Source organism: Pelmatolapia mariae, linkage group LG3_W (assembly GCF_036321145.2).
Source record: "Pelmatolapia mariae isolate MD_Pm_ZW linkage group LG3_W, Pm_UMD_F_2, whole genome shotgun sequence".
Lineage (NCBI taxonomy): Eukaryota > Metazoa > Chordata > Actinopteri > Cichliformes > Cichlidae > Pelmatolapia > Pelmatolapia mariae.
The window spans coordinates 13,596,922-13,669,010 of NC_086229.1; the positions used below are offsets into that span (position 1 = coordinate 13,596,922).

The following is a 72,089-nucleotide window of genomic DNA, read 5'->3' on the forward strand; positions in this document are numbered from 1 at the left end:
ATTGTTGTGGCCTGTCTAAATGCTGCCGCTAGTGGTTCGATAAAAATTGCAAAAAGTGAAGGGGAGAGTGGGCATCCCTGCCTGGTGCCCCTCAGGAGACAGAAGCTGGAGGATGTCTGGTCATTTGTCCTGATACAAGCTGTTGGAGAATTGTATAATATTCTTATCCAGTTTATGAAAGAGGTTCCAAAACCAAATTTGTGTAAAGTTGCAAATAGAAATTTCCAGTTTACTCTGTCAAACGCTTTTTCTGCATCTAGAGATAATATTATGGTTTCAATGTTTTTACTGCATGAGTAGTCTATTAAATTAAGTAATCTACGAGTGTTTGTTGATGAGTGTCTACCTTTTATGAAACCAGTTTGGTCAGGATGAATTAAAAGGGGGGTTATTTTCTCTAATCTCTTTGAGAGAGCTTTGCAGATTATTTTGAGGTCTACATTTATAAGAGATATTGGACGATAGCTTGAGGGAAATAAAGGGTCCTTGCCTGGTTTTAGTAGGAGACTAATGTTGGCAGAATTCATATTTGATGGAAGTCTGCCATTTTCCTTGATTTCCTGCAACATTCCGCGGAATACTGGTGCCAAAATTGTCCAGAATTCTTTGTAGAATTCTGCAGGAAAGCCGTCGGGACCTGGAGCCTTATTATTGGGCATACTTATCAGGGCTTCCTGGAGTTCACCTGGCGTCAGTGGCGAATCCAGTGCCATTGCTTGACTGTCTAGTAATTTCGGAAGATTTACGTTGTCAAGAAACTGATCAATTTCATTATTAGATGGGTTTATTTGTGGTGAATATAAAGTTTCATAGAAATCCCTAAAAATGTTGTTTATTCTTCCAGGGTCATATATTGTGTTCCCCGATAGATCTTTAACAGCACATATAGTTGTTTTTTCTTTATTTATTTTTAACTGGTTAGCTAGAAATCGACCGGATTTGTTACTGTGTTCAAAATTCTGCAAGCGAAGTCTTTGTACTAGGAATTCTGTTTTTTTATTAATAATTTCATTTAATTCTAGTTTTGTTTTGCATATTTTGTTCATTATTTCTTGATCTTGGTGGGACGCGTAGGCTTCTTCTAAGGATTTGATGTTTTTTTCTAATTCCTGAATATTTTTGTTTTCTTCTTTCTTTTTATGTGATGAGAAAGAAATTATTTTACCTCTCATCACAGCTTTCCCTGCTTCCCATAGAACAGAAGCAGATGTTCCGGGAGTGTCGTTAAAGTCTAAATATGAAGTCCATTCTTTTTTAAAATATTTAATAAAGTCTTCATCTTTGAGCAGTGATGTGTTAAATCTCCAGTTTTTACTTGGTGTAGTATTATTCTTGTGCATCAATGTTAAAGATACAGGCGCATGATCGCTGACAGCTATAGGGTGAATCTCAGTGTCTGAAATGTCACTCAGCAGTGAGCTGCTGACCAAAAAATAATCCAGACGAGAATAGGAGTGATGAACATGTGAGAAAAAAAGTATATTCCTTACTGTTGGGGTGGAGGGAGTGCCATGCATCGCAAAGGCCATAGTCGCTCATATACTGTTTGATTATATTTGTGGACTGCCAATTACGCTGGGTTCCTGTTGTGTTGAGCCTATCCATTTCTTCATTTAGTCCCAGGTTGAGGTCTCCCCCAAGAATGAGTGTGCAATCAAGGTGTTCAGAGAGTGCACTAAAAAAAACGTGGAAGAATGAGGGATCATCAACATTTGGACCGTATATACTTACAATGCATAGCTTTTTGTTCAATATTGATAGTTTAATAATTAGAAATCTACCCTCTGGATCTATAACTGTATCGAGTACTGTAAAATTAACATTTTTATGTATTAAAATTGCTACTCCCCTTTGTCTAGAGTTATAACAGGCTGCTAACACAGTAGGAAACTCAGGTGTTTTAAGTTCATTTAAACCTGTGACAGGTCTGTGAGTTTATTGTAATAAAACAACATCTGCCTGTAGTTTTTTAAGCTGGTTAAATATCTTTAACCTCTTTCCTCTGGTGCCGGCTCCATTTATATTCCATATGACAAACCTCAGTGTGCCCATAATTGTGTGTGTATGTCTAACGATATATGCTGGGTGTTTCCTTTAGACAGGTGAAGAGAATGTGGAAACATCACTTGTTTGTGAATAGAAAGAGAGGAAAAAATTGTGGTGAGAGAATCCATAAGTCTGACTATGTGTGTGAATATTCACTAATATGAAGACCCGTGGCTTGCTTATGTGTCCTGTAAGTCTGTGCGCTGTGTGAGGTTGTTGTAGATGTGCTGCCGTTGAGCGCATGTGTTTGCGTGATCGTGGTGTGTGAATATGCAGAAATAGAGGGTGTTGTTTGTAGGTGAGTGGCGAGGTAGGTGATCACAGCAGTGGAAGAAAAGAGAAAGAAAGAAACCACATTAACTGTGAGTGACAACAAAAAAAAGAAAAGAAACGGAAACATTCTAATTAACACAATACCGGAGGGTGACGGTGTTATATCTGCTATGACATCATATTGATATTACTAGGTCAAACACATGTCAAAGGAGAGCGTGTGAGTGAATAAGAAAAGAGTGTAGCGGGTTCTTATCTGGAGTGCAGTCAATATAACCACGGAGTGGTGCCGGGGTCGCCGTAGAGCTGTCCGTCCACGTAGAGCCGGTCCACGGCGATGACAGCCCGGGAGCCTTTCTGAATAAAACTACGTCGGACTTGGAACAGGACCCTGCGTCGTTCCAGGATCTCTTTGGGGAACTGGTCGTTCACGCTGAAGTCCGTTCCTTTCAGCTCCCTGCCGCGACTCTTCACCTGCTCCTTGGCCGAATTTGGCCACAATGGGACGTGGTCTCCCGGTCCGCGACCTCACGCCCCCCAAGCGATGCACTCTATCGAAGTCGATGTTTTTTACGGTGTCCTCCGGCAGCTTCAGGTGGATTTTAATGAAGCTTTTCACCGTTGCCTCCGCGTCCTCTCCGGGAGATTCTGGAATACCAGAAAACACAAGATTATCTCTCATGCTACGGGCTTGTAGATCGATAACGGATTCTTTTATTTTTTTGTTTTCTATGTTTAGCTGGGTCACGTTATCAGTGAGAGATTTGACCGACTCCCGTAGCGTGGCATTTTCAGCGGCAAGCGTTTCCACCTGCTGCTGGCTGAATTCCAGGGATTCTCTCAGAGATTTAAATTCCCGGTGTAAAATCTCCACCAGGGACAGCCTCGCATCGAAACTGGACAATCGCCTGTCGATTGACTCCAGGATGTCTGCAATGTCTTTGCCGGCAGGCGATGTTGTTCCGGGGGAGTCTGCCGGGCGACATCTCTTCGATGACGGCGTCTCACTTTTGGCCGGGGAAGATGCACTCTGGGCCTTCTTCATTACTATATCTTGGAAACAGCGGTCGATGTAATCTTGGAGAGCGTCTAAACTCTCCCCGTTGTCCTCCAGGGTGTTAGAGATGATAGGACAGAAGTGGTTAGTTATATGACAATTTGATTAGTATATTTGGTAATAGTGAAGCTAAAGAAACTTTGTTAAATTCTACACTACCATTCGTTCTTTTTCCGCCAAATCTCCGGCGTCTGACGTCACCTACTACATGGGTCGCTTACCTTACTCGTCGGTCGCTTACCTTACCCGTCTTCATTCATTTCAGTTACTGAAGCAGAACAAATCAAGTTGAACATTGCCTCTAACAATCACAGAATTTGTTTAAAAGAAAAATTTAAAAATAAAGAAATTAAAGTTTTTTATGTGGACACTGACTGTCAACCAAGAAGTAGAAACCTGGGAATGTTGTTTCTTTGTCTAAACCCACTCAGTCAGTTTTGAGCTTTATAAGAACCAAAACTAATCACAGAAAATTTGTTTGAGGTTAGTATGTCAGATCCTTTTTGACTACAAATTTGAAGTGATGGCTGCTTCAGGAGGACAATAGGTGAGATATGCAAGTAATTAAAAGGTTAGTGCACACACCTTAAACCATGACGATAACTACCATTACTCCACCTGCACATATTTGTCCTCAGGTTCATGTTGGCTGCTTATAAAAAGAGGAGATGAAGTCAGAGAACATCACTTTCTTTCACTGCAGTGGACGACATACAAGCAAAGAAATACTATGTAAGTAATCCTAATATTAAATATATATCTGACATGTTGTATATTAATACATTTACAACATGTGGTTTTTATGGTTAATTGTTATTTTTACTGTGATCTGTTTGCTTTATGTTGTGTAATTTAGGGAGCGTTTTCATTAAAAAAGTAACGTTTTCGTTTTTTAAATGGTTCTGTTCTGTTTTCATAGTAATTTTTTTTCTTCATTCTATGTTAGTTCTATTCTTCTGTTTCAAGCTCAGTATAAACAAGCATCTTGTTGGTAAATATGAAATAATTAGCAACACATAAGAAATTACAAGAAGTGATAAAGTGTAAGAGAAGCACATTGACAATTTCAAGGTGAGATAGATTTTTATGAATAAAGAGATCACAGATTGGTAATTTCAAATATAAAGTTATATAATGTTGCAGCCATGTATGAAAACAGTAAAATGCAAAAATTTTAACTCAACAAAATGCTCTTTCATGTCAACCTCATACTTGGAATTAAACCGACCATAAGCATGCTAGGCATTTAGTCTTTTCTTCAGCTGATAATAACCATGATGAACAAAATTTTCAGAGAGCAGAGAAACAACATCACCATGATCTCAAAGATTTGTATCATCGTTCTTCTTTTTGTTGGTAAGAGAAGCTTTATTCTTCAAACAGTTTTATATTCGTAAAAAGGATGAACAAATATGAAAGTGACAAAAGATTTCTACACAGCCTGCTGCAACGCACAGACAACAACCACAACTGCCCCAACATTAACCACAAATCCAGCAACAACCACAACAGCTGCCCCAACAACAACCACAGCTGCCCCAACAACATCCACAGCTGCCCCAACAACAACCACAACTGCCCCAACAACAACCACAAATCCAGCAACAACCACAACTGCCCCAACAACACCCACAGCTGCCCCAACAACATCCACAGCTGCCCCAACAACATCCACAGCTGCCCCAACAACAACCACAGCTGTTCCAACAACAACCACAACTGCACCAACAACAACATCCACAGCTGCCCCAACAACAACCACAGCTGCCCCAACAACATCCACAGCTGCCCCAACAACAACCACAACTGCCCCAACAACAACCACAAATCCAGCAACAACCACAACTGCCCCAACAACACCCACAGCTGCCCCAACAACATCCACAGCTGTTCCAACAACATCCACAGCTGCCCCAACAACAACCACAGCTGTTCCAACAACAACCACAACTGCACCAACAACAACATCCACAGCTGCCCCAACAACAACCACAACTGCCCCAACAACAACCACAAATCCAGCAACAACCACAACAGCTGCCCCAACAACATCCACAGCTGCCCCAACAACAACCACAACTGCTCCAACAACGACCACAACTGCTCCAACAACGACCACAACTGCTCCAACAACAACCACAACTGCTCCAACAACGACCACAACTGCAGCAACAACAAACACAGCTGCCCCAACAACAACCACAAATCCAGCAACAACCACAACAGCTGCCCCAACAACAACCACAGCTGTTCCAACAATGACCACAACTGCCCCAACAACAACCACAACTGCCCCAACAACAACCACAACTTCCCCAACAACAACCACAACTGCAGCAACAACAACAACCACGACTTCCCCAACAACAACCACAACTGCAGCAACAACAACCACAGCTGTTCCAACAACAACCACAACTGCAGCGACAACAACCACAGCTGTTCCAACAACAACCACAACTGCAGCCACAACAACAACCACAGCTGCCCCAACAACAACATCCACAGCTGTTCCAACAACAACCACAACTGCACCAACAACAACATCCACAGCTGTTCCAACAACAACCACAGCTGTTCCAACAACAACCACAACTGCAGCAACAACAACAACCACAACTGCAGCGACAACAACCACAACTGCAGCGACAACAACTACAGCTGTTCCAACAACAACCACAACTGCAGCGACAACAACAACCACAACTGCAGCGACAACAACTACAGCTGTTCCAACAACAACCACAACTGCAGCCACAACAACTACAGCTGTTCCAACAACAACCACAACTGCAGTGACAACAACCACAGCTGTTCCAACAACAACCACAACTGCAGCAACAACAACAACCACAACTGCAGCGACAACAACCACAACTGCTGCCCCAACAACAACCACAACTTCCCCAACAACAACCACAGCTGCTCCAACAACAACCACAACTTCCCCAACAACAACCACAGCTGCTCCAACAACAACCACAGCTGCTCCAACAACAACCACAGCTGCTCCAACAACAACCACAACTTCCCCAACAACAACCACAGCTGCTCCAACAACAACCACAGCTGCTCCAACAACATCCACAGCTGCACCAACAACAACCACAGCTGCACCAACAACAACGACAACTGCAGCAACAACAACCAAGTCCTCTGCCATCCTCAACAACATCAGCTTCCTGTCAGTTATTATTGCTGTGATGTCACATGTACTCAGCTCATACTGTTAACATTTTTCTCTTCAGTTCACTTCCTGTAAATAATATAATTAAAACAGAAAAATATTTATGAGAATTTATGAAATGTTTAAATTAGCATGTAGCTCGTGTTCTTAGTGAAATGTGTTTAATTGTTCTCAATTTGTGTGATTATAATGTTCAAAACTGAGCATTTAATCTAATCCCCATTCTGTTTTGTTGCCATCTACTGGTGAACTTGAGTATTTTACATGTGTTTAAAGTTTATTTGGGTTGTGGTTTTATTTTGCTGACACAATATCTGTGTTTGTATTGCATATTTCACCATAGTTTTTCCACAGTGTTTCCTGGTAAAGAGGATATTAAAATACTGGGTAAACATCAGTTGGAGCATGGCCCTTTATTCTACATGAAACATCAAAAATAATTGGAGAGAAGTTACAAAGCATATTCTAAATCTTATTTATTGTGTGTGTGACTGTGAACTGAGAAATGTTAAATTAGATTTTTTTTCCTCCTGTAGATTATGTTTGTGTATTTATCTGTCAAATTTCTGAGGTAGAAGTACAGATTGTCAAGAACCCTAGTTCTAACACGCAAGCTGGACCCAGAAGCAAACACAATACGCGGGAATGCAAGCAAAATAAACTTTATTTCTTAACTAAAGGTGACCCGGAATGACCAAATGAACACGCTGTTTTAATTTTAGAACAGAAGAGACCGGGAGATAACCGATTTTGGGGACTCCGTGATTGTGGGAGGCTGCAACAGAAAGGGGAGAGAGTTACTGGAGAGCAGGGAGATAACAGCATACAACGGGGGTAGAGCTATTTATCTTACGATCGGGGCTGGACCGTGGGAACCGGGGGGAGGGGTGAGTGTTCGCGGGAGAGGATTCCAGGGAGACGGAGAGGATGATAGGCGGCTTTTCTGAACTCCAGGCGGGCAGGAGGACAGGCAGGTGAAGGCTCGAACATGCCAGACAATAATCTGAGCACACAGTGACAGGATTAACACAGTTCATAGAAACCAGAAATTCCACATCAACCTTCGCGAGGGGCCAAGTTACCACTGAATGGTGACTGACGGACTGGCGTGGAGCAGCCGGCCGTAGGGGGTTAAATAGTCCTCCTGATGATCGCCTGGAATGGGATGCAGGTGTGAAGACGACAGCCCCACCCGAAGGCGTGGCCACCTGGGCATCCCAACCGCTCCTCAGACACCGAGCCGCGGACCATGACACAGATATTATAAAATATTAGAAATTATATGCTTATGATACCTCCACTCTCGCCTGTGAGTCTTTAATTGCACTACTTTTCAGAAATGCTAGAAATAAATCTTTTGCACTGATTAATGAGTTGCCCACAACTGTTAAAATGATCCTCGTCTTCTTTTCTCTATAACAGCATTTTTGGTGAGTATAAGCAATGTGTTTCGATCCAGTTCAGCTTTCTTGATATAGCAGCAAGTCACAACAATAGTTTCTTCGTTACACTTCATATTCTAAGGTAAAGGCATTAACCTACTGGGAAGACAATCCAAATGTGAACAAACTAATGAACACTCAAGAGTGAAGTGAGTGCCATGCTGCGGTGGTATATGAACAAATACGGTGTGAAAAAGGTGTGTAAGCATAAAAAATATGAGCAAAGTTTTTCATAATTTTTATTTATTTACTTATTTTGCAAATGTTTTATTATTTTTTTATGAACCAACATGTTTTTTGTTTAATCTGTCTGATCCAGATTGATATTTGATACTCAGAGTTGCTTTTTCTTTTCATTTCAGTTCAATCAAATTTTATTTACAAAGTGCCAAATCAACCCCTGCATCTGATATTATGATATTTCTCATCCAGGTTTGCTAAGACTGAACTGTTGCAGCCACTTCGATAATGGTAAAAAATTTAAAGTGCAGTACTGGTGCAGAAGACAATGTGATGTAAGCAGAAGATTCAAAAGACCATAATTTGAGTTTAGCCCCTGTGAAGTCATGTTGTGTTTCATTCACTCACACACAAGATTCTTTGAGTTTTTTGTATTTTTCATATGACTGGTAGTGTTGCCCCTACACTATCCATCTGCTTATCTTATCATGCTGTGTAAATAATGTTGAGTCAGGATATTTAAAAACAAAGTCAAAATGGGGAAATTAATTCAGATGTTCTGATAAATGTATTTATTCTGGTATCTGTAACAATGCTCTTTGTTTATTACTGGCTTTCACTGCAGTGTGGGTCAACAAACTGTACCATCACCAGTTTGATAGGTAAGGTTCAGTCAACATAAGTTACTTTTACAGGAAATGTTTTGCAGGAAGTCTTTGCTAAATATTGCACAGAGGTGATTGATTCATTGTGTGCAGCAGCTGCTGGCATCAGTGATCAGAACCACGAACATGTTTAACAAAAACATGTTGTTCTTTTTTTATTCTCCTGGTGAATACCAACATGCTGACTGACAGCACGGTCTATTACATGTTTGATGATGCATTTAAACAAACAACACACGCAATGCACAGAAATGTTCTTCACTTTTGGGTGGTGACTGTCTTCATTCACCTGGTTCTTTTGTTTTGACTGCATTATTATCTGTTTATAGTGCCAAGGAATTTAAGTTATTTATCACAGTTCTTTCCATGATGAAAACATTATTAATGTGCTATTTCCCATAAGGAAGAGCCTGCAGGACTACACGGAAGAGTCACACTTACGAATTCAAACTCTTTCTTTGATAATTAAACCACTTAAGGTCCATCTTCTAGTTATTCAGAGTTCTCACACAGAAAAACACTGAAATTAGTAGTCACGCGTAAATATAAAGAAGTACTCCAAGAGTGCAAATCTCCACAAAGGCAGCTCACTTGCTGGGCAGTATATACTTTTAAAGGAATAGTATTGTACTTGGCATGTATTCATTTTAGACATTTAAAAAGAACAAAAAGAAAAACCCAAAGTGTAGGCTTTTGTTGTTTACGCCCTGTTGAAATCCAGTTTAACATATTAGGCAAAAATGTTAAGTATAGCATGTTGTTGTTTAGTAAAAGGGATTCAGCAATTAATATCAAGTGAAAAAAGTTTTTGAAGACAAGTGTTTTCGTTTTCCTACTTTTTAATTGTATTCAAATTTCCATGCATTTAAATGGTTATAACCTGTTACTAAGGCAACATGTCAAACTGAAAGCAAAAAAAATAATTTCAATAGCGCTCTATAGTATTATAATTATCACTTTGACCTTCAGCTCAATCTATTGACCTTAAAGGAGAGGTTAAATGGTTCTTATAATGGCACACTTGTAAGAATCAAAGTATTCAAGCATAAATTGTAGATTCTCACTGAAGGCATCAAAACTATGAATGAAAACATGGAATTATGTAGTAAACAAAAACCTGTGAAATAAACAAAACATGTTTTATATTTTAGATTCTTCCAAATATCCACCCTTTGCTTTGATTACTGCTTTGCACACTCTTGGCATTCTCTAAATGAGCTTCATGAGGTCGTCACCTGAAATGCTGAGCACTTGTTGGCCCTTTGCCTTCACTCTGGGGTAGGGCTGCTCGATTATGGCAAAAATGATAATCACGATTATTTTCACTGAAATTGAGATCTCGATTATTTGACGATATTTATTTAACAATAACAATGTATTGAATAATGGCTTTAAAGATGTCAAAAAATAATATAAAATAGTGTGCAAATACTGATAACAGTGCAAATGTTTGCAATATAAAAAATAAATGAAAAATGTAAACATCTATGTTTAGTGAACTTCAAAATACTGCATAATACTGGTTGTTCACTGTGTTAATTGAGCAGTGGTCTTTGACGAGGAAAACGTTACCGCGTTTGTTATCTCCTTGTGTCTCTGGGAGCTGGTGGGATAGCGTGAATGGAGGTCTGTGAGGATGAAGCAGGTGTTGTCAAGAGTTTTTCTCTATGTTCCTTCATTGTTTGATCGTATGTCACTTTGTGAGCGGTCTTCAAATGATTGAATAAATTTGTAGTGTTGCTCTGTGGTGCAGCTACGACACCGTAGCAAGGAACCGACCTCACAGCCCATTGTTCCTTCAGTGGGCTGGTTTCAGTCATTATGCAAATATACTGTTTATAAGGTTGGGGAAACCTGCAGTCAGCTGAGACTGAAGAAGTCACTTGGATGAGTGACGAAACGTTTCTCCCACAAAACGCTACGTCCAGATGAACAGATTCAACTTTTGGAGACACCGTAGCAAAGTTTCCACACTGTGTCTACTTGATCCACGTCTGACTCCGCGAACCCATAATGTTTCCACACCACTTAAGTCGTTTTACCTCTCTTTTCAACCAACGGCATTCTTTCTTCAGCAGCCATTATCCTCTCCTCACCAAATAACTTCTGCTTAGCTTTCCGAGCTTCCCTCAGGTCCTCTTAATTGTTGTGACGCGTGTTAGAAACGCAGAGAGGTGCGCTCGATTTGCCACACGGAGCAGCGCGAGAGGAGGAGCTAATAATCGGCTCAGTCATTTTTAATGATCGTTGAAAGCCCAGATCGTAATCACGATTAAAATTCAATTAATTGAGCAGCCCTACTCTGGGGTCCACCTCATCCCAAACCATCTCGACTGGGTTTAGTTCAGGTGACTGCGGAGGCCAGGCCATCAGGTGCAACACTCCATCACTCTCCTTCTTGGTCAAATAGCCCTGGCACAGCCAGAGGTGTGTTTGGGGTCATTGTCCTGTTGAAAAATAAATGACGGGAACAGGACCCTGCGTCATTCCAGGATCTCTCTGGGGAACTGGTCGTTCACGCTGAAATCCGTTCCTTTCAGCTCTCTGCCGCGACTGTTCACCTGCTTGAAGTGGCCGAATTTGACCACAATAGGCCGTGGTCTCTCGCTTCCTGTCCTCGGAGCCCCGATGCGATGCACCCTTTCAAACCCTATGTTTTTCACCGTGTCCTCCGGCAGCTTCAGGTGGGTTTTAATGAAGCTTCTTACGGTCGTTTCTGGGTCCTCTCAGGCAGACTCTGGAATACCAGAAAACACAAGGTTATTTCTCATGCTACGGGCTTGTAGATCAATAACGGTCTCTTTTATTTTTTTATTTTCTATGTTTAACTGGGTCACATTATCAGTTAGAGATTTGACCGAGTCCCGTAGCGTGGCATTTTCCGCAGCAAGTGTTTCTACCTGCTGCTGGCTGAACTCCAGGGATTCCTTCAGAGATTTAAATTCCCAGTGTAAGATCTCCACCAGGGAGAGCCTCGCATCAAAACTGGACAATCGCTTATCGATTGACTCCAGGATGTGTACAATGTCTTTACCGGCAGGCGATGTTGTGCCGGGGGAGTCTGCCGTGCGACATCTTTTAGATGATGGTGTCTCAACTTTGGCCGGGGAATACGCGCTCCTGGCCTTCTTCATTACTAGGTCGTGGAAGCACCGGTCGATGAAATCTTGGAGAGCATCTAAACTCTCCTCGTTGTCCTCCAGGGTGTTGGAGATAGTTGGACATATGTGGTTAGTTAAATGACATTTGATTAGTGTATTTGGAATACTTGAAGTTTAAAGCATTTTTTTAATTCTATGCTACGATTTGCTTTTTTCCTCCAAATCTCCGGCGTCTGACGTCACCTACAGCATAATTCGCTTACCGTCACTTACCTCTCACCTGTTCCCTGTTCCCAGTTCCCAGTCCGACGTAGCTTTATCCAGAAAGGCTCCTGGGCTGTCATCGCCGTGGACCGGCTCTACGTGGACGGACAGCTCTTCCCTGGCACCAATCCGCTACACTATTCTCTTCACTCACACTCTCTTGTGTTAACTTTTGTTTAACTTTGTAATATCAGTTTGCTAATTCAGTATAACGTCACCGTCACTCTCCGTCAATCCTTAATTTGAATGTTTCCGTTTGTATTCCCTTTTTCCTCTCTCTTGTCGCTCACCCTGCTCTTTGGTTTCTTTGCTTCTCTTTTCTATCACTGCATCGATCACCTGTTTCCCTGCCCATCCACAAACAACACCCTCTATTTCTACATGCTCACTCTGCACGATCACGCACACACATGCATTTAAAGGCAACACATTTACAACAGTGTATTGTAAGTTTATCTGGTCCAAATGTTGATGACCCCTCATTCTTCCACATTTTTTTAAATAATAATGGATTGCATTTATATAGCGCTTTTCGAGACCCTCAAAGCGCTTTATAATTCCACTATTCATTCACTCTCACATTCACACACTGGTGGAGGCAAGCTACAGTTGTAGCCACAGCTGCCCTGGGACAGACTGACAGAAGCGAGGCTGCCATATCGCACCATCAGCCCATCTGGCCAACACCAGTAGGCGGTAGGTGAAGTGTCTTGCCCAAGGACACAACGACCGAGACTGTCTGAGCCGGGGCTTGAACCGGCAACCTTCCGATCACAAGACGAACTGCCAACTCTTGAGCCACGATTTTAGTACACTCTCTGTATCGGATTTATCGATCAGCTTAGACCAAATTCTTTGGTCTCAGATTTGCTTAAAAACCTTTCAATGGATCAGAAATCCCAGTTTGCAATTAATACAATACAAAATATTACATAGAGTGCACTATACTGGTCATCGGATGTTCCAGATGGGCTATACGTCTTCCAACAACTGCTCACACTGTCAAACCAATTCACCGGACAATTATATCCACGCTCTTTGGTTCTGTCCACCAGTTCAGAGGTTTTGGCGCGAGATATGTGAAGACTTATCAAAGTGTCTGAAATGTAACATTCCAACTTCCCCTTTAGTGTGTTTGCTGGGCAACTTGGATGAGGCCACTACAGAAATAAACACAGCCCACATTATTTTTACAGCCGCATGGATTGCCGAGAAAATGGTCCTCATTAACTGAAAAAATAAAAATAATCTTAATTCTAATCAATATAAAAACCATCTAATAGATCACATTAGTCTTGATACAGCCTCTGCCATCACATTTGATCAATCCCTCTGGGCTCCTTTGATCGGCTTCATCACCTAGTGGGGGTGGGGGGTCATGGTTTGATCCTGCCTTCGCTATTGTGGTTGATATGGGGGTAGGGAAGCCTTAGGGCTTCTGGGGATTACCTAGGGACTTTTTCCTTGGGGGGCCTAACGCGGGGGTTGTGGCCATGACCTGGTTAGGGGCTCTGGTGGCTCTTAGATGGTGTTTTTTACTTGTGGCTGCGTACAGATGAGGGAGGGTCTGTGCTGTCAGACGTTGGTTACTGACCTGGTAGCCTGGCTGCCCCTGGGTGAGTACAGGATGGGTGTGGAGGCTTGGGGGTCTGGGGGTGCTCCGCGCCTCGGCTGGGGCTCTGGCTGGGCCTTGGGTCCTGGTTGTTCTGTCGCCGGAGTGGTGGGCGAGTGGGTACATGGGGGCTCAGCCCCGGTGCGGGGGACCTCTGGTGTCAGAGTGAATTGTTAAATGTTTGTCATTTTTATGCTTACCATCCATTTCTATATTGTTTAACTGTGAGGCTGTAGTGTTTTGTCACAGGCAACATCCTTGGGAAGGTCTGTTTGATGTTGGTAAAACTTCCTGCCCTTTGTATGGCTTCACTGTGTTATCTATGGTAAACCATACATTGGGTGTGGGGGAGACTACCCTCTTTATGACCTAGGATGTTGTTCCTGCTTTATGACCCTTTTGGTCAGCAGCTCACACACACACACACACACACACACACACACACACACACACACACACACACACACACACACACACACACACACACACACACACTTTCAAAACTACAGGCAAGGTACTCTTTGTGTGTATGTGTACATCACATGTTAATGACCCTATGCATATTCAAGTAGCCACAATAAAAGGAGTGCTATGGGGAACCTGGCTGAGAGTCTGACGGAGGTCAAATGGGTGGAACGACACTGGCTCCAGGCAGGCCTCCCTCATGCATGAGTAACACAAAGAACTTTGCCTACTTCGTGTCTTGCTTGCTGTGTAATTAATTGTCTTTAACGTTCCAGCGAATAGGTTTAAGCTAAAAACCTATCATCTGGTGCATCAGCCCAACTGCAGGGCTCTCTAACTGGTGGGGAGGCTGTTGCAGGAGGTCTCCTCTCTACAGGAGCTCACTCTGCAGGTGAGGGAGAGATATTGGAGAGGTGGAGAATGACTCAACCTGGGTGCCTATTGTCTTGTGTAGTCTGGGAGAAGATTGGATGATGGGGTGGGTGCAGTTTTCTCTGTGGTGGGGTCGAGTGGGCTGCCCCGGACTCTGGGGGGCGGGGTGGTGCTGCTGCTGTGGGCCCCGGTCCGGATGGGCCTGGGCCCCCTTGCCCTGGTAGGTTCCAGAGTGTGGGGGTGCCTACTGGGGTCAGTGGGGGAGCTGGTCCAAGGGAGGGGCCGCTTGTCCCTTTCTTCCCTCCCCATCCTCAGCTGCCTCTTTCTTCCCGCTCCACCGCACCCACACACACGCAGGGCTTGGGGTGCAGGTGTGTCACCAGGGTGCAGGGGAGGCACTCCCCCTCTGTCCCCTTCTGGCCGCCTGTGCCTCAATTTTATTCCGCAACCTAGACATCCACATTACTCATACTCTCATAACACACATATATAGGGCCTTGCGGGTGGGCACATTATACAGCGTCCAGAGGACGGTCTGTGTATTCAAACCCACCTCTGGCGCTGGTGCCCTACCCTCAATTTTTCAATGCATATAGACACTGAGGGTTTTTGGGAGGAGCCGTGCTGCTCTCTTTCAGGAAGCACCATACCCTCCTGTGTTTTAAATGCACTTTAGAACAGCACACAGCAACACTACATATGAGCGGGCGGAGGGAGGTTTGGGGTCTTCACTCACCCCAGTTCTGTTAGCCGTCGGGGCTGGGGGGCTGGGAGGAGGTGCTGGCCGTCAGATTGGGGTCTGGGATGCTGGGCCTCCCTGCTACTGCAGATAACGAGGCGGCCTGCTTTCCTCCACCCCAGAGAGAAGGGTTACATCTCCTGGGTCCGGGTACAGTTTGCCCCTCTGGGGGTGGGGGTACCCGGACCTGGGATATAGAGTATGTTTGGGGAGTGTGAATGTGTGTACAGTGTCTATTTGTGTCTGTCTCCACGTCGGGTGAGTGCCGAGTATTTGTTTGTGTATATGGGGGTGGGAATGCAAGTTTGTGTCTGCGTGCGCCTGTTCGTCTGTGTCTATATGTCAGCTTGGGTCTTAGACTCCACCTCTCTGGGAACATCTCAGGCTCTCCGAGGTATGGAGGCCTATCTCCCCTCACCACACTCCCTGCCGGTGGCTGATGCCCTCAGACGTTGGTGTGTTGGTGGTTCTTGGTGTCTGGGGCTGGGTGCTCATGTATGTACCGGCTCACTCCTGGTGGCCGATTGGTGGGGCCTGGCGCCTGTGGCCCGGCTGGGCCCCTTCCGTGGGGTGGGGTGCCCTCAGGCCCCTGGCCTCTGGGTCTGAAGCCCGGTCCTCTGGCACAGCTGGCTGCCTGCAGAGCCCGCGGGCATGTCACTGCAACCCCCTCTGGCCTCTGCTCCATGGCTACTGGGTGACCTCTCGTTTGGGGCTCTCCTCAGCTCTTCCCAGGAGGGTGGCACGGTTGCCCCCCTGGTGGTCCTCCTTGGGTCCTCGTATTCTGGGGCCTCTGGATGTCTGGGGCCTGGATCTCCTCCATACCTGCTTCATTGCCCTGGGGGACGGGGCTATGGCTCCCTACGCTCCCTAGCAGATCGTTACATGGAGAAACCTTCTGAATACAAGCGTGCTGATCCACACAGGTGTGCACACAGGTGTACACACGGGTGTTCACAGACACAAACTGCATCTTTCTTGGCTGCTACCTCAAAGCACATTGTGCGCTCTTGTAACTGAATTGTAACTTCACAATTCATCACCATACAGGTCCGATACCGATTACGTGGGTACAGAGGGTAAGTCCTCATCCTTACCCCATAGTGATTTAGGTAATTCCTCAGGGCCTTGGAATGGTGGCCATGCCCAGTCTACCTCATTAATGCCGGGAGAGTCGCCGAAATACAAAAAATCTTCCTCGCTGTCAGTGTCCATAGTCCACAGTTGTGGTGGTGAGGGGGGTGCGCTCCACTCTGATACTGGTGAATACGGTGCGTCTTCACCTCAATATGCCGAGGCATGCGCTAATCTGGTGGGGTTGGATGTGGTGAAAATCGGACAGCTACGGTTGGTCACAGAGTGTTACAAAGGAGGCTGTTTTCTCTGAAAGACTGATTTTTTCTTTTTTCTTTTTAAACATGTAACCTGCATTTTACCAAACAATGTATCCTACATTAAGCGCCTTTTTAAAAACATGTAAAAAAAGTTCTGTTGCTGAACTCTGATGGACGTATCTTTGAATCTTGTCAACAAAATCCGTAATCATCTAAATCTGCCATTTATCATCTTGTAAAATGTTCCCTCTGCTTCTGTTGCACATCTCCCCTGACACTCTCTTCTTCACCTCTCCTGTGCAGCTGGTCCAACCCCTGCCTCCTTAAACTGGTGTGTTTAAATCTCTTTACCTCTGTTGTGAACTTCACACAAAGTTCGTGGTAACAAAATCAAACTGAGGAAAAACACGCACTCACGAGACAAAATAAAAACAGACTGCTCAAAGTAAAAGCAGAGCCCTCACAGTTGGTAGTACAAAACACAGGGACAACGTGTGTATTAGATACCCTCACTCCAAAAGCATAAATATTAAAAAAGAAGAAGAAAGGAATCTCCAAGAATATGCTAAAAATGGCACTGAGGGGTTACAGTGTTACAGTGAAAAAAGCAGCCAAATTTTCATCTAAAAATGTTGAATTTTAGTAAAAACAATGCTCTGTAGTTTGATACTGTCGTTACATGTTTAAAGCATTTGGACGCGCATTTGAAATGCAGTAATTCTCCTTATCAGCTAGAAACATAAAGGTCATAAAATGACTTTTGAGAGTGGCTAAAAACTATTGAACAACAGCAATGTTAGTCTGTTCCAAATTTTGAATGTACATGTGTTGAAGGTGCGGCTCTTGTTGAATTTTTAAACATATTTTTCTTCAATCTTTCGAGCCATAAAAAAACAAAACAACTTTTAATTTTCTTCTGCTTGAGTCTCGGCCTCGGGTAGCTCTACTTATCATTGCTGAGTCAGTTGTCTGTTTGTGCTACTTTTTTCAAGGATCATTATTGGTAAAGGTAACTTTATGTGTTTAGTTACTTACTTAAGTGGAAGTACTGTGGAAAGTTTTACCTTACATACATAGATCTGACAGTACAGGTTCTGAGATAACTGTTTACAAGATGTTGTATCCTATCCAAAAGTTCTTTGCAATTTTACATTGATAAACATTATCCTTAACATATTTGACCATCATAAATGGCCATGGCCATCACACTGTCATTTATAATTGTTTAAATAACTCGTGTCTTAACTCATCCCATCACACAGAAAATAAAAAAACACATGGTTCACTTTTACATCACAAAATGTTAGAAATATAAGCCGTTCATAACAACCTGAAAGGTTGGGAGTTTAAAATGCAAACCAATGGAAGCAGAAGTAGAAAACTATAATGTCACAGAGCACACGGTGTCTATTATTGTGTAGACATGTATAAATAAGAGCTTAATAAAGACGCTTCATTTCTTAAGAAATATGCAGGTGGAGTGATCTTTATCAAAAGTAGAAGTGACATCTGTGGCTAAACCATTGTACACCACAACTTTAAAAATCTATAGTTTGTGAGGCTGTGTAAGTAAAGCTTGCTCTTCTCGCCCCGCGTGTAACAAACCATCTGTTGGGGGTTGTGGATTTGACACCTCAGCATTGTGAAATTGGGGAAACATGCTTCTGACTGTGGTCAAAGGAGTTAGCAAAGAAAAAAAAGAAAAGCGTCTGGACTTCTTTAAGTTGCTTGAAGACGTTTCACCTCTCATCCGAGAAGCTTCTTCAGTTCTAAGGTCAAATGGCCGAGAGTCCCAGATTTAAACCCAGTGGGAGTATCCCCCCAAAGAGGGACAAAGGACCCCCTGGTGATCCTCTAATCACATGAGCCAAGGTGTGAAAGCGGGTGTGGGACCTAATCAGCCAGGGTTTCGGGTGAGCTCATTGTGAAACCTGGCCCCACCTTGTCGTGTGAATTCCTGAGGTCAGATGGCCCAGGATGTGAGTGGGCATTAAGGCGTCTGGGGAGGGAACTCAAAACTGGATTATAGATGGCAGACAGTTGGTGTCGTAAACCACCGCCTCTGTTCAAAGATGGTCGCTCACAGTGGACATAGATGGCCTCTTTCACTCCTCTTTCAAACCATCTGTCCTCTCTGTCCAAAATGTGAACGTTGGCATCCTCGAAAGAGTGACCTTTGACCTTAAGATGCAGATGGTCTGCTGAGTCTTGTCTTCTGACTGTGCATAAGATTTATGCTTGCAACTTAGAATCTCAGTTCTAAATGAAATTCAGATGTTTTTTTAAGTGTGGCTAATGTATTATTTGACTTCTAAGGCACACACACACACACACACACACACACACACAAAGAACAACAACAAAGAGAAGAAGAAGAGGGTGTAGTTTACTTCGCCTCATAAAAAACGCAATCATTCATCTTCCAACTGTATCTTTCTGTTCTGACTTCAGAGTCCTTGTTTGTTTACTGAGCCGTACTTTGGGAGTCATACTGTTGTGATACTGGAGAGAAAGGGGTAAGGTGTGAGAGACTAAACTATTACACACAAAACTTCAAAAATCTAAAGAGTGAGTGAGACTGCTAGCTGTGTTGTTCAGCAATAAACTTATCTACAATGTGTTAGTAAAAGAGTGACTTGTACTTCTGTCCCATTAAGCAATGGTTTAACAAATTTCACTGCAATCTGTAAAAGGAATCTGGGTTTAAATAGAACATAGTAGTGTTGGATTAAGTGTAGGAAACCCTGGTATACAGTGTCTGTGGAACAAATCTCCTTCAACATTCGCAATGACCCAAGTGGATGACTACAGCCATTTCTCTCAGTTGATTGTGTTTAGGGAAAAGCAGCTAAATACACTGAGACTGCTCCACGCTGTTAGTGAGTTAACTCTGGATGTCTGTGGGTTTTGTTAACTTGGAGTGAACAAAAGCAGAAAAACACTAAAAGATGCAGACGGTGAAAGTCTGGTTTATTTCATGAATACAATGAAACATTTTACAGTTTACAGAGCAAAGCAAAATATATGATAAATAGATACACATAACACGACCTGTGAGAAGTAAAACTCATCGTCTTACCAGATGTTATATTCTGTAAACTTAAAATAAACCACAGAAATTAGAGTTTAATGTTTTTAAGTCATCTATTAAAAAAACATGAGTCAGCATTACTGAAGTGACACTTTAACGATGCTTCATATCACCATGTTTATGATGATAAAACATGTTCTCTCATTAGTAGATGTCTGCGCTGTCACTTGTCATGAAAATGTCCAGAGTCAGGGTTCAACTTCCTCTTCAATTACCATTGATCATTAATAGGGCGCACAAAAGATTTGTCACATTATCCCCATAAACAACATGCTTTTATAGAAATCATTGTGACCCAAATATTTAGATTCTTGTTTCACAATGTGCATGAACTCAAAATCTTTAGAGTTTCATATTTATAAAGTGTCGCAAAGAATACATTTATACCATTGTATGAGCTACACTTCTTGTAAAAAAAAACTGATTGGAAATGCATTTGAGAAAAGCTCCTGCCGTGACCTTCCTTCTGTGAGGGCACACACACACACACACACACACACACACACACACACACACACACACACACACACACACACACACAGATAGAGAGAGAGAGAGGGGGGGGGAGATCATTAATACGATTGGAGCCGGTTTTGGATTTTCACTTGTTGTTGGCTTTAATATGAACAGTCACATAAAATTCATTCCAATTTTTTTGCCTTTGCTTCAATTAAGATGTTTCTTTAAATCTACAACAGCTTCCTTTTCAAAAAGTTTACTGACATAGTAAGGAAGTAGCTAGGGTACTCAGTAAGTATGAGCAACAATAGCTTAAGGACACTTTCTCCAATAAAGAGGAATTCATCATCTGCAGTTCGTGAAAAAGTGCCACATTAAAAACAATTCAGCAGACCCTCAAAGTGTGGATACAGACTGTTTTCAGCTGTAGAGGTATACTTCATGCACTTATCAACCTACAGTTTAGAGGCTTGTATTAGAGTGCATTGGTGCTTGGGCATCTTTTATTTAGCATGGTTATACCATTGTGAATTTAGCTATATAAATATGCTCAAGGGTCTATCATATGTTTGGCATGCAACTAAAAATTCGAAAATATATATTTTTAAATCAGTAACTTTGCAAATTTAGAGAAAATGTTTTTGGACAACACGTGTCACATTTTAAACACGGTTTGAATAATTAGCGCTTACATACAGACATTTATGCGCTGGGTATAACAGACATGCTTACCGTGTGAAAGGACCGCGGATGTCTTGGAGCAGAGCAACATGCTGTATTGTTGTTTTTCTCTGTTGCATAAACGAATCCCAACTGTCAGAAACGCTCTGTGCGGGTAGCAGAGTCGGCTCCAGCGCACATCCAGGCATCAGTTTGAAAGAAAGGTGTCGCTGCGGCTAGGCTCTCAGGATAGTCAGGCTTTTATTTATATTTGCAGCATTCTGGTGCGTTAAAACTAGCAGCCTCTGTGTCCTGCTTGGATCACCATTCCGAAAATTCCGATATTTAAATAAAATGATGAATCGGCTAGTGATGAGGAGCAACGTAGATCCGTAAAATGAGGTTTGATTAAATTAAACTCTTATGAACAGCGATGAATTCTACCTCTCTATGTGTTCCAAACAAACGATGCTTTCTACGTGGCCAAACTGTGTGCTAACTACCTCACACCGCTGTGTCTGGGGTCCGAAAAAATAAAAAGTTAAAACGATATACCTTGCGGCAGTTGTGAAGTGCTGAGGCAAATACTGTGTGTCTGATGGGGTGTTTTTATATAGGTGGACTTGGTTTCAGTTGCCCTCTGACATGCAGAGATAAAGAGCAGGTTGTAAAGAAAAAGGTGGAAACTATAGAGGTGCAGTTGGGGGGTATACCTTTCTATGTGTACGTTAGTGTGTGTGTGTCCTTGGATGCTCTAAAAAAAGGTGTAAACTATGGAGGTACAGTTGGGATGTGTGTGCTGGGATGGTCTTGATAAGGAAGCCGCTTTTATAGTTTTTATGACTTGTTTTGCTGACTGTTGGGGCCCTACCTGTATGTCTAGTTGTCGGGTCTTACTGTTACAGTGTGTGGCTAGTAAATAATTAGAGGGGGTTGATACTGTGCTAGTGCGGCTAGGTGTGTGTGCTTTTAGACACAGAGGGATTTATCCTCTGTGTCTTTCAGAGCGTAAAAGAAAAGTGAAATGCCCCTAAACTAGTTAAATTAAATGCTGTGTGGGAATATGTATTTTTAGAAGTATCACAAGTAATGTTTATTTCTAAAGGGATACCTGTCATTTGTGGTACTCTGTTTAAAAACTACTACTAGGCCCTGTGTCTTTCAGAGTGCAAAAGAAAGTAAAATGTTCCTAAACTAGTTAAATTAAATCATCTATCTCTAAATAACAGAGCTCTGAGACCTATACAGTCCTTAAAAACAGTTTAATTATAACACATAATGGTTTCATTAAATAAAATGCAAAATAAAAAAAAGCTGCAGGTATATTACTACTCTCAAGTTATTCTTCTGGTGTTATTAGAATAGAATAGAACATAATAGAACAGAATAGAATAGAATAGAATAGAATACTCCTTTAGTGTCACTGTACATTTAGTGCATGAATGGGTGCAGGAGGAAGAAATATAAATAGTAAAGACATCAGGAATAAACAGCAAACAGAAGAAATAGTCAAGAGGAATATATACAGAACGGCACACATTAAAAATAAAGTGCTTTGAAGTAGTGCAAAAGACTTGATCTGCATGTGAGTGTCCTGAATGATGAGGGTCACTCAGACCATGGATCAGATTAGTGAGGTGGTGGGCAGGGGTGGGGGGTAGTGTTTGTTAACAGTCTGAATGGCCCAGAGGAAGAAGTTGTTAGTGAGTCTGGAGGTTTGGGGCCTGCCTGACCGACCAGAAGGCAGCGGGTCAAACGGGTGGTGGGCAGGCTCACCTATGATAGCCCTGGTTTACCTGAGACAGGAGGATCTGGCGAATGCCTCCAGGTGTGGCAGAGGGCAGCCAGTGATATTTTTGGTGAATGACCCTCTGTGCAGCCTTCCTGTTCTCAGTCGTGGCCCCTGAGCACCAAACACCCGGCAGAAGGAGAGCATGCTCTCCACTGAGGAGTGGTAAAGGCCAGCAGCAGCTTCTGGTCCAGGTTATTCTTCCTCAGGACACGGAGGAAGTGCAGCTGCTGCTGGGCCTTCTTTACCACGCCGATGGTGTTGTGGGTCCAAGAGTGGAGTGGACCTGTCTCTGCTTCCTAAAGTCCATTATGAGTTCTTTGGTTTTAAGGACATTCAGCTTCAGGTTATTTTCTGAGCACTAGCTGGACAAGATTTTAAAACATAAAAATACGTTTTATAAGAAGTAACAGGCTTAGATTGTCTAAATAATTGTAATTTCTTTTTATAATTTCTGTTTTCAACTCCTTTTTCACAACAAATAATCTCACCACAGATTAATGCCTTGCAGGAAAAAGACTGTTGTTCTAATACATGAGAATTTCAGCGTTTTCACACAGCAATGGAAGCACAAGCTAAATAACTGAGGTCCTAAAATTGGTCCTTCAAGCACTCTAACTGTACAGACGTGTTCATTTGGACACATTGAATGCGATCAGCTAATTAAGATCTAATCCAATTACTGAACTGATTTACAGAGTCAACTACTTTACACAAGACCAAAACTACTGCACCCACTATCCCTCCTTTATCAAAGTTGGGAACAACTACATTTTTAAGGACAAAGAGAAATACGCCCTCTAAATAGCTTCATTTATAATTTGAGTGACAACTGCCAAAAGAGGATCTTTTGTCTTTAAGTTCTTCAGTAATGTAATCATTTTTTTCTGTTACCAACTTATCCACCAGTTTAGATTACATTTTTTTAATTGCAGGTACATCATCTTTAATATGTATATGATGCTGTACCTTGCACTGAAGTTTGAAGTTATTCTGACATATGGAACAGCAATAAAAGCAGCATTTCAAAAAAACTAGCTGAGCAGGTTTGATCTGGCCGGTCTCCGACTCTTCAGTAATATGAGGTGTGGTTATTGAAGCATGACACTGAAGCTGCTTCTAGTTACATAAACTTTCAGCCACACCTCAGAGTTTAGTCTACGCATTAACAGCTGCTTGGAATTAGCAGCTTAAGTATTTTCCTCAGGGTAGACTCGAGGTGGTTGAGTCTTCACTGAAGAATGCCACACTACTAAGCTGTAGTGCCTTTTCACTGTGCAATACTTTGTTAATATCCAACAGTGCAATAGACTTCAATACGTGAAATGTGCAATTCCCTTGTATTCTTATTCCTATTTATTCTATTTATCCCTTTTGTATACTCTGTATTTATATATGTGTATATATGGTATATTTCTGCTCACATTCTGTAACTTCTATCGGTGCTGTGCTATTGGAAACCGAATTTCCCGAGGAACCCACCCGAGGGATTAATAAAGTTTTATCTAATCTAATCTAATCTAATCTAACAGCCATCAAACAGGAGACAACACGTCACCGGCAGCTACGTCACAGTAAAACCTGTCCTGTGTCTCCTTTAATTCTATGATGATGACATGTTTCTACAATGTGATGAGTCATGATAGAGGAGTGATCTGTCAGCAATCCAAAGTTATCTACCAAAGATCACAACACACACATATGTGTAATATGTTCTTAAAAAAAACAACCGAAGCATCTACAACACAAATAAAAACACTCTGATATAACAAACTGTATTAATATAGCGTGTTAATCATTTTATTTATTTTTCTATTTTTGAAATGAACTCGTGCTTACATGACTTTTCTTTTTATGTCAGGAGGTCATGTTGAGGCTTGTTTTTTTCTGTGTGACATTGAAACACACCTCACAAACTAGAGCAGCCTTTATTAAATCCATATATAAAGACTGAATGGAGGCTGGAGTGGATACTAATCATCATTGTGCTTTTACTTAACGAGTCACCTGAACATAAAACGTGTTCATTAAACAATAATAAATATTTATGTACTTTATGTAAGCTAGAAGAAAGAAGGGTGGAACTTCAATACTGTCCTGGATGCATGCCGACTATAGTTTATGGCCAAAGACTGTGTGTATTTAATGCCAGTTTAGGTTCATTCTTGAATAAATTATTGTGCTTTTAAATTTTCAACAGCATCTTCCTGGAAGGTTTAAACTCACTCAGATCTTTTATGTGAATTGCTTGTTTAAAATTGTACAGTTGCAGTACTTTAATATTCATGTTTTCCTGTTAATTTAGTGCATGTCACACTGTTTTATCATGCTGTGTTGATTACTTCAGATTTGTACCATTTTGTTTTTGCATTTATGATTTTCATATTTTTCTGCGTGAGGGCTCTGAGACACTAGAAGATGCATCTGAAAGGGCTTTCAGTTTTTAAAGAAACAATTTGAATTTAAGAGACTGATCAAGAAGAGTTGAAGTCCTGCAGAATCCTCCTGACAGGAAACAGCATATTAATAAAAAATATTTTCATTATGGAAAGCAGGACTGAAAGGCTCAATTGCAGTGCAGCTACTGCATCATACCCTCATTGGTCTCACGGGGTTCATGCTTGGATGGATCAGGGCAGTTTTGTCAGCAAAAATGGTGTAAACCATGAGCTCTGTTAGCTCTCCCTAACAAGTCCCTTCACACTTCTCCAGGATTCTGCAACCTGGATCATAACTTGCACACCCTGCTGAGAGCACATCAGCCCAGTTCAAGTCAAAAGTCAAAACCAATCTGTTTAAACTGGTTTACTCTCTTTGACATTGTTGTCTAATGCTGTTTTTTTATCCTTTTACTGTTTATATTTTATGCTCTGTATGGTGACTTTGGGTTTTTGAAAGGCGCCAACAAATAAATGGTATTATTAGTTTTATTATTAGAAATTTTCTCCCACAGTTTGTGTTTACTTGGATTGTCTTACCAATACTCAAGCTCAGTGGTGAAATTGAATTTATCATAAGAGAATAAATTAATATCAATCGTCCCATCATAGATGTTTGGACGAGTCAAAGACAAACATTATTTACAGGAGGAAATTTTTCATATAACACACACACACACACACACACACACACACACACACACACACACACACACACACACACACACACACACACACACACACACACACACACAATAAAAAAGAATTCAAACATGCTTATTTAAATATTTCAAATATTCACATGTGTATATACTTCAGTTGTTATGAGAACCTTTAAAAGAAGAGAACTAAAGAGAGAATGTCAACAATATCAGCTGAGAACATGTGACATCAGAACCAAGACTAATGAAAGAAAACTGATGTTGTTGAACATAGCAGACGAGGTTGTTGGAGCAGTTGTGGTTGTTGTCGGGGCAGTTGTGGTTGTTGTTGCAGCAGCTGTTGTTGTTGTTGGGGCAGTTGTGGTTGTTGTTGTTGGGGCAGTTGTGGTTGTTGTTGTTGGGGCAGTTGTGGTTGTTGTTGCAGCAGCTGTTGTTGTTGTTGGAGCAGTTGTGGTTGTTGTCGGGGCAGTTGTGGTTGTTGTTGCAGCAGCTGTTGTTGTTGTTGGGGCAGTTGTGGTTGTTGTTGTTGGGGCAGTTGTGGTTGTTGTTGTTGGGGCAGTTGTGGTTGTTGTTGCAGCAGCTATTGTTGTTGTTGGAGCAGGTGTGGTTGTTGTTGTTGGGGCAGTTGTGGTTGTTGGGGCAGTTGTGGTTGTTGTTGCAGCAGCTGTTGTTGTTGTTGGGGCAGTTGTGGTTGTTGTTGCTGCAGCTGTTGTTGTTGTTGGAGCAGTTGTGGTTTTTGGGGCAGTTGTGGTTGTTGTTGCAGCAGCTGTTGTTGATGTTGGGGCAGTTGTGGTTGTTGTTGCTGCAGCTGTTGTTGTTGTTGGGGCAGTTGCGGTTGTTGTAGTTGGAGCAGGTGTGGTTGTTGTTGCCGCAGCTGTTGTTGTTGTTGGGGCAGTTGTGGTTGTTGTTGGGGCAGCTGTGGTTGTTGTTGGAGCAGCTGTTGTTGTTGTTGGGGCAGTTGTGGTTGTTGTTGTTGGAGCCGTTGTGGTTGTTGGGGCAGTTGTGGTTGTTGTTGGAGCAGCTGTGGTTGTTGTTGCAGCAGCAGCTGTTGTTGTTGTTGGGGCAGTTGTGGTTGTTGTTGTTGGGGCAGTTGTGGTTGTTGTTGCAGCAGCTGTTGTTGTTGTTGGGGCAGTTGTGGTTGTTGTTGTTGGAGCAGGTGTGGTTGTTGTTGTTGGGGCAGTTGTGGTTGTTGTTGGAGCAGCTGTTGGTGTTGTTGGGGCAGTTGTGGTTGTTGGGGCAGTTGTGGTTGTTGTTGCAGCAGCTATTGTTGTTGTTGGAGCAGGTGTGGTTGTTGTTGTTGGGGCAGTTGTGGTTGTTGGGGCAGTTGTGGTTGTTGTTGCAGCAGCTGTTGTTGTTGTTGGGGCAGTTGTGGTTGTTGTTGCTGCAGCTGTTGTTGTTGTTGGAGCAGTTGTGGTTTTTGGGGCAGTTGTGGTTGTTGTTGCAGCAGCTGTTGTTGTTGTTGGGGCAGTTGTGGTTGTTGTTGCTGCAGCTGTTGTTGTTGTTGGGGCAGTTGCGGTTGTTGTAGTTGGAGCAGGTGTGGTTGTTGTTGGAGCAGCTGTTGTTGTTGTTGGGGCAGTTGTGGTTGTTGTTGTTGGAGCCGTTGTGGTTGTTGGGGCAGTTGTGGTTGTTGTTGGAGCAGCTGTGGTTGTTGTTGCAGCAGCAGCTGTTGTTGTTGTTGGGGCAGTTGTGGTTGTTGTTGCAGCAGCTGTTGTTGTTGTTGGGGCAGTTGTGGTTGTTGTTGGAGCAGCTGTGGTTGTTGTTGCAGCAGCAGCTGTTGTTGTTGTTGGGGCAGTTGTGGTTGTTGTTGTTGGAGCCGTTGTGGTTGTTGGGGCAGTTGTGGTTGTTGTTGGGGCAGTTGTGGTTGTTGTCTGTGCGTTGCAGCAGGCTGTGTAGAAATCTTTTGTCAGTTTCATATTTGTTCACCCTTTTTACAAATATAAAACTGTTTGAAGAAAGAAAGCTTCCCTTACCCACAACAAGAAGAACAATGACACAAATCTTTGCGATCATGGTGATGTTGTTTTTCTGCTCTTCTCTCTGAAAATTTTGTTGATTGCAGTTATTATTAGTTAGAGAAAGCATCATTCGTACAGTCACTTTCAGCTTTCTAAATTTATGTTGAAAAGAAGTTTGAGATATAAAACCCATAAAGATCAACCCATAAAAATCTTCCTACTCAATTAAATAAATTAAATTATGCATTATTTCTTTAGTACTGTTGTTGTGCTTTAAAATTAAAGTGTGAACTGGAGGACAATATGCTTCTCCTACATTATGTCTTTGAAGGTTCTCAGTCATCTAGGTCATCATAGTCTAAGGAGCTTGGAAAGAAATCGTCTGGACTTCTTTAAGTTTCATTAAGATGTTTCATCTGAGAGACTTCTTTAAGTTTTGAAACCAAAGGATGGAGAGTCCCAGATTCTAAGCCCTATGGGAGCTTCACCAGGAGGGTCATGGACCCCCCTATTGATCATCACTTCTCGGATGAGAGGTGAAACGAGGTGAAACGTCTTCAAGGAAACTGAAAGAAGTCCAGACACCTGCCTTTTTTTTCTCTTTTTCAGTTTTTGTACCTGGTTATGTCTTGATTATTATTCCACATTTCTCAATGAGGTGTTTGTTCAGATGAAGTTTGAAACAAACACAACAACAAAAAATTGGGCCCTGACTATGATGACCTTATTGTTACTGACTGTAAATCAGAGCATAAGTCACCATTTCATGTTCATAGCTCTGTTCATTTCCAATATTAAAATATATCACTCACACATAATATGTACACACACACACACACACACACACACACACACACACACACACACACACACACACACACACACACACATATATATAAGTGTCATATATTATGCATTATAGTTAATAGCAAAAAAACAGAAGCATTAAAAAAAACTTTAGAAGTATAAGAAAAAACACCCCAAGCAAACAAATTGCTGCCTAAATTACACCATATGTTGCCAAAAGATCATATCTAGAAATAAATATATCAATTCATCTTAAAAATCACATGTAGATGTCAGATATATATTTAATATTAGGATTACTTACATAGTATTTCTTTGCGTGTAAGTCGTCCACTGCAGTGAAAGAAAGTGATGTTCTCTGACTTCATCTCCTCTTTTTATAAGCAGCCAACATGAACCTGAGGACAAATATGTGCAGGTGGAGTAATGGTAGTTATCGTCATGGTTTAAGGTGTGTGCACTAACCTTTTATTCACCTGCATCTCTCTCCTATGTCTACACACAGATATTTGTGACATGTTTTGACGTGAGCTTCTACATTTTCTCTGTGTGACTAAGTTTATTCTTGTGCTGGATGTGATTGTATCTTTATGGCTACATTAGGACTCTATGTGGTCCATAAAAGATGACCGTTTTGCGACAATAAAATCTGACAGAATAAAACAAATATTCAGTGATTAGTTTTGGATTAAATAAAGCTCACAACTGGCTGACTAGATTTTAGACCGAGAATCAACATTTACAGGTTGGTGGTGCTTGGTGGGCAGTCAGCGTCCACATCAAATAACTCTGATTTCTCTCTTTTTTGTCTTTTCTTTTACACACATTCTAAATATTACTGGTTCATTTACTTGAAATGAAGAAGTTTTCATCAATGTAAATAAGAAGTCAGTTTTAAAGGGGTTCTTGAGAGTTGGGAGTTTGCTTTTTATTTGCTTTCATTGTCTTCTAGGTTATTGCAACACGTAATGCAGGAAGTCATTCCTCAGTTATCAGAGACACAAGGTGAGACCTGACTAAAAGACACTTACACACTTGTGCTGTAATAAAGAAGAACTGAAAATACCGACTGAGCCTCTCAGTTAATCAGACAAATACATACCATACTCATGCATGAGTAAAAATGGAGGTTTAATGCATTTCAGCATTACCTGAGTTGGTTCATCTTTTGCACCTTCAAATCTTCAAATATACACAAGTAAGAGAAAGTGAGGGTAAAGGACTCTTACAATCTACGGTCTTTAAAGGTGTAAACTTTTATTTCTCCAAGCTCAATTCTCAGGCGTTTAAGCAGCTGGAAAAGAAATAGTTAAATCCTTTATTTAAATGGGACTCACTGAGATTGAGATCTGGTTTTCAAGAGACACCTGTTTACAGAACTTATTTGCCACATAACAGCCACATAATAAAAGGAAACATTATACGTCATACACACAAATTTAGAAAAAGATGTACAAGGGTAGTTGCAGGTAGACAAATATGGGGCCTTCACACTTCAGTGGGCTGGCAGTCAGCTATCCTTTAAGTCCAGGAGCTTCTTCTTTTTTTCATTTTAATTATAATGTTGCACAATTTCTTTATCACTTCTTGTACCCACTAAATAGTGTTTGATAACACACACACACACTGAACATTTTTCATGTGAATCTGATGATAATGAGCTAATACTGACAAACAGATGTCCAGAGACACTCTCACTTATCAAGCATGTAAATTGGACGATGTGAATTTTCTATATATTGTATGTCAGTTTTGCTTCATGTGGTAAAAAATAGAAGGCCCTTTTCAAAAAGATTAAAAGTTTTCCAATCTATAATCAACAAGGTCTGTAGATTAAACTCAAGGATCACATTGATACAATCAAATCTCTAGGAAGAGTTCATTAGTACAAAAATGCTACCATGGCTGGCTTCTTGTTGACTTTAGGGCATGGCTCCAAGAGGATTTAGGTGAAACTTATTGCTGGGGCTAATAAAGTGCAACCCAAGACTAATACATGCAATTAATCTTTGACATCTTAAAAGATGAGAGTATGACAGTAGCATCTTGTAAGAGGAATTTGCTGATAAAACTTTTGGACACATCAGTACAGGACTCCACCCGGTACAAGAGTGTTTTTATTCATGTTGTCGATGCTTCAGTACATACGTGTATTGTGATGTTTGTGAGTCAGGATAAGATTTGTTGTGATGTAGTTGCCTAAGGTGCATCCTCAATACTCAGTAGTGACGTGTTGTCTCTTGTTTGATGGATATGTGGCATTCCTCAGGGAAGACTCCACCACCTTGAGAATGTGGAAAATGCTTTAAGTTGTTTGTGTACCCTAGTGCACAAACAACATGTTCTAGTTCTGTTAACAGACAGGAGACTAAATAATGAGGTGTGGTTGAAGGTTTAGGTAACTAGAAACAACTTCAGTTTCATGCTTCCAAAACCACACCTCATATGACTGTGTGAGCGTCACTAGAAAAACAGGAGTAGTCACAGTATACTTTTCTAACTTGCTGACATACTGCTGTTCATCCCTATGTCTCTAAAGAACTAAGGAAATGAGCTACAGGCACTCCATACAGTGGAAAGACTCCAAACTAATTTAATGATCAAATTCCAACTTGTAGTTGGTGTTTCACGCTAAAAAATGCATATATTTATATTAAATTACAGCTGGATTTCAACCTTGATGCTCCACAGTGATGTGTGGAACAGGGTGGAGGCCATCCAGTGTGACAGTTGTAGGTTGAAGCCAAAGGAACAGCTACAACAAGACATTTGCTGTTATATCAGGGAATCAAGTACTTCTGATTTGAGGCTCTCTTTTTCACAGGAGCTACAGTATCCAGATTCATACGCAGTGAAGCAGGAACATTATTAACAAGATAACTAACTTCTGTGGGAGCAGCTTTCAGGTAGCTTTTCTGCTCTGTGTTGGTACAGGGCATTGAAAACAGTGGGTGAATTATATCCTTAAGCTTAGTTACAGCACTCTCAGACAGACATCTACTGTGATGAAGTCTATTCCCCACTGCTGTGTAATCCATTCACTCAAAAGAGGGTTCTCAGGAAATACTATTAAATCTTCAGTTTCTCGTTCAGTTTTTCATCTTGTAACAAAATGCTGTTGCCATGACCGTCGCACTCGCTTACGTCATTGTCATGAGACACTCTCGTAAATGAAATCACGGTTTAGTAACGCAGTAATCTAATTACCTTTTTTTGCAATAGTAATCCCTTACTTTACTCGTTACTTGAAAAGTAATCAGATTACCTTTTTCTGCTGCCCATCTCTGGTCACAGTACATGTTGGCATTCATGGTTCCCTCAATTAACTGTAGCTCTCCAGTGCCAGCAGCAGTCATGCAGCCCCAAACAATGACATCCCACCACCATGCTTGAAAGACACACTTGTCTTTGTGCTCCTCACCTGGTTGCCGCCACACATTCTTGACACCATCTGAACCAAAAAAGTTTATCTTGGTCTCGACAGACCACAGGTAATCCTTGTCCTTATTCTGCTTGTCTTCAGTAAACTGTTTGTGGGCTTTCTTGTGTGTTATCTTTAGAAGAGGCTTCCTTCTGGGACGACAGCCATGTGATGCAGTGTGTGGCGTATGGTCTGAGCACTGACAGGCTGACCCTCCATGCCTTCAACCTCTGCAGCAATGCTGGCAGCAATCATACATCTATTTTCAAAAGACAACCTCTGGATATGACACTGAGCACACGGACTCAACTTCTCTGGTCAACCACAGTGAGGTTTGTTCTGAGTGGAACCTCTCCTGTTAAATTGCTGTATGGTCTTGGCCACCGTGCTGCAGCTCAGTTTCAGGGTGTTGGGTATATTCTTATAGCATTGGCCATCTTTATGCAGAATAACAATTCTCTTTTTTCAGATCCTCAGAGAATTTTCAGAGAATTCTTTGCCATGATGTGCCATGTTAGACTTCAAGTGGGCAGTATGAGAGACTGTGAGAGCAATAAAACCAAATTCAACACACCTGGTGTCCCTTCCTGGTGTCACGTGACACAGGAAGGGACAATGGGCACAATTTGGACATTTTCACTTAAGGGTGTACTCACTTTTGTTGCAAGTAGTTTAGGCAATAATGGCTGTGTGTTGGGTTATTTAAAGGGGACAGCACATTTACAATGTTAATCAAGCTGTAAACTGACTACTTTACATTGTATCAAAGTGTCATATCATCAATGTTGTCCCATAAAATTATGTAAAAAGATATTTACAAAAACTGTGAGGGGTGAACTCAATTTTGTGAGATACTGTATATATGAACATGGATGTTTTCTGATTATGAATCAAGTAGATGAATAATCAAAGAATAATTTTAAAATATGGTTCGACTAAAAAGAGAGAAATCAAAGTTATTTTGATGTGGACGCTGACTGCCCACCAAGCACCACCAACCTGTAAATGTTGATTCTCGGTCTAAATCTAGTCAGCCAGTTGTGAGCTTTATTTAATCCAAAACTAATCACCGAATATTTGTTTTATTCTGTCAGATTTTATTGTTGCAAAATGGTCACATTTTATGGACCACATAGAGTCCTAATGTAGCCATAAAGATACAATCACATCCAGCACAAGTATAAATGTAGTCACACAGAGAAAATGTAGAAGCTCACGTCAAAACATGTCACAAATATGTGTGTGTGTGTGTGTATGTGTGTGTAACTGCCAAAATTAAAGTGATGACTGCTTCAGGAGGACAATAGGAGAGAGATGCAGGTAAATAAAAGGTTAGTGCACACACCTTAAACCATGACGATAACTACCATTACTCCACCTGCACATATTTGTCCTCAGGTTCATGTTGGCTGCTTATAAAAAGAGGAGATGAAGTCAGAGAACATCACCTTCTTTCACTGCAGTGGACGACTTACAAGCAAAGAAATACTATGTAAGTAATCCTAATATTAAATATATATCTGACATCTACATGTGATTTTTAAGATGAATTGATATATTTATTTCTGGATATGATATTTGGCAACATATGGTGAAATTTAGGCAGCAATTTGTTTGATTGGGGTGTTTTTTCTTATACTTCTAAAGTTTTCTTTTGCTATTACCTATGATAAATAATATATGACAAATTCACAATACATATATATATATATATATATATATATATATATATATATATATATATATATATATATATATATATATATATATATATATATATAGGGTGAGTGATATATGTCAATATTGGAGTTGATTAACACTATAAACATGAAGTGGTGACTTATGCTCTGATTTACAGTCAGTAACAATAAGGTCATCACAGTCAGAGCCTTTCCTTCATGATTTCTTAATTTCTTTTTGTTGATTGGTACAAGCACCTCGTTGAGAGATGTGGACTATTAATCAAAACATAACCAAAGAACTGTAGAAGAAGCATATTGTCCTTCAGTCCACACTTTAAATTTAAAGCACAACAACAGTACTATAGAAAAAAATGTATATTTTCATTTATGTAAATTGAATAGGAACTTTTTTATATTATGGGTTTTAGATCTCAAACGTCTTTTCAAGATAACTTTAGAAAGCTTAATTAAGGCAATTGTAGGAATAATGCTTTCTTTTAATAATAATAACCAAAATGAATTTTTATTTTCAGAGACAAGAGCAGAAAATCAGCATCACCATGATCGCAAAGATGTTTGTCATCGTTCTTCTTGTTGTTGGTAGGAAAAAATAAATTTCTCGAGGAATTTCATATTCATAAAGATGTGGTTAATGTGATGAAATATGAAAATGATGTAAAATTTTCTACACAGCCTGCTGCAATGCACAGACAACAACCACAACTGCTCCAACAACAACAACAACTGTTCCAACAACAACCACAACTGCAGCAACAACAACCACAGCTGTTCCAACAACAACCACAGCTGTTCCAACAACAACCACAACTGTTCCAACAACAACCACAACTGCAGCGACAACAACCACAACTGCTCCAACAACAACCACAACTGTTCCAACAACAACCACAACTGCAGCAACAACAACCACAGCTGTTCCAACAACAACCACAGCTGTTCCAACAACAACCACAACTGTTCCAACAACAACCACAACTGCAGCAACGACAACCACAACTGTTCCAACAACAACCACAGCTGCTCCAACAACAACCACAAATGCAGCGACAACAACCACAGCTGTTGTAACAACAATCACAACTGTTCCAACAACAACTACAGCTGTTCCAACAACAATCACAACTGTTCCAACAACAACTACAGCTGTTCCAACAACAACCACAACTGTTCCAACAACAAATACAGCTGTTCCAACAACAACCACAACTGCAGCGACAACAACCACAACTGTTCCAACAACAACCACAGCTGCTCCAACAACAATCACAAGTGCAGCGACAACAACCACAGCTGTTCCAACAACAACCACAGCTGTTCCAACAACAACCACAACTGTTCCAACAACAACCACAACTGCAGCGACAACAACCACAACTGCTCCAACAACAACCACAACTGTTCCAACAACAACCACAACTGCAGCAACAACAACCACAGCTGTTCCAACAACAACCACAACTGTTCCAACAACAACCACAACTGCAGCAACGACAACCACAACTGTTCCAACAACAACCACAGCTGCTCCAACAACAACCACAAATGCAGCGACAACAACCACAGCTGTTGTATCAACAATCACAACTGTTCCAACAACAACTACAGCTGTTCCAACAACAATCACAACTGTTCCAACAACAACTACAGCTGTTCCAACAACAACCACAACTGTTCCAACAACAAATACAGCTGTTCCAACAACAACCACAACTGCAGCGACAACAACCACAACTGTTCCAACAACAACCACAGCTGCTCCAACAACAATCACAAGTGCAGCGACAACAACCACAGCTGTTCCAACAACAACCACAACTGTTCCAACAACAACTACAGCTGCTCCAACAACAACCACAACTGCAGCGACAACAACCACAACTGTTCCAACAACAACCACAGCTGCTCCAACAACAATCACAAGTGCAGCGACAACAACCACAGCTGTTCCAACAACAACCACAACTGTTCCAACAACAACTACAGCTGCTCCAACAACAACCACAACTGCAGTGACAACAACCACAACAGTTCCAACAACAACCACAACTGTTCCAACAACAACTACAGCTGTTCCAACAACAACCACAACTGCAGCGACAACAACCACAACTACTCCAACAACAACCATAACTGCAGCGACAACAACCACAACTACTCCAACAACAACCACAACTGCAGCGACAACAACAACGTCTGCAGCGACAACAACCACAACTGTTCCAAGAACAACCACCACTGTTCCAACAACAACCACAACTGTTCCAACAACAACTACAACTGTTCCAACAACAACCACAACTGTTCCATTAACAACCACAACTGTTCCAACAACAACTACAACTGTTCCAACAACAACCACCACTGTTCCAACAACAACCACAACCGCAGCAACAACAACCACAACTTTTCCAACAACAACCACAACTGTTCCATTAACAACCACAACTGTTCCATTAACAACCACAACTGTTCCAACAACAACCACAACTGTTTCCATTAACAACCACAACTGTTCCAACAACAACCACAACTGCAGCGACACCAACCACAACTGTTCCAACAACAACCACAACTGTTCCAGCAACAACCACAACTGTTCCATTAACAACCACAACTGCAGCGACAACAACCACAACTGTTCCAACAACAACCACAACTGTTCCAGCAACAACCACAACTGTTCCATTAACAACCACAACTGCAGCGACAACAACCACAACTGTTCCAACAACAACCACAACTGCTCCAACAACAATAACCACAACTGTTCCATTAACAACCACAACTGTTCCAACAACAACCACAACTGCAGCGACAACAACCACAACTGTTCCAACAACAACCACAACTGTTCCAACAACAACCACAACTACAGCAACAACCACCTCCTCTGCTATTCTCAACAACATCAGCTTACTTACAGTACTTCTGGCTCTGTCGTCACATGTAATCAGATCATTTTTTTAACATTTCTTAAGTTCACATCCTCCAAATGAAGCAACAAACTGAAGTACCTGTGAAGATTTGAAATGTTTAAGTAACCAAATATTTAATCATATATTTTTTCTTATTTATTATGGTTTTTATTTATTTATATCTATCCGAGAAAAGTTGTTAAATGTTTTCCTGATGTTTGTGTGTCATGCAAACATGTGTGATCAGAGGACTGATATCAAAAATATTGTGATGTCTACAATCTGAACACTGAGCTTATCATAAATAAAGTCTTTTTACACTGATTGATAAGTGTCTCCTGACCTTTCAAAGATGAGAATAATTTCTCATAACAATCATTTCTCTACAGTAGTCAGTGTTAATACTGAGTAATATTCAGCTTTATTTATATTGCTGCAAATCACAATAGTTCTCTCATCATGTTTCCTGTTTTAAATTAAAGACCCTGCAGTATTTGGAAGACAAAATAAGTAAACACAAACTGTGGGAGAAAATTGAGTGACATGCTGCAGTGGTATATAAACACACAGAGAAAAAAAGAGTAGATAAGGATAAAAATGAGTGATTCTGATAATCCAGACTATATGATTGTGGTTTTATGGGGTCTGATATCTCCTTGTAATGTAAACAAACAACTCAAATATCAAATTTGATTATTAAACTTGACAATGGTAATCTAACACAACTAACATTTGACACTCACATACAGCTGCTTTTTATAACCACAGAGGTGCAGAAGAATGTGATGCAAGCAGAAACTTTGTGTTGAGCCCTTCTGAACACATAAGACTTTCTTCTCAGTATCTTGTGTTTGTTTCACTCACTCACACACACACACACACACACACACACACACACACACACACACACACACACACACACACACACACACACACACACACACACAAACAATTTGTCTCTTTCATTCTTTGTGTGTCAAAAGTTTTAAAACACTGTCCCTCAGCCCAAAACAGTGTTTCACACATTACATTACACACTGAGAATAAGGGCTCAGTGGAAGGCGTCTCACTCCCACCGCGTCACATATGGACATTTGGTCGAGACCTGTTGTCATCACACTTTAATGCAACAGGTAACTGACACAACTTTTCCCCTTAAATAAACGAGACCTCAAAGAAGACCAATATGAATCTCGCTGCAGGTACGAGAATTCTAATTAGAGGACTGAACCTGTTCACAGTCACAGCGGTAAAATGTAGCAGGTCACTTCTGAAAAATGTCACAGAGCGTGTGTGAAACAGCACTGCAACAGTCAGTGTTGTTGGCTGTTTCAGGAGGACAAAAGCAGAGAGACACTTGCATTCAAGCTGTTTCTACACACACCTTTAACCAGGACGATACCTGCCATTACTCCACCTGCACATATTTATCTGGATGCTGATGTTATCACATGTCGCTGGCTCATAAACCATCAGTTTCTCTCTGCAGCTGAAACTACCAGTCAGCCATGACACTTTTACCACACAACCTTGAAGTGAAATCTGCATTCAGGTAGCCTAATGTAGGCAGACTGGAAAGAACAAGAAAGCATTACTCTGATTTAAAACTTCAGCACCACGTAGTCTGTGAGTGGTGGAGCCAGAACTCTGTCAGATGGACTCAAAACTCCACAACACATTTCATGTTCAAATGTTGAACCCATTGTAAACTGGACCTTGGTAACATTCAGCTTATCATTTTACACCAGGCGTCCCCAATCCCAGTCCACGAGGGCCGGTGTCCCTGCAGGTTTTAGATGTGTCCTTGATCCATCACAGCTGATTCAAATGGATAAATGACCTGCTCAACATGTCCTGAAGTTCTCCAGAGGCCTAGTAACGAACTAATCATGTGATTCAGGTGTGTTGACCCAGGGTGAGATCTAAAACCTGCAGGGACACCGGCCCTCGTGGACTGGGATTGGGGACCCCTGTTTTACACTAATAATTAATTGTCCAAAACTCCAGATAGGTGACAGTTTAAGATTTTGTTACAATTGTGCCTGTGCTTTGAGCCAACACCTGTTTAGCCATACTGCCATACCACAATCATTTTATTCAGCAGCGAGCAGTGTCTATCAGCCATGTATCCATTTCATTTATCATTCCACTTTCATTAGCTCATCATTTCTGTCGGCAGCAAATGATTTTAAACATTTATTCCATTTTTGACCGTTTTTGAGTGGTATGTATTTGAATTTTACACTACTGCAAAAGAAGGCATGTAGAAAACTTTAATGTTTAACTTTCATCATCGATTGAGCCAATATGACAAATTGTACGAGAAAAGCAAAAATACAGTCAAATCCAAATATAGCAAACTGCTGGAGTTTCCAAATGGTCCTCTAATTATAATTCAGAAAATAACTTTGCTAAATTTCACTCGTGTTTCTTCCCATCAACATGAATCCTGACCTGTAATTTCAGACCGATATATTTGGTGATAGCAATGTGAAAAAAAATCAAACCGTCTTGTAAATCTAACATGTGAGCACACACACACCAATAAAAGCTTCACAATGCAAAACACAATTGTGTCAGTTTATAAATATGTTTATAGTAATATTTCAAAATATTGCAAAAATGATTTTATTTTAACTATTTATTTTTTGTTTGAAGAATTTTACAGTGGTACGCCAGAATTTCTTTTCTTGTTTCTGACTGACTTTCTTCACCAGTTTGATAGGTAAGGTTCAGTCAACATAAGTCACTTTTACAGGAAATGTTTTGCAGGAAGTCTTTGCTAAATATTGCACAGAGGTGATTCATGTGTGCAGCAGCTGCTGGCGTCAGTGATCAGAACCTGGAACTTTTTTTAATCTTCGGGTAAATACCAACAAGCTGACTGACAGCACAGTCTATTACAGTCCACTGCATGTCTGATGATGCATTTAAACAGCAACACACCCAATGCACAGAAATGTTCTTCACTTTTGGGTGGTGACTCTTCATTCACTGGGCTCTTTTGTTCTGACTTTATTATTTTCTGTTTATAGCTCCAAGCACTTAAAGTTGTTTATCACGGTGCTTTCCATGTTGAAAACATCTATTATTAATATGCTGTTTACTGTCAGGAGGATGCTGCAGGGCTTTAGCTTTTCTTGGTCATTCTCTTAAATTCTTTCTTTCAAAACTAAAACCCATTTAAGATGCATCTTCTAGTTTTGCAGAGCCCTCTTACAAACAAATATGAAAACCATGAATGCAAAAACAGTAATGTCACAAATCTGAACTAATCCACACAACATGATAAAAGTGAACAGTGTGACAAGCACCAAACGATCAGGAAAACATCATTTGAATGTAAAATTGAATCAGTGAAGTAAAGGAATATTAAAGTACTGCAATCACACCACTTTTTAAAAAGCAATTTACATAACATATCTGACTGAGTTTAAACCTTCCAGGAGGATGCTGTTTGAAATTTAAAAGCACATGACCATCATTAATTGATTGATTTGAATCTAAAGTTTCATTAAATAAACACAATCTTTCAAATCAAAACACTTTTATTGTCACATCACATGTGCAGGTACACTGGTACAGTACATGTGAGTGAAAGTCTTGTGTGCAAGCTCCACAAGCAACATAGGTGTGTAAAAATACAATAACATAAGAACAAGCAAAATATAAGAATGGGTAAATCTGAGAGTTATATGCATAAATATATGAACAATATACGAGTGTATGCGCATTACTGAATGTGTATACTAAATATGTATATCTACGTGTGTGTATACACACACACACACACACACACATATTTTAAAAATTAAATAGAATCAACAGGTTGGCAGTTGGAAATGTGCAAAACAAGTGGCATTTATATACAGTCTGGAGTGCATAATGTTGAAGTTCTGGTAAGTGAAGGTGAGGTGTCTGTGAAGGGTTAGGGTTAGAGCAGTATTGAAGTTCCACCCTTCTTTCTTCTAGCTTACAAAAAGCTACATAATTATTTAATATCATCTAATAAACATGTTTTTTGTTCAGGTGACTGACGGTTTGTTAAGTAAAAGCACAATGATGATTAGTGTCACGGCGAATGGGATGAGCCGTGTGGAGAAAAAACAAACAAAAACAAAACAATAAACAAGGAGCATGGGTCCAGATCAGTCCATAAACACAAAAACAGTTCAACACAAAACTAGATCAATCATGAGTCCACAAATCAAAAGTTCAGGGACTACCCTCAGGAAATAGGGGTGCTTACTAGCGCTCTCTTTCTAAATCCTACCACAGGGAGAGTGGAGCACTCCCTGGCTACCTGTTGGACTTCCCAAGACTACACACAGATCCCAGGCTGGCATAAGTTTGAGATAAGCCACTGCAAACATCCACCCAAACTGTATCAACTGCACCCCATCCTCCCTCACCCCCTTGTGGCCCAACGGGCACTCAGGAGCCCCAGAGACACAGACCGGACATCTCGATGTGGGTCAAGGCGTGTTATTGTTTGTGTTGTAGATGCCTCAGTTGAACATCTAGAGACTTTTTCCAGTTCATATTGTACATACGTGTGTGTTGTGATATTAGTTTTGTTGTGTTGTTGCCTAACAGAATCTCTTTTTTCCTACATCATGTTTTATCACAATATAGAAATGCATCATCACAGAACTGAAGGTCACACAGGACAGGTTTTCTTGTGACGTGTTGTCTCCTGTTTGACGGATATGTGGCATTCCTCAGTGAAGACTCAACCACCTCAAGTACATGCTGGAAAATGCTTTAAGCTGTTTTTGGACCTCAGTACAGAAACAATGAATGTTAATGTTGTCAACATCTGTTAACGCACAGGAGACTAAACTATGAGGTGTGGCTGCAAGTTTATGCAACTAGAAGCAGCTTCAATAACCACACCTCATATGACTGAATGAGCGTCAGAGAAAGGCCGGGATCAAACCTGCTCAGCTATATTTTATAAACTGCTGTGTGTGCTGCTGTTCATATGCATATCTCCAAAGAACTAAAAGAAAATCCATGTGTTGGAATAACTTCAGAATAAATTAATGAACAAATCTGCATCAATTAATTTCCAGAGTTGCACCAGATCAACAAGATTCATAAAATAAGTTCAACAAAACAGAAATATGTTGTATATATATATAAATTCCTGAACTGTGTTACAGTATAAGACACTTACCGGGCATCTGTGGTACTATTATTTTAACTGCATTGATAATTTGTTGTTTATTGTAAACTGTACTTTTTTTTACTCTTTATCATGCTGCTGTTACAGAAAAAAAATCCCTCGTGGGATCAATGAAGGATGTATATATCTAAAGTCTTTACAAATAAAGTATTTACATAAAATGACTCATTCACACTGGTGCTGTTTTAGGCTCAAAGAAATAAAAGTTTACACCTTTAAAGACTGTAAGCATCCTTTACTCTCACTTTTTGATACCTGTGTATATTTGAAGATTTGAAGGTGCAAAAGATGAACCGAGTCAGGTCGGAAAAGTGAACATAATGCTGAGATGCATTAAACCTGCATTTTTAATCATGGCCAGCGGTACTCGGTGGCTGTATTCAATTTATTACAGCACAAGTGTGTAAGTGTCTTTTAGTCAGGTCTCACCTTGTGTCTCTGATAACTGAGGAATGACTTCCTGCATTAAGTGTTGCAATAACCTAGAAGACAATGAAAGCAAATAAAAAGCAAACTCCCAACTCTCAAGAACCCCTTTAAAACTGACTTCTTATTTACATTGATGAAAACTTCTTCATTTCAAGTAAATGAACCAGTAATATTTAGAATGTGTGTAAAAGAAAAGACAAAAAAGAGAGAAATCAGAGTTATTTTGATGTGGACGCTGACTGCCCACCAAGCACCACCAACCTGTAAATGTTGATTCTCGGTCTAAATCTAGTCAGCCAGTTGTGAGCTTTATTTAATCCAAAACTAATCACTGAATATTTGTTTTATTCTGTCAGATTTTATTGTCGCAAAACGGTCATCTTTTATGGACCACATAGAGTCCTAATGTAGCCATAAAGATACAATCACATCCAGCACAAGAATAAACTTAGTCACACAGAGAAAATGTAGAAGCTCACGTCAAAACATGTCACAAATATGTGTGTGTGTGTGTGTGTGTGTGTGTGTAACTGCCAAAATTAAAGTGATGACTGCTTCAGGAGGACAATAGGAGAGAGATGCAGGTAAATAAAAGGTTAGTGCACACACCTTAAACCATGACGATAACTACCATTACTCCACCTGCACATATTTGTCCTCAGGTTCATGTTGGCTGCTTATAAAAAGAGGAGATGAAGTCAGAGAACATCACCTTCTTTCACTGCAGTGGACGACTTACAAGCAAAGAAATACTATGTAAGTAATCCTAATATTAAATATATATCTGACATCTACATGTGATTTTTAAGATGAATTGATATATTTATTTCTGGATATGATATTTTGGCAACATATGGTGTAATTTAGGCAGCAATTTGTTTGCTTGGGGTGTTTTTTGTTTTATACTTCTAAAGTTTTCTTTTGCTATTACCTATGATAAATAATATATGACAAATTCACAATACATATATATATATATATATATATATATATATATATATATAGGGTGAGTGATATATGTCAATATTGGAGTTGATTAACACTATAAACATGAAGTGGTGACTTATGCTCTGATTTACAGCCAGTAAAAATAAGGTCATCACAGTCAGAGCCTTTCCTTCATGATTTCTTAATTTCTTTTTGTTGATTGGTACAAGCACCTCGTTGAGAGATGTGGACTATTAATCAAAACATAACCAAAGAACTGTAGAGGAAGCATATTGTCCTTCAGTCCACACTTTAAATTTAAAGCACAACAACAGTACTATAGAAAAAAATGTATATTTTCATTTATGTAATTGAATAGGAACTTTTTTATATTATGGGTTTTAGATCTCAAACTTCTTTTCAAGATAACTTTAGAAAGCTTAATTAAGGCAATTGTAGGAATAATGCTTTCTTTTAATAATAATAACCAAAATGAATTTTTATTTTCAGAGACAAGAGCAGAAAATCAGCATCACCATGATCGCAAAGATGTTTGTCATCGTTCTTCTTGTTGTTGGTAGGAAAAAATAAATTTCTCGAGGAATTTCATATTCATAAAGATGTGGTTAATGTGATGAAATATGAAAATGATGTAAAATTTTCTACACAGCCTGCTGCAATGCACAGACAACAACCACAACTGCTCCAACAACAACAACAACTGTTCCAACAACAACCACAACTGCAGCAACAACAACCACAGCTGTTCCAACAACAACCACAGCTGTTCCAACAACAACCACAGCTGTTCCAACAACAACCACAACTGTTCCAACAACAACCACAACTGCAGCAACAACAACCACAACTGTTCCAACAACAACCACAACTGCAACAACAACAACCACAACTGCTCCAACAACAACCACAACTGTTCCAACAACAACCACAACTGCAGCAACAACAACCACAACTGTTCCAACAACAACCACAACTGCGGAAACAACAACCACAGCTGCTCCAACAACAACCACAACTGCAGCGACAACAACCACAGCTGTTGTAACAACAATCACAACTGTTCCAACAACAACTACAGCTGTTCCAACAACAATCACAACTGTTCCAACAACAACTACAGCTGTTCCAACAACAACCACAACTGTTCCAACAACAAACACAGCTGTTCCAACAAATACCACAACCGCCCCGACAACAACCACAACTGTTCCAACAACAACCACAGCTGCTCCAACAACAATCACAAGTGCAGCGACAACAACCACAGCTGTTCCAACAACAACCACAACTGTTCCAACAACAACTACAGCTGCTCCAACAACAACCACAACTGCAGCGACAACAACCACAACTGTTCCAACAACAACCACAGCTGCTCCAACAACAATCACAAGTGCAGCGACAACAACCACAGCTGTTCCAACAACAACCACAACTGTTCCAACAACAACTACAGCTGCTCCAACAACAACCACAACTGCAGCGACAACAACCACAACTGTTCCAACAACAACTACAGCTGTTCCAACAACAACCACAACTGTTCCAACAACAACTACAGCTGCTCCAACAACAACCACAACTGCAGTGACAACAACCACAACAGTTCCAACAACAACCACAACTGTTCCAACAACAACTACAGCTGTTCCAACAACAACCACAACTGCAGCGACAACAACCACAACTACTCCAACAACAACCATAACTGCAGCGACAACAACCACACTGCAGCGACAACAACAATGTCTGCAGCGACAACAACCACAACTGTTCCAACAACAACCACAACTGTTCCAACAACAACCACAACTGTTCCAACAACAACCACAACTGCAGCGACAACAACCACAACTGTTCCAACAACAACCACAACTGCAGCGACAACAACCACAACTGTTCCAACAACAACCACAACTGCAGCGACAACAACCACAGCTGTTCCAACAACAACCACAACTGCAGCGACAACAACCACAACTACTCCAACAACAACCACAACTGCAGCAACAACAACCACAACTACTCCAACAACAACCACAACTGCAGCGACAACAGCCACGTCTGCAGAGACAACAACCACAACTGTTCCAACAACAATCACAACTGTTCCAACAACAACTACAACTGTTCCAGCAGCAACCACTATCGCAGCGACAACAACCACAGCTGTTCCAACAACAACCACAACTGCAGCGACAACAACCACAGCTGTTCCAACAACAAACACAACTGCAGCGACAACAACCACAGCTGCTCCAACAACAACCACAACTGCAGCGACAACAACCACGTCTGCAGTGACAACAACCACAACTGTTCCAAAAACAACCACAACTGCAGCGACAACAACCACAGCTGTTCCAACAACAACCACAACTGCAGCGACAACAACCACAGCTGTTCCAACAACAACCACAACTGCAGCGACAACAACCACAGCCGTTCCAACAACAACCACAACTGCAGCGACAACAACCACAGCCGCTCCAACAACAACCACAACTGCAGCGACAACAGCCACAACTGTTCCAGCAACAACCACTATCGCAGCGACAACAACCACAGCTGTTCCAATAACAACCACAACTGCAGCGACAACAACCACAGCTGCTCCAACAACCACAACTGCAGCGACAACAACCACCACTGTTCCAACAACAACCACAACTGTTCCAACAACAACCACAACTGCAGCGATAACAACCACAACTGTTCCAACAACAACCACAACTGTTCCATTAACAACCACAACTGTTCCAACAACAACCACAACTGCAGCGACAACAACCACAACTGTTCCAACAACAACCACAACTGCAGCGACAACAACCACAGCTGCTCCGACACCCACTACAACTGCTGTTCCAACAACAACCACAACTGCAGCGACAACAACCACAGCTGCTCCAACAACAACTACAACTGTTCCAACAACAACCACAACTGTTCCAACAACAACCACAACTGTTCCAACAACAACCACAACTGCAGCGACAACTACCACAACTGTTCCAACAACAACCACAACTGTTCCAACAACAACCACAACTGCAGCGACAACTACCACAACTGTTCCAACAACAACCACAACTGTTCCAACAACAACCACAACTGCAGCGACAACTACCACAACTGTTCCAACAACAACCACAACTGCAGTGACAACAACCACAACTGTTCCAACAACAACCACAACTGCAGCGACAACTACCACAACTGTTCCAACAACAACCACAACTGTTCCAACAACAACCACAACTGTTCCAACAACAACCACAACTGCAGCGACAACTACCACAACTGTTCCAAGAACAACCACAACTGCAGTGACAACAATCACAACTGTTCCAACAACAACCACAACTGCAGCGACAATTACCACAACTGTTCCAACAACAACCACAACTGCAGCGACAACAACCACAACTGTTCCAACAACAACCACAACTGTTCCAACAACAACCACGGCTGCTCCAACAACAACCACAACTGCAGCGACAACAACCACAACTGTTCCAACAACAACCAAAACTGCAGCGACAACAACCACAACTGCTCCAACAACAACCACAACTGTTCCAACAACAACCACAACTGCTCCAACAACAACCACAACTGTTCCATTAACAACCACAACTGCAGCGACAACAACCACAACTGTTCCAACAACAACCACAACTGCACCGACAACAACCACCACTGTTCCAACAACAACCAAGGCTGCTCCAACAACAAACACAACTGCAGCGACAACAACCACAACTGTTCCAACAACAACCACGGCTGCTCCAACAACAACCACAACTGCACCTACAACAACCACAACTGCAGCGACAACAACCACAACTGTTCCATTAACAACCACAACTGTTCCAACAACAACCACAACTGTTCCATTAACAACCACCACTGTTCCAACAACAACCACAACTGTTCCATTAACAACCACCAGTGTTCCAACAACAACCACAACTGTTCCAACAACAACCACAACTGTTCCAACAACAACCACAACTGTTCCATTAACAACCACCAGTGTTCCAACAACAACCACAACTGTTCCAACAACAACCACAACTGTTCCATTAACAACCACCACTGTTCCAACAACAACCACAGCTGCTCCAACAACAACCACCACTGTTCCATTAACAACCACCACTGTTCCAACAACAACCACCACTGTTCCATTAACAACCACAACTGTTCCAACAACAACCACAACTGTTCCAACAACAACCACAACTGTTCCAACAACAACCACAACTGTTCCATTAACAACCACAACTGTTCCATTAACAACCACAACTGTTCCAACAACAACCACAACTGCAGCGACAACAACCACAACTGTTCCAACAACAACCACAACTGTTCCATTAACAACCACAACTGTTCCAACAACAACCACAACTGCAGCGACAACAACCACAACTGTTCCAACAACAACCACAACTGTTCCATTAACAACCACAACTGTTCTAACAACAACCACAACTGTTCCAACAACAACCACAACTACAGCAACAACCACCTCCTCTGCTATTCTCAACAACATCAGCTTACTTACAGTACTTCTGGCTCTGTCGTCACATGTAATCAGATCATTTTTTTAACATTTCTTAAGTTCACATCCTCCAAATGAAGCAACAAACTGAAGTACCTGTGAAGATTTGAAATGTTTAAGTAACCAAATATTTAATCATATATTTTTTCTTATTTATTATGGTTTTATTTATTTATATCTATCCGAGAAAAGTTGTTAAATGTTTTCCTGATGTTTGTGTGTCATGCAAACATGTGTGATCAGAGGACTGATATCAAAAATATTGTGATGTCTACAATCTGAACACTGAGCTTATCATAAATAAAGTCTTTTTACACTGATTGATAAGTGTCTCCTGACCTTCCAAAGATGAGAATAATTTCTCATAACAATCATTTCTCTACAGTAGTCAGTGTTAATACTGAGTAATATTCAGCTTTATTTATATTGCTGCAAATCACAATAGTTCTCTCATCATGTTTCCTGTTTTAAATTAAAGACCCTGCAGTATTTGGAAGACAAAACAAGTAAACACAAACTGTGGGAGAAAATTGAGTGACATGCTGCAGTGGTATATAAACACACAGAGAAAAAAAAGAGTAGATAAGGATAAAAATGAGTGATTCTGATAATCCAGACTATATGATTGTGGTTTTATGGGGTCTGATATCTCCTTGTAATGTAAACAAACAACTCAAATATCAAATTTGATTATTAAACTTGACAATGGTAATCTAACACAACTAACATTTGACACTCACATACAGCTGCTTTTTATAACCACAGAGGTGCAGAAGAATGTGATGCAAGCAGAAACTTTGTGTTGAGCCCTTCTGAACACATAAGACTTTCTTCTCAGTATCTTGTGTTTGTTTCACTCACTCACACACACACACACACACACACACACACACACACACACACACACACACACACACACACACACACACACAAACAATTTGTCTCTTTCATTCTTTGTGTTTGCACAAGTTTTAAAACACTGTCCCTCAGCCCAAAACAGTGTTTCACACATTACATTACACACTGAGAATAAGGGCTCAGTGGAAGGCGTCTCACTCCCACCGCGTCACATATGGACATTTGATCGAGACCTGTTGTCATCACACTTTAATGCAACAGGTAACTGACACAACTTTTCCCCTTAAATAAACGAGACCTCAAAGAAGGCCAATATGAATCTTGCTGCAGGTACGAGAATTCTAATTAGAGGACTGAACCTGTTCACAGTCACAGCGGTAAAATGTAGCAGGTCACTTCTGAAAAATGTCACAGAGCGTGTGTGAAACAGCACTGCAACAGTCAGTGTTGTTGGCTGTTTCAGGAGGACAAAAGCAGAGACACACTTGCATTCAAGCTGTTTCTACACACACCTTTAACCAGGACGATATCTGCCATTACTCCAAATGCACATATTTATCTGGATGCTGATGTTATCACATGTCGCTGGCTCATAAACCATCAGTTTCTCTCTGCAGCTGAAACTACCAGTCAGCCATGACACTTTTACCACACAACCTTGAAGTGAAATCTGCATTCAGGTAGCCTAATGTAGGCAGACTGGAAAGAACAAGAAAGCATTACTCTGATTTAAAACTTCAGCACCACGTAGTCTGTGAGTGGTGGAGCCAGAACTCTGTCAGATGGACTCAAAACTCCACAACACATTTCATGTTCAAATGTTGAACCCATTGTAAACTGGACCTTGGTAACATTCAGCTTATCATTTTACACCAGGCGTCCCCAATCCCAGTCCACGAGGGCCGGTGTCCCTGCAGGTTTTAGATGTGTCCTTGATCCATCACAGCTGATTCAAATGGATAAATGACCTGCTCAACATGTCCTGAAGTTCTCCAGAGGCCTGGTAACGAACTAATCATGTGATTCAGGTGTGTTGACCCAGGGTGAGATCTAAAACCTGCAGGGACACCGGCCCTCGTGGACTGGGATTGGGGACCCCTGTTTTACACTAATAATTAATTGTCCAAAACTCCAGATAGGTGACAGTTTAAGATTTTGTTACAATTGTGCCTGTGCTTTGAGCCAACACCTGTTTAGCCATACTGCCATACCACAATCATTTTATTCAGCAGCGAGCAGTGTCTATCAGCCATGTATCCATTTCATTTATCATTCCACTTTCATTAGCTCATCATTTCTGTCGGCAGCAAATGATTTTAAACATTTATTCCATTTTTGACCGTTTTTGAGTGGTATGTATTTGAATTTTACACTACTGCAAAAGAAGGCACACACACACACACACACACACACGCACACACACACACACACACACACACACACACACACACAAAATTTGTCTCTTTCATGCTTTGTGTTTGCACAAGTTTTAAAACACTGTACCTCAGCCCAAAACAGTGTTTCCGGCCGAGAACCATGGCCTCAGATTTGGAGGTGCTGATCCTCATCCTCATCCTCCCGCTGCTTCACACTCTGCTGTGACCCGTTCCAGTGCGAGCTGGAGGCCCTCACCCAATGAAGCCAACAGAACCACATCATCCGCGAAAAGCAGAGATGAGATTATTTATAATAAATATGAATAAATCATTGCAATTTCTTTAACTTCCTAAGTTGGGTCCCGATGAATGTAAAAACAAAGAATTACCAGATTTTTTTTTTTTACCTGATTTTTGTTTCTAAGAAAAATGAGAGCCACATATGTGGATATTTGTTTAAAATTTCGATTGAACAGTAGCAGTATAATGTCCTCGTAAGTGGACATCAGGCCCTGGTAGAGCAAAATTGAGTATTTTGGTCTAAATAACCCAAAATGTGATGTCCACATATGTGGACGCCAGGTCCTAGGACGATAACCATAGAGAATGACGAAGTTCTTCAGGACAATGTCACATCAATGCACTGAACTCACTATGTTATCCATCTAACAGCCTCCACATGTTCTCACTGTAGTTTCCCCCTCATGAATGAATTTATGCTTGCACTAATTAATCCGAATGTTCGGGAGGGGAATCAAGTTCATTTTACTCGCAGTACTCAAGCTGACTTGCCTTTGTTTGAATGACAACGTACTCACAACGTGGAGGCTTTAAAATACCCAAATCAGTGCATTGGTGGTTCTTGGTGTCCGGGGCTGGGCGCTCAGGTATACACCAGCTCACTCCCGGTGGCTACTTGGCGGGGCCTGGTGCCTGTCGCTCGGTCAGGCCTCTTCCGGGGCAAGGGGGGCCCTCGAACCTCCGGCCTCGGGGCCTGCAGCTCGGTTCACTCTGGCACAGCTGGCTGCCGGCAGAGCCGGCGGGCGCGCCAGTGCAGCCCCCTCTGGCTTCTGCTCCGTGGCTACTGGGTGACCCCTCGTCTGGGGATCTCCTCAGCCCTTCCCAGGAGGGTGGCACGGATGCCCCTCCGGTGGTACTCCTTGGGCTCTCGCACTCTGGGGTCCCTGGATGTCTGGAGCCTGGATCTCCTCCATGCCTGCTTCATGCCCTGGGGGACGGGGCTATGGCCCTCCACACCCTCTAGCAGACCGTTACATAGAGAAACCTTTTGTATACAAGCGCGCTGATCCACACGGGTGTGCACATGGGTGTTCACTGTTCGCAGACATAAACTACACCTTTCTTAGCTGCTACTTCAAAGCACATTGTGCGCTGTCTGTGCTGCACAACAACATTCAATATTTAGTATTTATTGCTGTTTACACTTAGCTAGATTAACATGATGGTGTTGTGTTTAGTATGTTGCTTTGGTTTTTTTTGCTTGTTTTCTATTCTTTTTCTCTCAACAGGTGATCCAGGAGATTTTTTTTTTCTCTTTGTCTTTGTAAGTGCCCTTTCTCACTGTTCCTCTTCCCTTCTGTTTTTCTTTTCCTTCCTCTCTTTCTTTCTCCCTTTCCTATCCCCCAATCATGTCTGTCTCATCTGTAACAACTGAAAATAAAATAAATAATAACAACAAAGGTTGATCAAATGGACCAATACGGCAATGCCATGATGATCCATTTGGCAAAATAAATCCATTTGGTATCCTTGTTGGTCTTCAGACAACAATTCTGACGGCTAAAGAACCAAATGGGACAGACAAAAAAAAAATAAAAAATAGCCAAATCTTGTACCCAATCCTTGGTGAATTGGATGTGCGCCTCCAGAGATTTATAATTGCGAAACTGGTTCGCCGTGTGTGCCCTGACTCCAGAGACAAGGTACGAAAATATATCAGGGTAAGTCAATAGCAGTTGGTCTTCAGGGTTTCTACTCCACTGCCGTTATTTCATACGTGTCCACATTTCCAATGCAGACTATTTTTTGCAAGTACCGTCTCTTTGCATCCGGATGCAACCTGTCTCTATACCGTCCTTTTTCTTTTAAGCTGCTTCTAGGTATGGTTCGTAGCAATCTTTCTTCCAACACAGTTTGTTTTGATTCGTGGACTTCAAATGTGGCGCAGCGCTCCAACAATATATAGGGCGGTTACGTCAATTCCAAAGCCCTATACACTGGGCAACCAATCATTGACTGGTCTGACCCTCCCACAGTCTATGTGGGCTGCTTGGACACCTCTGTGTGCCTTCGTGTACCAGTCAAATACGCCACAGACATAGACGGTGTTGAGGTTCACTTCTTGACCTCACCAATCCTTTGATATCACAGCTCGAGCAGAAGCGTCAGATGAGGTTGGAGTATTTTTCATCAAAGCTTTATTACCAGTGCGCATTGGGAGATCACGCTACATGTAGATCTGATGGGCAGTCCCGCAGATCTTTACAGTTTATACCTGGTGGCCGCACCCCTAATGGTCATCTACAGCGCTCAACACAACTCTCCTAAATGCCCACATGTGGATATATGTAGCAGTATCTGAGTGTGCGTTTGTATGTGTGACATCAATGCTCAGGTCCCTATGAAGCAGGAGGTGTGGGGGTATGCCGTACCCTCTATCCTTCAGGGGGAGGGGAAACGAACTTCTTCTTTCTACTCTATAGGGGTGTCCAAATTCATAGGCTGCATCCTCCTGAGGACCTGGCCTTTGCAGTCTACGTGGGCCGGGTCCTCCAAAGGCCGGAAGTGAGCGGCTGTGAAATTAGACGGTGTAGCCTTCAGTTTTGCGTCACCAGTTGTCTCAGTGGGGTTTAATAAACTTGGCTCCTTTCTATCTATCTTTTCTATCTAAAATATAACAGGACACTGGCGTAAACTCTCAACCATCTCACACTTCTGTTTAATCAGTTTAATCAGACGTTTATTCAGGTGTGTAAAAACTATAACTTTAATCTCACCCAAACCAATTTACTCAGTTATCTAAGTGACTAATATATCACATTTAACCTGAGTAGCGAAAGACCGCGGGGGTTTGAAAACGATGTGCGGGGAGTTTGCTGTTATCGCCTCGGCTAGCTATTGAGCTGGTGATAAACAGACGTCTCGGAATATGTCGGCGCACTTTTACTAATATGTGATATCTTGATAATCCAAGCAGATATTGAAGTTTACACAGCTACATTCTCGCATGAAAAAATCTTAAAAGTTTATTTTGTGACCCAGAAAGAGTAATAAGAGTAATATTAAAAACTTAGCAGTGGCCGCCATTGTTCGAAACTGGAAGTGGCTGGTGTTAAACCCAGATCCTTTTGTCCCCATGATAGAACAGAGAAAACCCGACTCATAGTGGTCAAAACATTTTATATTTCTTTTATTCAATCATCTTCCGGAAAAGAGCCCTGCACAGCCCAAACGCCAGTTGCAGGATCTCTGCCCAGCAATACACAAGCCGTCGTCTTTATAGCATCAGGGTATGTCTTCTGACGCCCCCTCTTTGCGTCAAACAAGTACAATACATGCATGAGTTTCAAAACCACAAATGTTCTGTTAGCAACCTTTAACACAGTTAGAAAAGAACATTTTCTTCGCCTCCAAGCCAGGTGCATCCTGTTGTTGCTGTACGCTCACTTATCGTCTGGAACATCAGCAGCACGTCCTAAAACAAACTTGTCACTTATGCAGGCACAAAATGCAGTTACAAGCAAAATATGTCTGAACTTCTACCTAAAAATAAGTCTATATACTGTGTGTGTGTGTATGTGTGTACGTGTGTGTGCAGACTGTATGTCTCGACCTCAGTGCACTATGTCTCCCCTCTCACCTCGCCAACTAAACTCATGACCTCTTAGCAGACAGAAGCCACTCTCATATGTTTAATAACCTAAATGGACCACCTATGTAATATATTGAATAAATGTTCTATCGGGTATCAGATGCCACCTCTCTGGGGACATCTCAGGCCCTCCAAGGTATGGAGGCCTATCTCCCCCCACCACTCCCCCTGCCAGCGGCAGACGCCCTCAGACATCGGTGCGTTGGTGGGTCTTTGTGTCCGGGGATGGGCGTCCAGGTACGCACCGGCTCACTCCTTGGTGGCTGCTTGTTGGGGCCTGGAGCCTGGGGCTCGCTTGGGCCCCTTCGGGGGTGGGGTGCCCTCGGCCTCTCGGCCTGGGGCTCGGTCACTCTGGCACAGCTGGCTGCCGGCGGAGCTCATGGTCACTGCACCTCATCTGGGGCCCTCCTCAGCTCTTTCTGGGATAGTGGTGCGGCTGCCCCTCCGTTGGTCTTCCTTGGTCTCTTGTGCTCTGAGGTCCTCTGGATGTCTGGAGCCTGGATCTCCTCCATACCTGGTTCATGCCCTGGAGGACGGGGCTGTGGCCCCCCCACACCCTCTAGCAGATCATTACATGAAGGAACCTTTTAAATACAAGCGCGCTCATGCTCACAGGTGTACACACGGGTGCTCACGGACACAAACTACACCCTTTTTGGCTTTTTGGCTCCTACCTCTGCACAATCATATTCAATATTTAGTGTTTACTGTCATATTCACATAGATCATCTCGATGATGTTGTTTATTATATTGCTCTCTCTTTTTTGCTTGTTTTCTCTTTTTTCTTTCTCAACAGGTGATCCAGGTGATTGATATATGTATTTTTTGTCTGTTTGTTTTGTTGGTTTTTGTTTTTTGCCCTTTATCACCGTCCCTCTTCCCCGCTGTTTTTCTTTCCCCCAGTCAAGTCTGTCCCGTGTGTAGCAAGTGAAAATAAAATAAAATAAACAATAAAAGCTAATCAATAAAAGCTAATTTAATCATTGTGTCATTCTACTCACAACAGCGAAAGATCAATTGCGTGTGTGGTGAAGAAGCTAACAGAATAGTAGCAGTCTTTTCAGTGAAAATACTCAGAGTGATAGTGAACTCCGAACGCTGTGAGCCTACGTAAGCACTGTGAAGCCCCATATAGCATTTGTTGCTTCACATGGTAAGTCCCAGTCAGTGTATGTGCACTAGCATAGCATGCCAATTGTCGCTAGCTCCGATGCTAATTTCCGCTAGATATTTGCAATGAAAATACCCTTTGTGAGGCTAAAGCAGAGTTTGTTGCACTTTATACTAAATGCTACTTGAGAGTTCCTGTCATATTATTATAGTATGGATGCAAAATGTGTTATTTTGTGCAAAGTTATGTTAGCACCAGAGGTGGGCCAAGTATCCAAAGAATTGTAGTCAAGTAAGAGTAGCATTACTTTAAAATATTGTTACTCAAGTAAAAGTGAAAACTAGTCGTCTAAAAAATTACTCAAGTAAGAGTAAAAAGGTAGTTGGTGAAAAGACTACTCAAGTAGTGAGTAACTGGTTGTAATGTCCGATTTATAAATATACAAATTTTAGTATTTTCAAATAGAATATATGTAAAAACATTAACAACTTAAGGCACAACAATTCACATTTCCAGATTTCAGTTTTTCACAACAGAAAGCTTTTTTAACCAATGCCTACAGTAAACAATATAAATATATAAACAGTGCAAACCATTTCTAGTAATAAGATATGCTGTATACTTTATAGTCAGTTTTAGTCCAAATGGCACAGCAGCCTCAGAGAAACCATCAGAACAACACAACTTCAACGTATGTACTTATAAAGCAGCTCACTTTACCATAAACTATATGGATGTGCATCTATTTCTGCATATTTTGCAAAAAGTTGCCATTTCTTCACTCAGTAAGGTGATGGTTAAGTTTCAGCAGCAGTTTGGTCTCAAGGTTCTTGCTGTGAAGCTGTAACTGTTTAGCAGGGAACAGGAGTCCTGCATGACTAAGAAGTCCTTCACAGGCTCCAGATGCAGGAAGAGCTGTATTGATTTTGATTGACAGCTTCTCAATGTGAGGAAAGCTATGCAATAGATCCATGCCTCCAGTGAACAGATATGAAAGGTACCTCTCCAGCTCCCCTGCTTCTGGCTTTCCTGACCCCATGGATCCAAAGAAGTCATCTTCATCAGATAGGCTGCTGTTTGTGCTGGCCTCATCCAGCTCAGTGTCTAGGTGATGTCTGATGAAGTTGAGACCTGTGGAAAGATGCATGGTTTTCAAAAGAATTAGGTCTGGGCATAATAGTGATGTATACACTGCCAAGCTGCAGATGTTTGGCATGAAAATTTGATCACACTGGAGATGTTTTTTACTAACTCTTGTTAAAAAACAAAATCTTGTCATTCATATCCCACACAAACAGTTTGCAATGAATTCCAGATTAAGTTTATAATAAGAAGGTATGCAAGGCTAAACAGTGCTATCCAATGTTCCCTCTAAGCTGCGCACGTGCGCAATTGCGCACTGCTGGCACAGTCTCTGCGCACAGAAAATCTGCGTTGCGCACAAAAAAAAACTGACAGTACCTGAATTGAAATTAAAATTAATACTTTAACAATTCTGTTTTGCAGTGTGAGTCAGTAAGTGATTGGCTGCTCCCGTATGGGATCAGAACGATGCCACCTTATCCAATAGACCAGCCAATAATGCGATTTACATTCGTATATACGCAGCTAATCAACGTCGTTGACAGGCTATGACAGCGTCCTTATGTGCCGACACCGGTGTTTTAGCTAGCAAAGCGGCGTGGCTGATGTGGAGTGAAGCCACGTAAATGACAACGTGGACAACCATTGGAGATGTGAGCAGGACAGACGGAACAATTGACGGGAAAAGTGTGGACTTTATACCAGTTTTTAAATTGTGTTGATCGGCCACGTAAAACCAGAGTTATGATAAAAATATGTGCAATGTTTGGTTTTCTTCCTGAATACTATCGTTGTTTATATTTACTGCGGGAAGAAACGGTAAAAACGGCGTTTTATAAGAAAAAAAGCTCGAAAGCGCTCTCCACCTGTGAGCAAAAACAAAACCCCCCGCCTCCCCTTTCCTATTCGTCCAAAAAGTACCATGTCGACCAATCAAAAAATGATATGGCAACGTGGCATCTAGTTGTTAAGAAACGGGGGGAAGTTTTAGGAGTGACAGCGGGGTTTTGAGATGTGAGAGATTTGAGACGTTTAGCGCAAACCTTGTGTAGTTAGTGTGTAGTTAGTGTGTAGTGAAGTCAATAGCTTTGTTAGCAATGAGCAATGAGGCGACTGCTGAATGTTACAGGTGTTACAGGAGTGATACATCCTGTTGTCTGGCCTGCAGGTATCAGGCTGTTGTTCTCCTTTATCTCATAGTGGACAGAAATTATTTTTTGGAGTGGCACAAATAATTTGTGTGGCATCAGATTTGATGCAGAACAGCTGATTGTTCTGTAAATAGTTTGAAATGTTTATTTAAAAATGCATTGGCTGCATTTAAAAAAATAGCTGCAAAAAACGTTGTTGTTTGCATAACTCACATACTTTTTTGAAGAAGTAACTATATAATTAATTGCCCAACATTGGTCATTATATACTATATTTTGCAGACAGAGAGTTACAGGACTCTCTCCCAGACCACAGACTCATAATACAAGTCAGAGCTTTATAAAAAAAGAAAAGAAAGAAAGTTGTGTTTTCGAAATTGGAGTTCAAGGTATTTTTACTTCCAATAGTGTTAACATACTACACAGGTCAATGACTAGATTGTTTTTACATTTTCATTGTAAATGGGCTAAAGCAGTTAATTAAAGGTAGTCTAACATAAATGTAAATGCTGTAATTTGATTTGATTTTAATAAACTATTTAACTTGGATGGATTCGATGCTGGCGTGACCACAGTGCACACGTCTGATGTCGCTAACAGTGGTGCAAGGGACCGCTCAGGGAGTTTGTGTGTTCGCTCAGACACATAAAAAATTAGAGGGAACATTGGTGCTATCCAATAGATCCTCCTCACACTGTTTGGCTGTTACTCTGGGAAAGACGACAGTGATGAAAGCCATGATTGGAGCTGCAATGTAGCCTCTAATCTCTGCATGGCTGTCCTGAGAACGCCAACACCTCAGTCTGTGTGGCTGCAAAAAAGATGAAATACACCCCTTCCAACCACAGGGGAGGGAGACGGATGAAGCTAGCCTCCTAACTCAGGCTGTTTAAACTAAACAAGCTGCTGTTTCACATAACAAACCCTGTCAACCGCAGTATTGCCTTCTTATTTAACAGTTAAAGCAGTAGAGACGAGCTGTGTAGCGCCAAAAATATGATGTGATCCTAGTTTAATCAAATTCAGGGCAGGAGGAAAACCGCCTCCATATCCTCGCAGGTGACGGACATCTCCACATGGGGGAAGTGAACAAGGCCAAGGCCCAATCCTCGAGGACCAGTGTCCTAAAACTATTAAACATGTCCTCACCGCAACATGCCAGAATAAAATTATTAGGTCATTAACAAGTACTTGACTGCATGCTGAGGGGGCAATTCAGCCATTTAATTAATGTGTGTTGGACTAGGGACACATCAAAAAGTTGCTCGACACAGCATTAAACTGACATCCACCTAACCACAGCTAAAAAGAAATTTAGAGTAAACTTACTGGGATACGATTGTACGAGTTGACTTTTTTCACGCCGAAACGTCGGTTTGTTTTAGCTCACACTGAAGTCACCGCGTTATATAGCTGTTTCTTTTGTTCTGCTTTTAAGCGAAACATGCTTTGTATTTGAGGCCAAGGGTGTTCATCCTCTTCAGTTCTAGCAGAGACGGTTGCCTCTGCCATGTTTTTATGTGTTTCCTCTTTCCTTGGGCCGCTCTGCCCGCCATATAACTGGTCATGTGACTGCATGGCTACATCTGATTGGTGAAAGAGTTACCGGAAACTCTACTGGTGGCATGATCTATTAGTAGCATTATCTAATGCAGAGGTTCCGAAAGTGGGGGGCATGCAGAGCCATTGCGGGGTGGGTGGGAGGCGCAGTATGAATCAAAAAAAGGGAACAAAAAGGAAAAAATGCTTGGACACTGCTAGCATAATGGACAGGTTTGTTGACGGGGCTCCTACGCAAACGCAAAGCAGAGGTTGAAGCATCGCCAAATATGCTTCCAAACCAACTTCCTTCCAAGCCAAAGACTAGAACATATGATGAAGCATATCTTTGGCTTCACCTCCACAACAGCTGTTGTGCCAAGGTAGGTCTCCCCGACAGAATTCGTTTCCTATGTGTCGGGAGCACGCGCTGGGCTCTCCAAATCACAGACAAACAGTATCCCACATTCTTGATTTTTAGTTCACAAACACTTCTTATAACAACTAACTACTCCTGAAACTGGAGGTTTTAGCTCTTTATACAGTAAAGAAACTGGAGGATAAAAATAATTATCAGGCAAAATGTCTTTCATTTGTTAAAATAATCCCATCCAATACCACGTGAGAACAATAAATATATAATTTTCTGTTGTAACCCTCAAACTGAATCTATGTAACGACACTCATTTTTCACTTTTTCACAAAATGAAAACATCACTACTTCCACGTCTAATTGTCTGTAATGGAGGCAGAGTAAACTGGATCTGCACTCTGTGCCCAGTGAATGCTCCTGACACAGGGGGAACAAATTTTGTTGGTGACACCTACCTTGGCACAACACTGATCCTGCCCCAATTTGTTCCCCCGATTCAAATCACAGACAAACAGTATCCCACAGTTGTTCATGTTTTTAAACCCATTTTACACAGAGAGACATTTTTTGAAAAATGTATTGATAGCAGTGTTGAACATTCTTACACAGTGAAAAAAAAACTTTATGTAAAATAATTACACCATGAAGATGGTTTGTTTTTCTGTTATTTAAAAGAGGTAATGTTTTATTTTATTGCAACCTGTAATTTATTTCAGTTTACTTTTATTTGTGTCATTGTTTACAAAAGGTTTGAGGTGTGGATTAATCTGCAATGGAGTTTGAAAAGAAAATATGGGTGTGTGTGGTTGTATGGAGTTATTTTAGTGCCTCTATTCTGAGTGCACAGAAAAAAAAATTGCAAGCATAAGTGCATGTTGAGGAGAAAATGATTCTGAGTGAACAAAAGTTTAATTTGAGCGAACAAAATTAATTTCTGTGTGCAAGAAATGTATTTCAGTGTTCGCGATTATCCATATAAACACACAATAACAGCCCCTCTCGCTCACAGCTCCTCTCTGCTAATTTGTGTTCAGCCATTCTGAACACACAAGACTTTCTTGTCAGTATCTTGTGTTTGTTTCACTCACACACACAAAGTTTGTCTCTTTCTTTCTTTGTGTTTGCACAAGATTTACAGCACTGTCCCTCAGCCCAAAACAGTGTTTCTGTCAGGGACCTGGGTCTGAGGGACCCAGGGCCCATGAGCAGTTTTGGACTTGTTATATGTACATTTGATGTATTGTGTGGCTGTCCCTGGTTTCCCTGCTTGCAGGTATGTGTATGGGTGTGGGTGTGTCTGGTAGGATGGTTTACAGGCACCATCAGGCCTGGTGGGTGTGCCCTGCCAGGTGGCTGGCCACACCTGAGGAAGATGCACGCACACACCTGCAGCTGATCAAGCCTCGTCGGAGGAGCTACTTAGGAGTGTGGTGGAGCTCTCTGCGACGCTGGATCGTTTCGTGAGACTTCTGTTAGTTTCCCAGTAAAAAGTCAGTGAATGTGAGTTTGTTGCAGTGTGGTGTGTTTACAGCTGCTCCTGTTACTTTCCCAGGACAATTGCGGGACGAGAGGGCAGCAATCAAGGATTACACGAACACTAAGGAGTGGAGGCACAGAGCACTGACACTGGATGGAGACACGGAACGGGAGACACACGGGGATTTATTGTTGCTTCACTTCACCATCTTGTAAATAAACACTGTTTGTACTGAAGAGTCAGGCTTTGGGTCCTGTTTCCCCACCTCCCCTCGGTCTGCTGGCGCAGGCCGTGACAGTTTCACACATTACATTACACACTGATAATGAGGGCTCATTGAGAGGCATCTCAATCTTACCTCATTAAATATGGACATTTGGTCAGGACCTACAGTGGTATGCAAAAGTTTGGGCACTCCTGATAATTTTCATGATTTTTCTTTATAAATCATTGGTTTTTTGGATCATCAATTTCAATTAAATATATCATATAGCAGATATACAGCACAATGATATTTTACAAGTGAAATAAAGCTTCTAGGATTTACAGAAAGTGTGCAGTAGTTTCTTGAACTAAATTAGGAGGGTGCATAAATTTGGGCACCAGAACAGAACAATTACATCAATATTTAGTAGATCCTCTTTTGCAGAAATAACAGGCTCTAAACCAGGGGTATTCAACGAAAATTTGAGGAGGTCCAGTTGGAGAAACTCTTCTCAAGCAGAGGTCCGGGACATCATAATGTCTAACTTGCGTTATGATTGTGATACAGAAGCAGCCTATTTTTTATCAATATCTGAGTGTATGAACAACAGACTGTCAAATCAATGAAAATACATGTTAAAAACATTTCAACAAAATTTATTGTTAACACTGAAACACACAGTAGGCCTACATTAGATATAAGGCTGCAGTTTAAAATGAATTAGAGAAAATAAATAAATGGCTAAATTGTGCAGTCCTTAATTTCTGAAAAAAAATAATAGCAGCAGCTTGATTTTCACTTTTTCTTTACCTTTCACATCTCGACTTAACAGTCTCAATACATTTTTCAACAGATAACATCAAAACATCTTACCAATTTTACAGTTTCTCTTTCTTTCCCCCTTATATTCCACTTCCCACTTTCTGTTGTTCAGTGAGAGAATTGAGCTTTAGTTTGCCCTACCAGGATTTTAAATCTGGGCTGAAATGGTGTCAGACCCATTCTCATACACATGTGTAGGTGCTCACTGGTGAGCCTGGAACGATATTTAGCTTTTATTATGTTCATTGTGGAGAAAGCTGCCTCACAGCTGTATGTGGAGCCAAACATGGTCAAGATGTACTGGACTACTTTCCCCAGATTTGGGAAAGCTGTCTCAGAGACCATTTGGAGCCAAAAAGTGGCAGGTTCAGTTCTTCCAAACTGCTCTTTCAGGGCCACATCTGCCAGTTGCATCTGGAGAGGCCCAGCATTTGGCCACTTGAAGTGCTGTGTGACTTCCTTTGAGAACCCTCTGACATCAGTGATGAGAAATGGGTTCTTTATGAACATGGTGAGCTGCTGTCCAAAGCTGAAGCTATCAAAACGTTTGCTGAAGTTTTCAATCAGCTTATCAACAAAATCAACAAAAGAGGACACATCTCTCTGTCCCTGAACCTGTTCCTTTACTGCTGGGAAGTGTGCATGGTCTCCTTGCAGGTCTTCTTTGAACACTTCATGTTTCCTCTGAAAGCAGCAGACAGCTGTCATCAGTTCACAGATTGAATCGTCCTTGCCCTGCAGCTTCAAATTCAGTTCATTCAGGTGTGAAGTGATATCAACCAAAAAGGCCACAATATCCATGTTTTTCTCATCATTTAAAAAGAGAGAAAAGTTTGTTGCTTTCTGACTTTCCAGCTCTTCCAAGAAAGCTGCTACTTCACTCCTGATTGACCAAAATCGCTCCAATGCCCTGCCTTTGCTGAGCCGTCTCACATTGTTTTGAAGCAGAAGATCATCAGCGTGTGCATCAACTTCTCTGAGGACTTCCCTGAGCATGCGATGCTGACAAGAAGATGCCCTGAGAAAGTTTATCATTTTCATCATTGTTTTCATCACCTCAGCATACTCATCTGACAGGGAGGAGCATAAGACAGACTGATGAATAATGCAATGGTAAGAGATTAGCTCGGGATTGTCCTCTTTCATTCTTGCTACAGCTCCTTTCTCTCTCCCCATCATAGCAGGGGCTCCATCTGTGGTTATTGAAACCACTTGATTTGGCTCTATTCCTCGCTTTGTTAACATTTCCTTAATGGCCAGTTAGATATCCTCTCCTCTTGTAGTGCTGTGAAGGGAAGTTACACCTAGCAGGTCTTCACAGAACTTTTTCTTATCATTGTTGAAGAACCTTACATAAACTAACAGCTGAGCATTGTCAGACACATCAGTGGACTCATCTACAGCCAAGCCTACACATGATGTCTTATGAATAGCTTCTTCCAGCTGGGACAGCACATCCTGAGCTAATATTTCACTTCTCTTTGTGGCTGTTGATGCTGACATAGGTATTTGCTTTATTTTGTCACAAAGCTCTTTTTTTTGTTTACCCTCAAGTTATGTTTCTGCTACTGCACTCATGCACTCTTTGACAACACCTGCATCTGCAAAGGGCTTTTTGTGTTGACCTAAAATCCAAGCAACTCTGAGGGAACATTCATGAGCACATTGTTGGGCGGTAAAGAAGCGGGTTAAGATCCTGGTGGATTGATTGTATTGGGCTCTGAGACTGCTAATTTTCTGGGACCTGAGTTCAGACTCGGGTGGGTATGATTGTTCAAAAGCTTTGTGCTTTGTCTCATAGTGGCGTTTGACATTGCCACTTTTAATAAGAGCAATGGTTTCTGAACATATGAGACACACTGGTTTGCTGCTTGCAGCCGGAAGAATGAACATACATGCGTCGGTCCTCGCACACAATTGGTTTGTATGTTCCTGGTCTATTAATACAAGGTAACGTTACCACTTAAAATTGAATCGCCCCGTCAAAATTAAAAGTAATTTAATATTTTGTTAACTATAGGTCCGGGTCCAAATGGGATACTGCACATGAGATAAAGTGGCAGGAGTGAGCAGCAGCACAAACTGAGCACTACAAAATTTTTGAGTGGCAGTTAGTACAGTATTGCACAGAGAAAAGGTATTTATTTTTATTTAAATACTAATAAAAATGAAGTGACCAGTGGAGACTGTAGTATGTACCTGTGAAACTGTAGGACAGCTTCTGAGTGCACCCTGTGGAGTGTGGTGTGTGTGTTTAAGTGTTGTGGTTGACGTGTCGTATGGCTTGGTGGTAAAAACTGTTTTCAAGTCTTGTAGTCCGAGCAGACAGACTCCTGTAACATCTGCCAGATGGTAACAAGGAGAACAGCTGATGTGCTGGGTGGTTATGTGTTAGGTTTATATTGTTGGATTGTCATTTATGCTTAGAAATATATAACCATATATGCTTAGAAGTATAATGCTTAGAAGAAGTATAATCGTTTGTGGATTGAAAGAATGTCTCATCCTAGGAGGTCTGCAACAGCCCTGTGTACCGTGAAGAGGGGAGTACGTTCACTCCTCTTCCAGAGTTTTCTGGCATAGATCACACACCTCCTGGGGTCATGAGAGAGGTCGTATCTTCTCTTTTGATATATGGTATAGCAAACACACCTATATCTGTTTGAGTGTAAGAGCCTTTTGTTTAAGTGAACTGCTGGACTCCCTGGCACCAGTAGGTCTGGGGAGTCTTCACAGGGTCACATCTTGACCCCGCACACACACACACACACACACACACACACACACACACACACACACACACACACACACACACACACACACACACAGACGGTACTCTGTGTTCACATGTATGCCTGTGTAAGATGCCGTATGTTAATGAACCTATGCATATTCATGTAACCATAATAAAGAGCAGTGCTACGGGGGAGCTAACTGGGAGTAACTGGGGTTTGAGCGGAAGGAATGGCGCTCGTCACGATTCTCTCCCTCGTGCACGCGATTGCCCAAAGAACTTTGGTGACTTGCGTCTTGATTTTGCCACTGTAGTAGAATTGTCTCGTTCCAGCAATAGGTCTGTGCTAGACTAACCTATCATTAATTGGTCCTTTGAAGCCGGATCCCTGGAATCGACATTCAACGAGGGGTAAAGAGACACGCCGAAAGACTGACGTCAACCAGGGCTTATAGAAGTTCCTGCAGAAAAGTCCCGAGACGTGAAAATCCGTTATCAAGCCGGAGGACTAGCCTTCTGTTCTTTCTCCTCGATGGATGATGATTGACGGGATCTGAGACTGATACTGCATGCAAAAGCAACACCAAGTAAGTTCAAAGAGAGCAACTCTATAACCGCGTGACTGAGTTAGTGAAACTGCCCTGGGTTTGTGTCCCGAGCGCCCCGGTGTGAGTCCGGAGTAGGCCTATTTTGTGTTGTTGTGTTTGTGTGCATCTGTGTGAGTGAGTGTGGAACAGACACGTGGTCTGTGGCTCCAGTTGTTGTTGTTTGTTATCATGTGTTCCCAAGCAACCCAGATTGCGTGAGAGGGAGACGAGAAGTTTATGGAGAAATTCACTCCTAGAAGCACAAAGTGTTTAGAATATTGGCGCAAGAAATATGATTTTTAGGGTAAACTGGTTGCAGGAAAATGTCAGATGTTAGTGGACAAACTGACAGTGAATGCAGCTTGTGAAAAAGGGAAATTGAAACAGGAGAGAGAGTTACAACTGGCGGTTGCTAAACTGTGGTTAGAACAGGCGCAGAAAAGAAAGGAGGCAGGGAATGCGAAGAGAGTAGCTCTGCAAGCAGTAGCTGCAAAACCTGAAGATGAGACAGTACAGTCCACTTCAGTTGTGTTGACGTTAAGAGACCAACAGCATAGAGCAGCACTAGTGAGAGAGAGAGAGGTCAGAGAGGAGGAAGAAAGGCAGGAGCAGGAAAAGAGAAAGAGAGAGAGGAGGATAGAGTAAGAAAGGAGTTTGGAGATACCGCAGCAAACTTGCTAAGCCCTTATTGGACTAGATCCAAAAATAAAGGGGGTGAGGCGAGCACAGCTGTGTACCAGTCTACCCCTCCCTAGCTCAGCTAGAAGAGAGATATAAAGTCTCTGCCGCAAACGGCAAAGGCAAGGGGGGGTGCGCTTGGCAGCCCAACCCCGTCCATGCAGTAAATACCTTTCCCACGGTGGAGGTCGCGAATCCCCATTTTGGTGTTGAAGGTGACCAAAGCCATGTTATTTGTGTTTACAGGCCATGCACTGAGTCTGAATGTGCAGAGGCATGTAAAGTTTTAGGAGACCCGTTGACTAATGTTGATGAATTTATCACCCGACACAAACAAATCTGTTCCTCGTACCGCTTAAACGGTCAGTAAACACATGTACAGATAATTCTGTAGCTTGCCAGAATCTACAACAGTCTGTGCTCCAGACTCTAGATTTAACTGAAGTACCGTTAAACTTGTCAGGGAAAGAAGTGAAACCAGTTTGCATGGTAACTGTGCAAGGCAAGACTAACTTTTGTGTGATTCAGGGGCAGAAAAAAACAGTCTTAAAAGATCATGTATCAGGAGTTGACCCTTCAAGTGGCACAATTTATGTGAAGCCTGCAAATGGTCAGTTAAATCAGCATACAATCTCTAAACCAGTGTGGATTAGAGATCCTACCACGGGAGAGTCAGCTCAGGGTTCAGTTGTAATGTGCCCAACATGTCTGGTGAACCTTTTGGGAAGAGATATGATGATAAAACTTGGAATTTCAATAATTCCAACATCCACTGGGATGATAGCTGCAGGAAAAGGAGAAACTGCAAAATGCAAAGCCCCACTGTCCTGATGAACCATTGTCTCAGAATGGTTCATCAGGACAGTGGGGCTTTGCATTATTACTGGACACTCGACCTGTCAACCTCCAGACCTGATCAAATAAACTGTTAGCTGCAGCTGAGGAAATGTTAACAACCAGCCATGATACGCAGAGGTCAGAAGACTTGCATGTTACACTGAGGTTCAAGACCGTGCCTGGGCCTGATGAGGCCTACACAGACAGGGTGATGAAATTAGGGCCACAGAGAATCACCATAAAAGCAATATACACTGATGGTGAAACAATGGCTGGATGCAGTGTGATCCTTTCTGAAGCTGCACAACAACTCTTTAAAGGCAGTACACCACATGTTTCACTGACAAAGTGTAGCACGGCTGAGTGGACAGACTTAGCATCTTTAGTGAGGCAGGGGGAGAGTGTTGGAATGTGGCAGCATACGGGGGGGGTTGGCAGACAGACATGCAGTGCAGCATCTTTCGTAAAAAGCTGGGATGGGTGACACATACTGCACCACAAACACACTTAGAGGGGGGTGAGAATGACACAACAGAATGATATATTGTAGATGTCACAGATCACCCGGAGCTGTGACAACTTCAAACGTATGTTTGAAGTTGGTGTGTTATGTGAGTGTGTGTTACGTCAGCCAAGAAAAGAGATTAGATTAGGGCATTTGGATAATTGATTAGAGATAACATCAGATAAATAAACTGGCGGTTAGAGTCCACAGTGATGTTTTTTAAATTATTTAAATTATTTAGGACGGGAACGGTAATTCCTAGGAGCGTGGTTGCTCAGCGTGTGACACCGACCCCTGGTGGCGGACGCGTTACCAGGCCTGGCGGCGTCCAGTTAGTCCGGGTGGTACCCGCGGGACTTCGGGCACCCATTAAAAAACAAGTGGTCATTGACCACTTTTTTACCGCGCTGTTTGAGTGAAGAGGGGGGGCCTCGGGCGTGACCATTTCAAACGTGGCCGACAGATAACCTTACGTAAAGCTTCAGACGCCAGCAGGACGCTGGGCATTGATGAGGTGGGGTTACTGTTGAGCTGTGGGAAGCGCTTATAAAGTAATATAGGACTTAGCAATCGGGTCGCTGCCCCGGGCAGATAACGGCTATAATTGACCAGCAGGGTGGGCGAACCTGGGCCTTAGAGGCTTTTAAATTTGTCAAAAAGTTAGGTGTACCGGTACTGAGGTTTTGAAGATGAAGTGAAGATGTGATATGGTAATGGAAATAATTTATCTTGGCAGTCAGTGGCAGTCTTTTGATATATATATATATAAATGTGTGAATGTATAAATGGAGTGTAAAGTTGTTATTTGGATGAATGATTAAATGTGCACATTGTTTTGAGAGGAATGGCTGTGTGTGTGTGTGAGGCGATTTTTTTTTTTAAAGGAAGCTCAGGGAAGTGTGCAAAATGCTGATGAAAGTATTGTGTGAATGATGCTAAAAAACTGAGCTGAAAGAATGGTGATATGTGTGGAAAACTGTTAATTATCCTGAGGATTTGTGCCAAAAGAGCTCTGCTAAGCACGCTGAAGATTTTGATGTGAATGCTTGCAGATGAAAAGAGCTTAGTATATTTAAGTGTGTGTGTGCGTGTACTGAGGGTGCATTCTTTTTAGATCGACACTTAGCAGAGTTACAGAGGGTTTATAGACTGTAAATATAAAATGTGCAACAGGACAGTAGTCATTCAGACCGGAGACCACACACACACACACACACACACACACACACACACAAGCATACCTACACATACACTGTAGTCTGTGTTCACATGTATGACTGTGTAAGTTGTCATATGTTAATGAACCTATGCATATTCATGTAACCACAATAAAGAGCAGTGCTGTTGGGGAACTAACTGGGAGTAAGTGGGGTTTGAGCAGAAGGAATGGCGCTCGTCACGGTTCTCTCCCTCGTGCACGAGATTACCCAAAGAAAGTTGGTGACTTGCGTCTTTTTTTTTGCCATTGTAGTAGAATTGTTGATGATGGTAATTGATGTTGGCATTCATGCCAAACTTCCTCAGCCTCCTCAGGAAGTAGAGTCGCTGGCGAGCTTTCCTGATAGTAGTGTCTGTGTGAAGGGTCCAGGAGAAGTCCTCAGTGATGTTGACTCCAAGGAATCTGAAGGTGCTGACCCTTTCAATCTTGACACCGTTGATGTGGATGGGCTGGTGTTCCCCGACTGGTTGTTTCCGGTAGTCCACTGTCATTTCTGGTGTTTTCCTGACATTGAGAGACAGGTTATTTCCCTGTGGCGTTCCTCTGTTTAGGATGAGTGATGAGGATGTGTGCTTGCCAGCTCTCACCACCAGGGGCCTGTTTGTGAGGAAGTTCAGAATCCATCTGCAGATTGGTGTTCCCAGCCCACAGTCAACAAGCTTTGAGGCAAATTTGAGGGGATGATGGTGTTAAAAGCCGAGCTGTAGTTGATGAAGAGCATTCTTGCATATGTATTCCCTTTTTCCAGGTGAGTGCGGGCAGTGTGCATTGTCAGGGCGATGACATCCTCTGTGGCTCTGTTTGTTTGATAGGCGATCTGAAGAGCATCCAGCGTGTCGAGGGGGGGGAGGAGCAGATGTGACCATGATGACAGATGTCTGTGCAACAGGACGGTAGTCATTCAGACCGGAGACCACTGATTTCTTAGGAACAGGAATGATGGTGGATGTTTTGAGGGATGTGGGGGGCTGCTTTATATGCATCAGCATCCCCTGAATTAAAGGCAGACGTCCACTTTTTTAGCTTAGCACGATTGTCTTTATTTACCCAGGGTTTCTGATTTGGATATATGCGGACGGTGGTTTTGGTGATGATATCGTCCATGCATTTTCCAGTACATCCAACGACAGAGTCTGTGAGTTTGTTCATGTTGCCATCAGCTGCATCCACAAATATCTGCCATTCAGTGGTGTCAAAGCAGTCCTGTAAGACCCCCTCTGCCTCACTGTCCCATTTGTAGATGACCCTGGAAACAGTTTTTTCCTGTTTAAGCCTTTGTCTGTATGCAGGCAGCAGCAGTATGGAACAGTGATCCGCCTTTTGAAGAAGCTTCAGTGATCCGCAGAACTGAAGAAGCTTCTTGGATGAGAGGTGAAACGTCTTCAAGCAACTTAAAGAAGTCCAGATGCTTTTCTTTGCAAACTCCTTTAAGCATACCTCAAGTGACTCTGTTTGTGGCATGTGCGCAGACAAGGCTTCTTCTGCATTACTCTTCCATACAGCATCTTGTTGTGAAAAGTGCGCTGAATAGTTGAATGATGCACAGTGATACCATCTGCAGCAAGATGATGTTGTAGGTCTTTGGAGCTGGTCTGTGGGCTGACTATGACTGTTCTCACCATCCTTTGCTTCTGCTTATCTAAGATTTTTCTTGACTCGTCACTTCGGGCCTTAACTAGAAATGTGCCTGTGGTCTTCCATTTCCTCACTATGTCCCTCACGGTCAAGGTCCTCACCAGTCGGCCTGCCCATGATGTTGTTTTCTCGCTCCCTCTCTCTCTCATTTCTCTCCATATGTTTTTTTATGTCCGTCGGGGACGGACACACTCCTGGGAGCCATCGCACCCGCTGATAATATTCTGCCATCTTAGCCGGACTATTTAACAGAGGGATCAGGCTTCGGTCAGTGCTGGAGTATTAGTGAAGCTCCGTAGTGTTGCATCGGATGTATGGATTTTACCTCTCACTCAGAAACTGCCTCGTCATCGTACTCTGTTTTTTCACCAAGGACCACAAGGAGAGAGGAGAGAAGTTTCGAGGGCTAACCACAACCGGGGACGAGGATAGTTGGAAGTCACGGTGTGTTAATTCACTACTCAGGCACGGTTAGGAAGAAGAGGAGAAAACTCCCCACTCACCATTTGTTGTACATAGATCTGCTGTTCATGGTTTTAACTACGCTGTAAATAAACCTCACTATTTATCTGCAAGGAGCTCAGCTGTCGAGTCCGCACTTTATCCGATCCCTGACACTCACAGTGCAAACTGACAGCTGAAATCTCTGAGATAGCTTTTTGTATCCTTCCCTTAAACCATGATGTTGAACAATCTTTGTTTTCAGGTCATTTGAGAGTTGTTTTGAGGCTCCCAATTTGCCACACTTCAGAGAAGATGCAAAGAGGAGAAAAACTTCCAATTGGCCACCTTAAATACCCTTTATCATGATTGGATTCACCTGTGTATGTAGGTCAAGGGTCAATAAGATTACCAAACAAATTTTGTGTTCCAATAATTAGTGCTAAAGGTATTCAAATCAATAAATGACAAGGGTGCCCAAATATATGCGCCCGCTTAATTTTGTTTAAGTAACTATTGCACACTTTCTGTAAATCCTCAGGGGCGATCGTGGCTCAAGAGTTGGGAGTTCGCCTTGTAACTGGAAGGTTGCCGGTTCGAGCCCCGACTCAGACAGTCTCGGTTGTTGTGTCCTTGGGCAAGACACTTCACCCGTTGAGGGCCCGGTGGCGCCAGTGTCCGGCAGCCTCGCCTCTGTCAGTGCGCCCCAGGGTGGCTGTGGCTACAACGTAGCTTACCATCACCAGTGTGTGAATGTGTGTGAATGGGTGAATGACTGGATATGTAAAGCACTTTGGGGTCCTTAGGGGCTAGAAAAGCGCTATATAAATACAGGCCATTTACCATCATGTTAAAGCTGTTGAACTCCTCGAGTTTTCTTCCAACATCACCCATGCCTGAAAACAAAACCTGTTATTTAATATGAACTTCCCATTTGAAACCCCGTATTTATTTTTATTTTCAGTTTGCTTTTCCCACTTTAACATTTAGCATTTCCCAACAATGACCCCATTTTCTTACTCCAGACATCAGTAACTCAAAATTAGCAGCCAAAGGGTTCAGTCTGCAGCTCCACACTCTCATGTGAAGCTACAGTCTCCCCCTCTGGTCTCTCTTATATTCCTGCTCCTGCAAAAAACAAAAACAAACAAAGCATCCGCCCTTTTCTTACTGGCATGGTGAATTATTTGCCAACAGTTACTAATCCTATGGTTGGTTCAGTCTTTGTCTCAGTGTCAAGTCAGTCAAAACTTTAGTCCACATCGTCAGTCCAGTCACACACATTCACTCATGCTAGATATTGCTGATAGTCGAGTCTCACGCGCAAATGATCAGATTCTCTACCTTCAGCAATATGAGCTCATTCATTTGTTTTTTTTTAAAAAGAGAAAAATAGTTCTTTATGATTTTGAACTGGATTGACTCGCTGCAATCCTTTTAGACAGGGACTCACACACTGATCGGGTCCCCACAGGCAGCCTTCTCCTCAGCCCATTGTAATCTGGAAAAGCTCACCTTATATTTGCTCTCACAAAAATGTTTTACAGCGCTGTTTATTCAATCTTGCAGGCCTGCTTGGAACAAAAATGAGAAAAAGAGAGCTGATTATTAACTCATCAAAATACAAAACATCATCACCATAAGGGTGACACCTAACGGGTTTTCTCTAAGTGCACTGTTACAAAAATAATGGGCCCAGTTCTGGACATGTCCATGTATAGAAAAACTCCCTCTGTTGAAAACAGGAAAACAACCCAAACCTAACTGGCAGAATTAACCTCTCACTAAAACAAAAA

At 41.8% G+C, this 72,089-nt stretch overlaps 1 protein-coding gene across 1 annotated transcript; it reads left to right on the forward strand.

Annotated features, from left to right (window-relative positions):
* The first annotated feature begins 22,623 nt into the window (after window positions 1–22,623).
* Window positions 22,624–52,812, forward strand: LOC135932622 (GATA zinc finger domain-containing protein 14-like). Its single transcript, XM_065470115.1, has 4 exons — window positions 22,624–22,772; window positions 45,669–46,588; window positions 52,280–52,356; window positions 52,639–52,812. Exons 1-4 carry the CDS (start codon window positions 22,624–22,626, stop codon window positions 52,810–52,812), a joined length of 1,320 nt encoding a protein of 439 aa, XP_065326187.1.
* The last annotated feature ends 19,277 nt before the right edge of the window (window positions 52,813–72,089 follow it).

Excerpts from the sequence above, each read along its gene's own strand:
- LOC135932622 (XM_065470115.1), top strand. The coding sequence starts at position 22,624 with ATGGCCCAGAGGAAGAAGTTGTTAGTGAGTCTGGAGGTTTGGGGCCTG. Across the intron at positions 22,773-45,668 it reads GATCTGGCGAATGCCTCCAG|CGACAACAACCACAGCCGCT; the intron begins GTGTGGCAGAGG and ends CCACAACTGCAG. Across the intron at positions 52,357-52,638 it reads CAGACATAGACGGTGTTGAG|GTCCCTATGAAGCAGGAGGT; the intron begins GTTCACTTCTTG and ends ATCAATGCTCAG.